At 36.3% G+C, this 72,089-nt stretch overlaps 1 non-coding gene across 1 annotated transcript; it reads right to left on the bottom strand.

The window, feature by feature from the left end:
* Window positions 1-45,271: 45,271 nt before the first annotated feature.
* Window positions 45,272-45,346, bottom strand: TRNAG-CCC (transfer RNA glycine (anticodon CCC)). The gene has a single exon. It is a non-coding gene; the product is annotated as a tRNA-Gly (tRNA).
* Window positions 45,347-72,089: the final 26,743 nt, after the last annotated feature.

Genomic DNA, 72,089 nt, shown 5'->3' with positions numbered 1-72,089 from the left:
ATGGAAATATGTAGAACAAAGCTTGAATGCATGTGGCAAGTTGTAAAAGGTATTGTGGTAACTTTAAGTAAGGGAATGTGTTCTGTAAAGGTGAAATTTGTGTTAAAATAATATAATTATAGTCTATGTGGTTATAAATAATTATAAGAAGTTTGTGGAAGCAGTTTGAATTGAGGTGTTTAAATGGCTAATTCCAGGAAGTCATTATTGAACAAAAACTGAATTGATAATAATAATGAAAGGTAATTTTAAAACAGAAAAGCTTGTTGGCAGACAACCTCCCCTGCCAACTTGTTTCTAAAAGATTGTTTCTAATATTGCATGCTACTAGGTATTTGAAATAAAGAAAAGTTATATTTGCATATAACCAAATGGAATTATTATTTTAACAAGTTTGTTTAGTGTTAATGATAATTGTATGTTGTAAGAGGTTTGATTGGATACAGTTTCCAAAACCATTTTGGTAACTTATGTATGTAGGATGTATAGAATGTATTTTATTATTGAAGTAACAGAAAATAATTTTGTCCTAAAATAGAATGATTGGGAAAGTGGACTTGGCCCAGTGCTTAGGGCATCCGTCTACCACATGGGAGGCCCATGGTCCAAACCCCAGGCCTCCTTGACCTGTGTGGAGCTGGCCCATGCACAGTACTGATGTGCGCAAGGAGTGCTGTGCCACACAAGGAGTGCTGTGCCACACATAGGGGAGCCCCACGTGCAAGGAGTGCACCCCGTAAGGAGAGCCGTCCAGTGCAAAAGAAAGTGCAGCCTGCCCAAGAATGGTGCCACACACACAGAGAGCTGATACAACAAGATGACACAACAAAAAGAAACACAGATTCCTGTGCTGCTGACAGCAACAGAAGTGGACAAAGAAGAAGATGCAACAAATAGACACAGAGAACAGACAACTGGGGTGGAGTGGGGGGAAGGAAAGAGAAATAAATAAATAAATAAATCTTTAAAAAATAAAATAGAATGATTGGTTAATAAGAAAGAGTAGGGTGTAGGACAAAATCTGAATGAATACAAAAAGTGCAGAAGGTTTGTGGAAAAGGAATTTCTGTGGTTAAAGTTGAATAAGATTTGATGGGTCTATCTATAAAGTTTTAAAAGCTTTAGTATCAAATAGTATGTATCACAGAAACGACCTCTTATCGTAAATTAAAGTAACACCATTGTAGTATGCAGCAGTCCCAAATATTGCTAGTTTGTTGCAAGAAATGAATACCCAACTGTGTCACTATCACTTTGTTTTAAAACTTGCTAAACCATTCTTTAGTATTTCCTTAGGCAAGTCAAGCCAGCCTGAATTCTCCTACCTATAGAAAAGTCAAAAATGGACTTTTGCAGTGCTTCCACAAGGCTGTGTGCATAGCCCAACCATCTGTCCTAGCCTGGTGGCAAAGAATCTGGTTGTATAGAAGAAACCTGGGGCAGTGGCTAAAAAACTAAAAAAACATCAGAGACAATGGTATTTTAGGGACCTGGAATAGGCAAACAATTGGGACAGGCTACAAGGTCCCTGCTGCTCTATCAAATCCTTAAATTTTATTTGATTGGGTAAGACAAAACTATACCCTCTGCTGTAATTGATAAAGTACAATGTTTTCTCATGTTAATAGAATTTGTAATATTATTGGAATACTAAAAATTTCTTATCTCTCACTTAGATGTGTTAATTAGGAAAGGTCCTTCATGGGAGTAGGAGGACCTCCAGCAGGCTGTGATTTCAAAATAAAAAATTAAAGAGGGAGAAAGTGGATATTGACTTAACTTGTGAATTGGATATGGCCAGCACAAATGTTGGCTTTAGGTGGGGTTTGTGGCAAAGGCAAGATTCTAATTGAATACCCCTCGGGCTTCAGTCACAACTGTGGGAAAAGACAATAAGTCCAATATAAAAAAGCAATTGTGTGTAGCATAGGAAGCCCTTCTGAAAGTGAAAGGCTTAACCCAATAGTGTCTGATTACTCTGAAGACTGCTATCTCTATCCAGGGGGTGGATTACAAATACTAAAAGCAAGACAATACAATGGACTGTTGTAAATTACCCTCTATGGGGGACAGATCTGTGGGAGAGCATTTGGGATACCTGCCAGCAGTACAGGTAACTGTCATGTCCCTGTCACTCATCTAACATCCTTCTCAGGACTGTTGAGGTAGATGCCTCATGACAATCCAGAGCCATACAATTGAGAACTGAGAAGAAGCAGAGTGGCTCCACTGGAAAGGCAAATATTGTGAGTCCTGGACCTTGTTGTGCCTAGCTCATCAGTTCCAGCTGCCTCTTGTTCACCAACAGTTTGTGGACAACACCCATGGGTGTCCTTCTTGCTCACTTCAATGACTTTAACATCAGTGCCCTCCTGCTCTTGGGAAGGGCAAGATATGCTTTCACTGCTATAGACACTTCAGTGGGACTCTTATAACAAGCCAGCTATTGTTTTCTGCCTGGAAAATGAGTCCTTGCCATGATGGACTAAGTTAATTCAACACTGAGTTGTGGCCCAGGTCCAGTGAAGATGCTAAGGGCAGGACCAATGAAGGCATTGAAATTATGTGATAAACTTCCAGCTGCCCCACAGCCCAAAATGGGGAAGTACCAAAAATTTGTCATTGCCTATGTCTCAAACTATACAAATTGGGGAAAATGAGGTCATTTTGATCAAATACTGGCCTATATAGCCTTGCTGGTAAGAAATCTTAAGTCCATAACTGATAAAACATCTGTTAGTTGGAAGTTTGTATAAATCTGCTGTAGTTATGGATTATGTATAAAGTGCTGTTCTATGATTTGACATTTTTACTTAAACGATAAGCATGCAATAAGTCCTTCAGGATATGAGGCAGTAAGTAACCACCTAATCTTCCTTCATCACTTTATAAAAACAAAAAGGGGGATATGTTGTGGGAAACTGGCTTTCCTATTTGTTGCTCCCTGTTATTGTAGAAAACGTTGCAATTACTTCCTGTTATTGTAAATGTTACCTTATTGTAGATGTTGCAGTTGCTTCCTGTTATTGTAAATGTTGCAGTTGCTTCCTGCTATTGTAAAAGATGTTGCAAGTTGTTTCCTGCTATTGTAGAAGATGTTACAAGTTGCTTCTTGCTATTGTAGAAGATATTACAAGTTGTTTCTTGCTATTGTAGAAGATGTTACAAGTTGCTTCCTGCTATTGTAGAAGATGTTGAAAGTTGCTTCCCATAGAAAACTACTGCTTGTTAGCTTTCAAATAAATACAATGTGGAAACTAGGGTTGAGGTTCTCAGTTTCAAAAGCTGTGAAGTCCCCTGGTTCCACGTTTGTTTCCTCTCTTGTGTCTTTCTTTCTGTCCTTTTATTTCTTCAGTTCTGCATTGCCTTCCCTTCATGCAGACCTATGGCTGAGCTGTTCTCAGCACTATGAGTCCTCCAATTTCAATTTCTTTTTCAGTTTGTCTTTGGCTATTTGGGACATCTTGCCCTTCCAGATAATTTCAGTAAAAAACGCTGAGGTGGTTTTTATTGGGATTGTGTTACATCTGTAGATCAGTTTGTGTAGGATAGACATCTGAATTATTTTTAGTCTTCCTATCCATGAGCAGGGAATATTCTTCCATGTGTTTAAATCTTTGATTCCCTTTAACAGTTTTTTTTTTTTTTTTTGTAGTTGTCTGGGTATGTCATTTACATATTTAGTAAAATTTATTCCTATGTATTTGATCCTTTTATTTGCTATTGTAAATGGGATTTTTTCTTGATATCCTCCTCAGATTGCTTATTATTGATGTATAGAAATGCTACTGATTTTTGCACATTGATCTTATAACCTGCAACTTTACTGAACTCATTTATAAGCTCTTGAAGTTTTGTTGTAGATTTATCAGGGCTTTTGAGGTATAGGATCATGCCATCTGCAAATAGTGAACTTTTGACTTCTTCCTTTCCAATTTGGATGCCTCTTATATCTTTTCCTTGCCTAAGTGCTCAAGCAAGTACTTCAAACACAATGTTAAATAGGAGTAGTGAAAGTGGGCATCCTTGTCGTCTTCCCTTAGAAGGAAAGCTTTTAGGAATTCTCTATTGGATATGATGTTAGCTGTGGGTTTTTCATATATATCCTTTATCATGTCGAGGAAGTTTCCTTCTATTCCTACCTTTTGTAATGCTTTTATCAGGAAATGGTGTTGTATGTCGTCAAATGCTTTTCCTGTATCTGTAGACATGATCGTTTGATTTTTTTCTTTTGATCTGTTTATGTAGTGTATTACATTGATTCATTTTCTTGTTTTGAACCATCCTTGCATAGCAGGTATGAAACAATTTGGTCATCATGTATAATTCACTTGATGTATTGTTAAATACTATTAGCAATTATTTTGTTAAGGATTTTAGCATCTATGTTCATTAGAAGGACTAGTCTATAGTTTTCCTTTCTTCCAGCATCTTTTTTTGGCTTTGGTATTAGGGTGATGTTGGCATCATAGAACGAGTTAGGTGATTTTCTCACCACTTCTATTTTTGGGAAGAGTTTAAGCAGGATTGGTGTTAGTTCTTTCTGGAATGTTTGGTTAAATTCACCTCTGAAACCCTCTGGTCTTTGGCTCTTCTTAGCTGGGAGGTTTTTCATGACTAATTCTATGTCGTTACTTGTGATTTTCCTGAGTTCATCAGTTTCTTCTTCTGTCAATGTAGGCTATTTGTGCATTTCTAGGAATTTGTCCTTTTCTTCTAAATTATCCATCTTGTTGGCATATAATTTTTCAAAGTATCCTCTATAATACCTTTTATTTCTGTGGGGTCAGTGGTAACATCTCCTTCCTCATATCTTATTTTATGTATTTGCATCTTCTCTCTTTTTTTCTTTGTTAGTCTAGGTAAAGTTTTGTCAATTTTATTGATCTTTTTGAAGAACAAGCTTTTGGTTTTATTTTTTTCTAGTGCTTTCTTATTTTTAATATCATTTAGTTCTACTCTAATCTTTGATATTTTCTTCTTTCTACTTCATTTGGCATTAGTTTGTTGTTTTTCTAATTCCTCTAGGTGTGCAATTAGGTCTTCAATTTTAGCCCTCTATTCTTTATTAGTATTGGCATTTATGGCCATGAGTTTTCCTCTCAGTATAATTTTTGTTGCATCCCATTGTGTTGTCATTTTCATTTTTTTCAAGGTAGTTCTGATTTCTTTTGAGATTTCCTGTTTGTCCCACTGTTTATCTAAGATTGTGTTGTTCAATATCCATGTCTTTGTGTCTTATCTGGTTTTCTGTCTCTTACTGACTGATTTCCAGCTTCATTCCATTGTGGTTGAAGAAATTACTTCGTATAATTTCAGTCTTTCTGAATTCGTTGAGTCTTCTTCTGTGGCCTAGCATGTGGTCTATCCTGGAGAATACTCCATGTGCACTTGAGAAGAATGTATATCACATTATATTTGGGTATAATGCTCTGTATAGGTCTATTAGGTCAAGATCCTCTAATCTATTATTCAAAGTATTTATTGATTCTCTGTTGAGATGTTCTGTCTAATGGTGATAATGGTGTATTAAAGTCCCCCAATATAATTGTGGGGGCATATATTTCTCCACTTAGTGTTTCCAGTGTTTGCCTCATGTATTTTGAGGTAGCCTTGTTAGGTGCATAAATGTTTATGATTGTTCTTTCTTCTTGATAGAGTACTCCTTTTATTAATATATAGTGCCCATCTTTGTCTCTTACAATAGTTTTACATTTAAAGTTTATTTTGTCTGATATTGGTATAGTTACTCCTGCCCATTTTTGGTTATTGTTTGTTTATAAAATTGTTTTACAACCATTCAATTTCAGTCTCCTCACATCCCTAGGTCTAAGGTGGGTTTCTTGTAAACAGCATCTAGATGGGTCATGTTTCCTTATCCATTCTGCTAATCTTTGTCTCTTGAATTGTGAGTTTAAGCTATTAACATTCAGTGTTATTACTGTCAAGGAGTTACTTACGTTAGCCATATTTTCTTGTGGTTTATGTATGCCCTCTGTTGTTTTTATTTCTCTTCTTATAATTTTAGTTATTCTTGCACTCTCCTCCATCTCTTTCTCTCTCCTGTTTTTTCCTTTTGACCTGCAGAACTCCCTTTATTATTTCTAGAAGTGCAGATTTCTTACTGACACACTCTATTAACTTCTGTTTATCTGTGAATATTTTGAACTCTCCATTTTTGAGTGCCAATTTTGATGTATAGAGATTTCTTTGCTAGACATTTTTTTCTTTTAGCATCTTAACTATGTCATACCACTGCCTTCTTGCTTTCCTAGTTTCAGATGAGAAATCAGCATTTAATCTTGTCAAATTTCCCTTTTATGTGATGATTCTCTTTTCTCTTGCTGCTTTCAATATTCTCTCTGTCTTGGGCAATTTGACAAGTATATGTCTTGGAGAATGCCTGTTGGGGTTTATACTTTTGGGGGTATGCTGCACTTCCTGGACATGTATGTCTATGTCCTTCAGTAAAGTTGGGAAGTTTTCAGCCATTATTTTTTCCAACATACCTTCTGTCCCATTTCCTTCCTCTTCTACCTCTGGGATGCATATAATATGTATGCATGTGCTTTTATTGTTGTCATTCAAATCCTTGAGTCCCTGATGGATTTTTTCTATCCTTTTATCTACATGTTCTACTATCTAATTCCAGCTGCAGTATCTTCCACATCACTGATTCTTTCCTCTACATGTTCAAATCTGCTGTTATGTGCTTCCATTGTATTTTTTTGTATTGTACCATTCATCACCATCATATCTGTTATCTTTGTATGTATGTTTACAATTTCTTCAGTGTGTTCTTCCAATGTCTTCCAAATATCCTTAATCTCTTCCTTCACTTCATGAAGTTAATTCATGATATTTATTTTGACATCCCTGATTAACTGTTCCATGTTTTGCTTTCCTTCTGTTTTTTAGTTGGTTCATTGAGCTGGGCTATGTCTCCCTGTTTCTTAGTATGGGTTGTAATTTTTTATTGTTTTCTCAGCATCAGTTTATCTTGATGGGTTTGTTCAGTTGATTAGCTTCTCTTTCTAATTTAGGGTTTTATTTTGTTGTGCTTTTTGTGGGTTTGGTCAGTTTTATTTTGATAGTTTTGGTCCTTTTATTCTATTTCCTTGCTGTTATCAATGTTCCTTTAGGAAAAAAATAGGGTCAGAGAAAAGAAAAGGAGTAAGAAATAAGAAAAGGGATAATAGTAGTAATAATAGTAAAAGTTAGAAGAGGAACCTTAGGAAACCTTGGAAAATGAATAATTAATTTGAGTAAGAAGTGTAGAGGAATAAGAATAAAAAAGAAGAGTACAAACAATGAAATATGAAACCAAATAGAGGAATTAATTAAACCAAATGAGAAACCAAATATAGAATGAATTAAAGGTCACAATGATGAAATGAGAGGGAACTAGAAAAGACAAAAGAAAAAAGGAAAAAGGAAAGAACACAGAGAAAAAAGGAGAGAGAAATAAGAAAAAGAAAATTTGAAGACCAAACAAAAAGTGGAATGAAAGAACAGAGAGCAGAAGACAGAAAGATGAAGGAAGGAAAAGCAATAGCATAGGTAGACAAATTGGCAAACAACAACAAAAAAAATAGGGACACAAAGGAAGGGGAAACAACAAAGAAGGAATAATACAGCAACAACTAATTAGCAAAAAAACTGAGGGGGGGGGAGAAAGAGGATAAAAAAGAACAAAAAACAAATAAACAAGCTAACAAACAAAACCATGGAAAAACAGCCTTCCCTCTTAGGCCTCTAAGGAGATTCTCAGGTTGCCAGTGTTCATTGATCAAGTAACCTGCAGCTGCCTTCTGCAGGTTTTGAACCAGGTTTTAGCAAGTAAACTAACTTAAATTTTAAAAAGGAAACTTTTTAAAGAAAAATAGAAGATCAAAGAAAAGCTAATACAAAAAATATGTCTATATGTTTCCTGTCCTAAGGTATCAGCTGGATGTCTGGTAATCTGGTAGATCACTTCTCCATGAAAAGTTTGGAATTGAACTAGGGACCTCATGTATTCAAGGCTGGAACTCCTCCTCTGAGCTCAACTTCTTCCTTGGGTCAGTTAGCCTTTAGGAAAGCTATCTGCCCACTTTCCCTCAAGTGAGCAGGTTAGGATCTTTGCAGTTGGCCAGAATCCTGCTGATTAGGTACCTGTCTGTCCCTAACCCCTTTCTATTCTAATTGCTTTCTCTCCCAGGGCAGCTGGGTATAACAGCCTGTGTGAGCAGATCCTCCCTCCCCTCTCCTGGTCAGGTCAAGGTCCCTTCCAAGATTCATAGGGGACTGTGGTGAGTGAAATCACCACAAATAAATCACTCTTAACCCTCTTCCAGACCCCTCCTCCCAGGAGACTCTAAATGCCCTCAAAAGCTTATTGAGGCTTCCTCCCACTAGCTTCCTTTAGAGGAGTTGGAATTTTGATAATTTTCAGCACCAACCTAGTCTGTTACCTGTCTCTGCCCTCTCCCCACCAAGTTAGTCTCTCCCAGAGTGGCTGGGTGTGTCAGGCTACCTGAGCAGACTCCCCTGTCCCCTCTTCCCAGGGCTGCCCACACGCAAATGATGTGCTTTCCAAAGTTCAAAGGGGGCTCAGGTAACCAAACCCACAGAAAGAAAACCCCTTCCACCCTTTATCAGAACCCTCTTCCTCCCAGAGAATGCTTTCTCCCACTCAGTGGCTGGTGGGAATTAGGGTTTGTGGATGCTTTTGCCTTGAAGGTGGGTCTTAGTTGCCCACTGTTTCCAGCCACAAGGGCAAGAAACTATGGTGTTCCCTTGGGTTCTTTATCTCTTTGTTCAATTCCCTCCAGATTGAGCCCTGAAGTCTCCTCCTCTGTGGGTTCCCAAAAAGGCTCACTCAGGCAGGATTTTGTCCCTTTTCAGCCATTTTTTTTTTTTTGCTAGAGAGCTGGGGAGTGAATGTTTAAGATGATGCCATCTTGCTGGAACACCTCCTGATATTTCATTTTTAGATTTGTTGAGTATTTTTGTATCTAAGTTTATTAGAGAGATTGGTCTGTAATTTTGTTTTCTTGTAATGTCTTCATGTGTCTGGTATTTGGGTGATGTTGGCATCACAGAATGACTTACATATTGTTTCCTCCTCTTCATTTATTGGAAGAGTTTGAACAGGATTAGTATTAGTTCTTTCTGTAATGATTGGTAGAATGCAGTTGTGAGGCCATCTGGTCCTGAGCTTTCCTTAGTTGGAAGATTTTCCCCCTCCCCCCTTGTGGCTTTTTGCTTGCGGTCTGTTCTCTATGTCCATTCACTGTGCATTCTTCTGTATGTCTGTATTTATTTTTCCCTCTCCCCCTTGCAGCTTGCTTGTTGTTTTGTTCTCTGTGTCTATTCACTGTGTGCTCTTCTGTGTTTTTACTTGTCTCCCTTTTTTGTTGCATCACCTTGCTAAGTCAGCTCTCCACTGTGCTTGTGGGCTGGGTGGCACTCAGTAGTGCTTGTGGGCCAGTGGCTCCCTGCGGCATGTGGGCAAGCCTGCCTTCACAAGGAGGCCCCAGGATATGAACCCAGGGCTTCCCATATTGTAGACAGGAGCCCAACTCATTGAGCCACAGCCACTTCCCAATTGGAAGATTTTTGATGCCTAATTCAATCTCATTAACTGTGATTGGTCTGTTGAATTTTCTATTTCTTTTTTCATCAATGTAGATTGCTCATGTGTTTGTAGAAGTTCATCCATTTCCCCTAATTGTCTGTCTTCTTGATGTCCAATTTTTCAAAATATCCTCTTATGATACTCCTAATTTCTGTGTGGTCAGTGGTGATATCCCTTCTCTTGTTTCTAATTTATTTATTGGCATTTTCTCTCTATTCTTCTTTATTAGACTAGCTAAGTATTTCTCAATTTTATTAATAATCTCAAAGAACAAGCTTTTGGTTTTGTTAATTCTTTCAAATGTTTTTTTCCCCTCAATTTCATTTAATTCTGCTCTAATCTTTATTATTTCTTTCCTTCCGCTTGCTTTAGGAATAATTTGTTGTTCTTTTTCTAATTCCTTTAGGTGTTAAATTAGGTCTTTGATTTTAGCTCTTTCCTCTCTTTTAATGTAGGCATTTAGGGCTATAAATTTCCCTCTCAGTATTTCCTTAGCTGCTTTCTATAAGTTTTAATCCATTGTGTTTTCATTTTCATTTGCTTCAAGGTAATTACTGATTTCACTTGGAATTTCTTCCTTGACACACTTATTGTTTAAGAGTGTGTTGTTTAACATCAATATATTTGTGCCTATTCTGGTTTTCTGTCCCTTATTAATTTCCCACTTTGTGGAAGTGTGAGATTATTTTAAGAATCTCTGAAAGAGAAAGATTATGTTTATAAATGAATGTATTCCTGTGGGTATGATGGCCTTTGGTTGCATTAAATCCAGTTGAGGGACCTTTGATCATTAAGATTGCTGTATGTTTTTTATTGGTATACATCAGTGAGGCATGACTCAGGTTGAGTCTCTGCCCCCTTGCTGTGTCTGATATATATGAACTTAAATAGAGAAAGAAAAGGGAGCCAGCATGTTTGATTATGCTATATGAGAAAGAGGATTCCTTAATTACAAAACCCCCAAGAGGCTTGGACCACAGAGCAGCTCAAGAGAAGACCAGCCCTGCTCTATACCTGATAACTTATAACTGAACTTGGGAAGAGCATAGAACAGCTGAGACTAATATAGTAAGCCCCAAGAGACTGGACCTGTTCCAGCTTGCAGCAGACATCAGGAAGAAAGTGGATAAACTGAATCTGAGAGAGGAAGCCTAGAGGGGGAAGAGAGCCCATCTTGTGTGAACATGGGGAGGCTGTCATTGGTAAGAAAGCACCTCTTACGTGGCCTTGAGCTGGACTTTTCATGGCCTTGGGACTGTAAAATTTTACCCCAAATAAATATCCTTTATTAAAGTCAATACATTTAATGTAATTTCTATAGGCACCCCTTTGGCAAACTAAAACAAGCTTCACTTCATTGTGGTTGGGGAAATTACTTTATATAATTTCAGTCTTTCTAAATTCATTGAGATTGTTTCTATGGCCTAGCCTGTGTTCTATCCTGAAGAATTGTCCATGAATACCTGAGAAGAATGTGTATCCTGCTGTTTTAGGGTTCAGTTTTCTCTATATATCCATTAGGTCTAGTTCTTCTAACATATTCAACATCTGTTTCTTTATTGACCCTCTGCTGAGATGTTCTGTCTAGTGATAATAATGGTATATTAAAGTTCCCCACTATTATTGCAGAGGCATCTATTTCTCCCCTTAGTTTGCCAGTATTTGCCTCATGGGCACAATGGTTAGGTGACTAAACATTTATGACTATTACTTCTAGGAAGATTGTCCCTTTTATGAATATGTAGTGTCCTTTTTTGTCTCTTACAACAGTTTTGCAATTAAATTCTATTTTGTCCAATATTAGTATAGCTATTCCTGCCCTTTTTTGTTTATTGTTTGCATGTAAAATTGTTTTCCAATCTTTCACTTTCAACTTCTTTTTATCCCTGGGTCTAAGGTGAGTTTCTTATCCACAGCATATGGATGGGTCATATTTCCTTACTCATTCTTCCAATTTTTGTCTTTTGATTGGAGAGTTTTATCCATTAGCATTTAATGTTGTTATTGTAAAAGGAGTAATTACTTTAATCTTCTTTTCTACACTCTCCTCTGTCTTTTCCCTGTTTTTTTTTTTTTTCCATTTCAACCTGCAGAACTCACTTTAATATTTCTTGAAGGGGTGAACTCTTGTTGAAAAATTCTCTGAATTTCTGTTTATCTGTGAAGATTTTGAACTCTTCCTCATTTTTGAATGACAATTTTGCTGGAAGCAGAATTCTTGGCTAGAAAATATTTTCCTTTGACACCTTAACTTTATCATACTACTGCCTACTTGCCTCCATGGTGTCATATGTGAAATCAGCATTTAATTGTACTGAGCTTGTCTTAAATGTGATGGTTCTCTTTTCCCTTGCTGCTTTCAGGATTTGCTCTTTATCTAGAGCATTTGACAATCTGATAAGTATGTGTCTCAGGGTAGGTATCATAGGACTTATTCTGTTTGGAGTATGCTGAGCTTCCAGGACATGTACATCCATGTCCCTCATAAGAATTGGTAAATTTCCACCCATTATTTCCTCTAACAATCCTTCAGCCCCTTTTCCCTTCTTTTCTCCCTCTGGGATACCCATATTGTGTACATTTGTGTATTTTCTGTTGTAATTCAATTCCTTTAGTCCTGATGAAAAAAAATTTCTTTCTATTTGTTCTACTATCTGTATTTTTTCAGATGTCCTATCTTAGAAGTCTCTAATTCTTTCCTCTGTTTTTACAAATATACTGTTATGTGCTTCAAGTAAATTTTTAATTTTTTCCATTGTGCCTTTTGTTGCCATAAGATCTGTTATCTTTTTATGTATGTTTACAATTTCTTCTGTATGTTCCACCAGTGTCTTCTTAATATCCTTTATCTCTTCCTTCATTTCATTGAGTTGATTAAGAATATTTATTTGGACATACTTGATTAGTTGTTCTACAGTCTGCATCTCCTCCTGCTTTTCAGCTTGTCCCATTAGACTGGGAAATGACTTCCTATTTCTTAGCATGGCTAGTCATTTCTTGCTAATGTCTAGGCATCTGTTTACTTTTATGAACTTATTCAGGTAGTAAGTTTCTCCTTTTATTCTAGGGTTTTATTTTTGTTTGGGTTATGTTAAGGGTCCTTTTTGACACTTGATTCTATTTATTCTGTATCTTTGTTTTTGCCCATGTTCAAATGAAAAATATTAGATGCACAAAAAAGGAAAAACAGAAAAGAAAAAAAGAAAAATTAAAAAATTAAAAAGGAAAGAAAAAAGAACAAAAATGAGAAAGAAAAAGTAATCATAGGGGACAATAATAAAAAGTAAAAGAGAATAAAAATAAAATAGGTGAAAAAAGAAATAGGAAAAAATAAAACAAAATAAAATAAAAAACTAGAAGGATGAGAAAAGAGAAATGAAAAAAACAGGAGAAGGTAGAAAGAAAGAAAAAAGGAAAAGAAAAGGAAGGGGAATAAAATGATAAAAAGGAAAGAAAGAGTGTAAGGAAAGAAAATAAAATATTCAGGTCTCCATCTCAGTGCATCTGGAACCATCTCAGGCTACCTGTGCCTGCCAATCAATTACTTACACTGTCAGCCTCTAGGAAGGCACCCAGATAGAGAGAGATCTTTTTAAAAAATACCTCTGTCTAGGTTCCTGCTCCTGACCCTGTCTTTCTTGCAGGTTCCCTCCCTCCCTCTGGGGCTGGCTGGGCATCTGTCAACCTGCCTGATCACTCCTTTGGCTCTCCTCTCCTTAGGCAGCTGGGCACCAGGAAGCCTGCCTGAGCCCTCCCCCTCCCCCCACTCCTCCAGTCCCTGGGCACTGGCCTGGCGCTCCTCTTCCCCTGAGTTGGTTCGGCATCTGCCCCTATGCATGACTGCCCGACAGCTCCCCATCCCCAGGAGTCAGTCACACATGAACCTGCACAACCTTTTGCACTGTGACTCCCTTCCTCCTGGGGTGCATCTGGGCACCAGTCCTCCTGCCCAATCAACCCCCTGAGCCAACTGGGTGCTGGCTGACATCCCTGATTGCCCAGCAACTCTCCTCATGCTCTAAGGCAGCTAGGCGCTGGTCCACCCGCTACATCACATTCCGGGCTTCTCTCTACCCCAGAGCCGACTGGGCTTCCTGTCTCCAGCTGCCCTCTCTGATTGCCCTGGGGATCCTACAGTTTCCCTTATGCCAGGCAAACCTACATACCTTTCTGCAGTTTCTGGAGAATTGCAGTCTTATGTTTCCTACTTGCCATCATGGGTCTCTGACTTACTTTATTAACATTATGATTTCCTTGGGTCTAGCTTCCATCCTAACCTTTCTACTTTTTAACTTTCTTTCCCTGTATTATTAATATTTCATCCTCTCCTACAATTGCAATTACTACTATTTTTCTGAGTCTGTGTTTGTCTTACTACCAAATTATTTTATTATCCCACTCTCATTTAAATAAGTCTCTACAGTTGCTTAAACACAAAGCATAAAGGCAAAAGAAATCCCTAGTTTATCTTATTCCTTATATTAGATTGGTTACCAAAATCTATAATTTCTACCTTTCAAAGAGCTCCATTCTTTATTGGACAATCTCAGGTTTCCAGTGCTGCTGTTAACAAAGTGCCGCAAACTAGATGGCTTAATACAAGAGAAATTTATTGTCTTATTGTTCTAGAGGTTAGACATTTGAAATCAAGGTGTTGGCAGGACCATGCTTCCTCTGAAGTCTCTAAAAGAATTTGTCCCTTATCTCACTACCAGCTCCTGGTGGCCCCAGGAGTCCCTTGGCTTATAGCAGCATAATTTCAGTCTTTGATATGGTCTTTGCATGGTCGCTTTTCTCTCTGCCTGTTGTTGCCCAAATTTCCTCTTCTTTTGAGGACATCAGTCATATTGGATTAGGGTTCACCTTTATCTAGTTTGGCCTTATCTTAACTAATCACATCTTCAAAGACAACATATTCAAATAGGGTCACATTCACAGGACTAGAGTTAGGACATGAACGTATCTTTTATGTGGGAGGCAAGTCAACCCAACATAGACATTTATAAGAGCCTTCAGTAAAATTTCTTCAGTAAAATTAACCCTCCCTGTTGTATTTAAAGCACAGATCTGATCATTCAGTTTGTTCCCACTGAAATCTGACCTTTGGCCAGGCTTATAAGATTTTTAATTATTTGATCTTCATCTGACATTCTAACTTAATTTGAATCACTTTTCCCTCAAACGACAGTCACTACCAAGTGTTAAGCTTAAACCAACTAAGCACTTTCATTCCCTCTTTATCATTTCCCTCATTTGAACTCTTCTGTCTTCACTTGGTACCTTGGAAAAGTCCTACTCATGTTAACGTAGGATTTACTGGATACTTCTATTTGCCTGAGATTCTGCTAAGCCCCTTACATGGATTGTCTCATTTATTCTTTATGGCAACACACTAGGGGAAGCACTTTTGCATTCCCATTTTATCAGAGGGAGAAACTAAGGCCTAGTAAGGATAAGTGCCTTGTCCGTGGACATACTGCTATCAGGTTACAAAGTCTGTATTTGAACCCAAGCAGTCTGACTCCAAGGTCTCGTGCTCTACCATAAGCAGCACTTCTCACTTTTCAAGTGCCAGCTTATGTAGCTTCTCTTCCATGAATCCCTTCCTATTTACCCATCTGTCATTGCAGCATTAATTACTATTTCCCTTTTCTACAGAAAATACATATACACGTCTGTAGGATTTGAACACTTGGTTTGTGGTCAATACTTTTGTATTTTTCTGTATATTGTAATTAAGTTTGAGTCTCTTCATGGCAGCCATTGAATCTTAATCATATTCAAATCTAGCATTAACACATGGCAAATAGTAAGGTTGGTTGAGTGAATACTAAATACTAAATAAAGATATGGTCCAAAGAGAAAATATATTATTTTTCTTGCTAACATAAAGCAGTATTTTTTCTTTTAGCTTGAAAACAATGGTGAAGTAAGAAAGGAAAAAATATTATTTTTTTCCTGTAAGAGTTCCTGTATAAATAGTAGAAATCCTCTGATTTCTTTCCTCCAGCATTTCCTACCCTACCCCAGAACCTGCCTAAAAATAATATTCATGTAAAATGCAAAAGAGGAAATAGTGCCTTAAATATGTTTACAGTCTGTTGACATTACTCTTTTCCATTACTTTTAAAATGTTCAATAACTCCACTCTTTGGAAATTTTCTTAGCATAAGAATTTTCATGACATAAAATTGTGAAACTAAATTTGTAAACAAATTATAAGAAATCTAGATTTGCAGTATCAAAAATTGTTTTAAAATAAACCAGTGAGTAGATAGACAACCAATTACATTATTCTAGTTGCCATCTACTGACCAGTGTCCACTATTACATGGAGAGACTATTATCCATGACATAGAAATAGCACTCTTTCCAGTAACTCTTCTCAGAGCCTTAGATACTTTCAGGACCCTAATCAACTAGACTGTGAAAAACTCATTTTTCTCTAAGTTGACAGTAAAGTCACTTCTATAACAGGTTCAGGGATCAACACACAAGTTATATAATATTCAAAAGTTTATCTTTTTCACCTCAAAAACTTCATCTTTGCTTCTTTGATATTGGTTAATATGGAAAAGAAAAACTCATGGTACCAGGACTTCCATAAAACCATCTTACAAGATGATTTTATACTGTAAAAATTCTATAACAGAGATTCTAAAAATTTGACTTCCACCCAAATCTTCTGGAAAGATATAAAAGTATATATTCTGAGGACTCTTTCATGACCTAGGTAATTAGACTCAGGAAAGGGAGCACCTAGGAATTACAGGTAATTTTTCCTCCTTAGTATTTCCAGCTCTTATGCATAAATGTCCTTTGAGGACTCCTGCCATAGTCCAACTCATATAGGACAGAAAACATATGAGAAATAAAAGAACTGTTACACTAATAATTAACTACAAACTACTCCCTAGTACAGAGAATATTTTGAATTATTGAAAGAAAAAAGTATTAAGCCTACTTAATATTTTAAAATTCATAGCTGCAAAGAAGACATATTTGTCCTTATTCCATGTCTACAACTGGAACTGTCCGTATTTGTTCTAAACCTGTTCATCATCTCCCACATGAAGTAGTTTAAGGACTGAACTAACTGGACATTTGTCTAGAGTAGTCCAATATCACTCAAATTATAAAGATAAGGAGGAAATTTATCAAAAATCTCCTCAGAACAGTTCTAAACATGTTTAGAAGAGATATTTTGAAAAACATTCTGCTGGATACAGGGGTGGGGAAGGGTGGAATGATAGCACAGAATATTTTAAAAGTAAAGAACTGATTTTCTTACAATTGCTTAATAACCATCCTGCTGACAAAACAGGTATTAGCACTCACTCTTGCTTCTGGTTGATAGTTTGATAGTCAATAATGTTATTAATGAAAATTCCTCTAAATTGGAATTCTGGATTCTGGATAATTAAAATGGAATTTATGGAAAATTACTTTGGACTATACAGAATATAAATACTTCAAATATCTAAATATTTTATTTATCTGCAGTTATTCAGAAACACGTGTGCTTGTTTTATATAATGAAATTTATAGGGTGTCTATAAAATAATGATGCTGATTTTATTGAAACTATAAGTGGTCAGGAATTAATTTTTTTTAAGAATTTATAAGCATGAAGAATTATCCTTAAAATTACTAACATAAACTACTTGTAAATAATTCCTTTCCATTCCTTTCCATTTACAAGGACATGTTCCTTAAAAATATATTCTGGGAATTAATTTTTCAGCCCATAATTTAGTTAATCTTCATATTTGGAAGTTTAAAATATGAAGTAAAATTTGTAGATTCCCCAAATTATTCATTGATCAGTTAGCTATAACTTAAGTTTAGAAAAATCAAGATTTTTAAAAACTTCATATTTCCTAATATTAAGAAATATTTGCTTTCTTCTTAAAATAAATATTTATCAAATTTGTTGAGGTTATATTCTGAGATTTATTCAATTAAAAAAAAATCTTCACTGGTTTGTTGGAGTTGAGTGGACTCATGGTACCAAGATAGGAAACACACCCAGCTCAATCTAGGTATCTGGGTGGTTTTCCAGAATCTATGTGATGGTTTGTGTTTGCTTACTCCTTTGCTCTGGCCTTGAGATGTCTCATTGCCCGTTCATGTGGTACAGGAAGACATCATCTTGATGTCAATAAACTTTCTTATGATTCTGCAAGCCACACTAGTCCTCTGTTATGCTAGGGCTTCAGGGATCCCCTAGGTAATAAGCAGAGTTTTAAAAAATCTGTATTAAACGTGAGTTGTTCAAAATGTTGTTGATTATTCTACCTCTTTGTGATTGCTTGGGTAAAATAATAAAATTAACAGAGAGAAATATTGAACAGAATAACATTTTTGCCAAATATTTTTAAGCATTATTTCATTCATATCTAAATTTTCTATATTAGGGAGGAATAAAGACAATTAATACTTTTTATCCTTAAATAACTCTTTTTAATATTAATAATTAGTATAAGAAATATTGCTTTGGGAATAGAATCCTGAAGTCTGTATATTTATGGAGTTTTCAGGATAATTGAAAACAATAATACTAACTTTACGCTAATTTGTACTAGTGGCTGTCTTATAAGACAAAGCAAATGACACAGTATTTCCTTACAAACACTTATTTTTTGTTTGCTTCTTTCACTGTTAATCTATTTGAACAGCAAATCAAGTATGTGATCTTTCCTGATATTACCTTTTAAAGTCATGGAAAGACCTCTTTCCAGTATTATCTCTGAAATTTTCAAAATGGGATTTAGAGTTTGTTCTATGTTTTGGAAGATGAAAATGATATTGTTTCTGTGGGAACTCTGTATATTTTACTATTTAACCTTTAATGAGATTTTATCTACTTTTTCTTTAACTTCAGTTCTATCAGTTTCAAATGCTTGCTAAGACAATGAAAGTTATTTTAAATAATATGGAACCCTGTGTACTCTAAAACAACTCTGTGGTACATAACATATTTTTACTAAAGATTTTGAAACAGCAGAGAGTAATTGGAGAAATATGAGAGTGAAAGAATGGGTGTTAATATCAAGATTTCATAAAGGCAGTACTTCTGAGAGATAATTCAATGGGAGTGGACGTTCAAAGTATAATAGATGTTATTGGTGTTGCAATAGTCAATGAAATTAAGTGACCGACAATTTGGGTAGGTTTCCCACATTATCAGTGGCCACTAGAATGATGGGAAGATTTAAATTAGAAAAGAAATATTTCTAGAATGAAAAACAGGATAATGACAGTTTAAAATGAAAATGCGAGAGAGAGTCTCATTTCTTAGGTTGACTTGAATTTCAAAGGTGAATAGCTTATGGAGAAGCATTACTTGAGGAATCAGGGACACATAAAGCCTATCTTAAAACTAATTTCCTGGGATATAGGAAAATTCATTGGGTTCAATTTATAGGTACATAGAAAAACAATCCCTCTGAGAAGAGTTAGGAATTACTTATGGCAAAAAGTAGAGCAGCAGTTAACAGAATGTGTTTTGCAAGTGAGTGGTTTCAGAGGGCACAGGAGAAAGGTTGGGGAGGAGACAGGCAGTGGAATATTGGGTTAGAAGCAAGAAATCACAGGCAGTATTCGGGATGATTACATGGGGAAATCGACATATAGGGGACTTACTTTTTCCCAGTGCACAGAACGGTGGCCATGTCTGGTTTATTGCCATGATACGGTCTTACTGTGAGTATTTATTTTTCATCCTCCAAAATGGATGGGAGAACCTCAGCTCTTGTCGACAAAATGAACCTCTCCTTAGTATAGGAAGGTAAAAAGGCTGATATTTTACAGAATTGTCACAATAATTTGAGTATAGTACCTATAAATTAAATTAATTCAGTGATTCGTGAAATAGTTCCTCTAGGGTTACAAGAGTGAATGAGGCAAACAAGGGCCTTGAGCTCATAGAACTCTAAATTTTAATGTGAAAATAAGTTTAGCCATTTGGCCCTCTGTTCACATGGAGTTGGTAATGGTCCATTGACATAAATCCCTGAGTCATGAGAGATCAAGGAATTATTAGGCCTACTATGGAAAAATAATTAGCTAAACACTTCCTCACGTTAAAATGAAATTAAACAGTTTCAAGTAATTGCTAGCCTTTTATTGACCTATGTTTCTTATTTCTGAAAAGTATATGCAATGAAGTTATCCCATAGATTTAAAGTTAATTATGTATGGTCCTCTATAGAAGTATGACTTTTGATTAAAGGATGAAAAAAGGAGTATTTTATTTTTCTTTATTTTGGAGGGTACTAAAACTGGACTTGAAATTTTAGAAAGATTCTTAGTAATAGATGGTGGGAAAATGAAAGATCTACATTTCTTGATACTGTTATTGGCCAAGTACACCAATTCATGTGCTACATCCTGCAGTGAATCTTAAATATAAAATAGAATATATGCTAATTCCTTATTCTGTAGTTGTTCAGGCACTTGTTGGACTCAGTACAAAATTTTTTCTGCACATTTATTTTCTTACATGTTTCCTCAAGAATTTTTAAATGAATAACAAGAAATGTTTTTTCCCTATATCATTTCCATACCTTTACATTTTACTTGATTTGGAGTAGCTGATTTATTCTATTGGAGGATTTTTTCAGAGGAAAATCTTGATTCATTTAATAAGGAACAAAGGACTGAATTAAATGGTTACTAGTTATTTAATATTTCATTTCAGAGATAACCAAGTCTGCTTAATCCTTCCATTTTACCTCTACTGTCCCTCACACTCCCTTCTCTCTTCTTATTTTCAGTCAGTAACCAGTGGATATCTCACCAGACTTTTTGAGAAATTGCAGCATTGAACTGTATTAAATCTCCACTTGAAAATTGAAGTACAATATGAGACAAAGTCATAATGTGAATATCAACTGTGAATAATGCACAGATTATTCACTTTCTAAAGCTGGAAATCTCCAGTCCTGTCTTTTGATGTAGATGACACTTTTCAAAGATTAGAAGAATTTCGGAAGGAAAGAAGAATTTTAATCTAAGAGGCCCAGAGCCTAATTTATTTAGTTATAGATTATCTGTGGGGAGCCGCCCGGAGCTAGTGCATTTGCGGTCTCCAGCAACAGGGCGGTTTTCATAAGTACGCCTACTCCACCCCTGTGCTTCCGCCTTCTTCTTCCCCTTTCCCCAGTTTTCCGGGCAAAAAGTGTCACGCCTGCGCAACAAGATGTTGAAGCCATGACCAGCATTGAAGACTCACAACCTATACCAAGTGGTGTAACAGCATTTTATTGCCCTATATGGAAGAGCCGCTTCATCAGCCTATCACCCCCTGCTAACACCCTCCCCTTAGTATATATTCTGATGCTCTACCCTCAATAAACAGAGACTTGATCAGAATCCTGTCTTGTCTCTGTTTCTCTCGCCTCTTGTCCCCCAATTCCCACTCCCTCTTTCAGGTGCCGGTTCGTTTGACCTGCGGGCCGGGTCAATTGGCGCCATTACCTATTTTTTTTTTCTTTCACTTCTCTACTATATGAAGAGGAACTTTTCTTGAAAAAATAACTCTGGTTTCTTTTCATTTTTAAAACAATTTATTGAAGTATATTATTCAATCATACATGGACATACATAAACAGTAAGTGTATAGTAAAGGTGTGAACTTACAAAATAAACATGTACAACATCATATAGCACTCCCATACACCACCCCAACACAAATACCCTGCATTGTTGTGAAACATTTGTAACATATTGTGAAAGAGCATTCTCAAAGTACTACTACTATAGTCCATATTTTACATTTGGTTTATTTTCCCCCCAACCCACCCTATTACCATTTTGTTGTTGTTGTTCATAAACCATACAATTTATCTAAAGTGTACAATCAATGGCATTTGGCATAATCACCAAATTGTGCACTCATCACCTCAAGTGATACTAGAGTATTTTCATTACTCTAAAAAACAAAAATGAAAAATACTAAACCACTATCGTACCCATGTTAGTGCTACTAATTACAAATCCTATGATGTACTTTCACCATTCCTATTCATTTCCAAACATTTACAAAGAAGTTTTTACCAATTCTGCACAGATTAAACCTCAGCTTTCCATTCTCTAACCACATTCTATTCTCTCTTGACTATTTACTCCATGAGTTTGTTCATTATATTTAGTTCATAATCATGAAATCATCCGATATTTGTCCTTTTTCCATGTTTAAATCACTTTAATTCCTTGCTTTCTTACCTTGCTTTTGTGACTTCAATTACTGATGGTAAAGAAATTATAAGGGATGAGTAAGGAACAAAAATAAAAGAGCAAGGGAGGAAATTGATTGAAATATAACAGTATCCAAAAATTGTAGGTTGGAAACTCTTTAAAAAACAGTGCCTCTGACACATCCTTATCTGGCATCAGCAAAACAGGAACTGCCTATAAGTCTGGACCTACTTGATATCACAGCATCATCTGATAGGTGCTCAGAAGAGAGGACTAGATCTGGGACTGGTCAGTAGGTGAAGTCATGTAAAAAACAGGCAGAATCCCCTTCATTTTTGCTTTTTAATAAAAGGTTTAGTTTCACCAATCTGAGTACCTGAGTGCAATATATTTCTTCTAAAAATATAATTTTTTTTAAGGAGGTACCGGGGACTGAACTAAAGACCTCATGTATGTGAAGCAGACACTCAAGCACTGAGCTACACCCACCCTTCTGATACTTGTCCTTTTGTGCCTGCCTTGCTTTACTCAACTTAACTCCGGGTTCATTCAGGTTGTCATATGCTTCGCAACTTTATTTCTTCTGACAGCTGAATAATGTTCCATTGTGGGTATAAACAACAGTTTATTTATAATTCATCAGCAAGTAGACACCTAGGTTGTTTCCATCTTTTGGCAATTGTGAATAATGTCACTGTAAACTTCTTTCAGAAGTACTGGGTATGTACCTAGTAGCAGTATTGCCAGGTCCCATGTAGATCTATACCTAACTTCTTCGGGACTGTCAAACAGACTTCGACAGTGGCTGTACCATTCTATGCTCCCACCAACGGTGAATAAAAAGCATTCCTATCTCTCCACATCCTCTCAAACACCTGTAGTTTTCTGTTTTGTTAATAGTGGCCATTATAGTAGACGTGAAATAATATCTCATTGTAGCTTTGATTTGCATGTCTCTAATAGTCAGTGATGTTGAACATTTTTTCATGTTTTTTTTTTTGCCATTTGCATTTCTTCTTTAGAAAAATATCTATTCAGGTTTTTGTCCATTTTTTAAATCCAGTCATTAGTCTTTTTGTTGTTGAGTTCTAAGATCTTTTTCTATATCTTGCATATTAGATCTTCATTGGATGTGTGATTTCCAAATATTTTCTCCCATTAGGTAGGCTGCCTTTTTACCCTCCTTACAAAGACCTTTGAAAGTACAGAAGTGTACCTTAAGGAGGTTCCATTTATCTAATTTTTCTTTTGTTGCTCACACTTAGGATGTAAGATTTAAGAGACCACCGCCTACTACAAGATCTTGTAGATGTTTCCCTACATTATCTTCTAGGAGTTGTATGGTCCTTGCTTTTATGTTTAGGTCTTTGATCCATTTTGAGTTGATTCTTGCATAGGGAGTGATGTAGGGATCCTCTTTCATTATTTTGGTATGGATATCCAGTTCTCCCAGCACTTTTGTTGAAAAGACTGTTCTTTCCCAGAAAAGAAGACATGGTAGGCTTATAGAAAATCAGTTGATCATAGAGGTTCAGGTCTATTTCTGAACTCTCAATTCTATTAAATTGATCAATGTGCTATTTTTATGACAGTACTATGCTGTTCTGACCACTGTAGCTTTATAATATACTTCAAGGTCAGAAAGCATGATCCTTCTATTATGCTCCTCATTTTCAAGATGTTTTTGGTTAATCGGATGCACTTTTTCTTCCAAATAAATTTAGTAATTCATAATTCACTTTTCTATTTCTATAAATTTGGCTGTTGGAATTTTGATTGTTATTGCATTGAATCTTTAAATGAATTTGGGTAGAATTGACAACTCATGATATTTAATCTTCCAATCCATGAATATGGAATGTCCTTTCATTCGTTTAGGCCTTCTTTGATTTCTTTTAGCAGTGTTTTATAGCTTTCAGGATACATTCCTGGTTAAATTAATTCCTAGATATTTGAGTCTTTCTGTTGATATTGTAAATGGAATTTTTTTTCTTGATTTCCTTCTCAGCTTTCTCATCAGTAGTATAATGAAATGCTACTGATTTTTGAGTGTTGATCTTGTATCTTGCCACTTTCCTGAACTCATTTATCAGTTCTAAAATCTTTGGTGTAGATATTTTGGGATTTTCTAACTATGGAATCATTTCTTCTGTGAATAGTGAGTTTTACTTCCTCTTTTCCAATTTGGATGCATTTTGTCACTTTTTTCTTGACTAATTGCTCTAGCTGGAACTTCCACACAATGTCGAATAACAGAGGTGACAGTAGGCATCCTTGTCTTGTTCCTGATCTTAGAGGGAAAGCTTTCAACCTCTCCCCATTGAGTACAATGTTGGCTTTGAAGTTTTCATATATGCCTTTAATTAATTTGAGGAACTTTGCTTCCATACCTATCTTTTGAAGTGTTTTTATCAAGAAAGGATGCTGCAATTTGTCAAATGTCTTTTTTGCATCAATCAAAAGGATCATGTGACTTTTTCCCATTGATTTGTTACTGTGTATATTATGTTGGTTGATTTTCTTATGCAGAACTACACTTGCATACCAGGAATAAAGGCCATTTTGAAATAGTCTTTTTGAAATGATGCACAATTCAGAATTAAACATTTATATTTGAATTAAAATATTTCTTTTTTGGGGGCCCCAAATGCAAAGGAAAACATGCTATGTGATTCTTGTGGACATAAATTCTTCTCTCTAAACTCTAAGTTCTTTTACCAATAGAAGGGCTTTGCAACGTGAATATGAATCAGACCAACTTTACTTTCTAGTGTCCTTACGCCTTAATCAGAATAAATCACTATCACTGTGTCATAACCTTCTTTCTAGGTTGAAGATATCTTCATGGCTAATGTTCTTAGTAATAATGTGAAAAAATCACAATTACCTAATTCTTGACTCATAGTTGAGTTGCCCTGTTAAGTAGGAATTTGGTTCATAATACATGATATGAGTCTTTGCTTTTTAGGTGTCCATCTTTATAACTTGATTGTGAAGCATTGCAACATCAAGGATATTATATATCACATCCTTGCTTTTAGCACTTACTACAAATCACAGCACAGAATAATTCTGCCTACAATTTATTGAGCCTTCTGTGTGCTAGATGCTGATATTCATTATATGTAATGTTAAATAATGACTGAGTTAATGAATGAAACATGAGATAATATGTAGTGTTTGATGACTAGAAGATAAAGGAAAAGAGAGCTTTTTGTTCCAGCCTGAGTATGAAAGGATTGATGTAATTGGGAATGAGTGCATACAGTAGCAGAATCATCATAACTGGCATGGTATATTATCACTAGTATTCTGCTGTGGATGAAGGAGGAAAGAAGCTGTAGGAGAGGTAACTATTGAAAAAAGTTCAATTGATGATGAAATAAACAATAGAGTATTGAAATAACTTTAATTCAATCAATAATATAAATATTAGTGTGGAGCAACATATTTTAAAATTGAAAGAAAATATAATTGCATTAGACTGTTGGGAGACAATTCTTCATGAATCACTCTTATTTCCCCATCTTGGAGTGAGGCTCTGATTGATTGCCCTTTTTTTATGGACAGTCCTTTCGAGGGTATCTCTATAGTTAACAACCTTGGGAGATAGAGACAGTGTCTATCAGAGAAAAATGAGGGTTTGCTTAGGCCTTAGAAGATAGAAATGATATTTACTTCTGGAGCAAGGGAAAGCATGCTTACAATTCAATATAATAATGTCTCCATCTAGAGTAAAGTGCAGGACATTTTATTCCATTAGAAAACTTTTGTGTTTCCTAAGCTCAGGATTCCTAGGATCTTCTCATTTAATGCAACGCACTGCATGTGTCTGTTGATCCTCTTCATTTTGCCCTGTTTGAATTGGGGCCAAGAAAATAGTGCAAAAAAATTAATGATACTCTGGCTATTGTTTTTGCTCCAAGTGATAAACTGTTCTTTACCTCTAACCCAGTATTTGTGTCTCTACCAGATTTGTGAAACTGTGGCAGGCTAACATGATAACTCACATGTAGAGTAATATTTCAGCCTCTGTATGAAATGAATGGAGTTGCATGCTTATTAACATTGGCAATTTGACAATAAGAAAGCACCCCTCATTACCTTTTCCCCGTTTTACAATTTTTCAAAAAATGGGTAAATGTAACAATTCCTCAAGTACATCTCCTAATGAAGACATAATTTCCCATAGAATTATTCACTTTGTCATTCCAAGGTATAATTTTTATAAACAAAAATGAAAATAGAGTAGTGTAGAAAATTTACCAGGGACTTAAATATTGAGCAGGTATTTTTGTTCACTAAAAGCTGCTGGAAGCAAAGTACCAGAAATGGATTGGGTTTCACAATGGGTGTTCATTGGCTTGCAAGCTTACAGGTTTGAGGCTGTGAAAATGTCCAAATCAATGTTCATCTCCCTGAAGACTGGTTGCTAGAAACTCCTTTCTCACACGTCAGCATCTGCTGGGGCTCTCCCTCCTCCTCCAGGCTTCCTTGCTTCACCTTCCTGCTTTGTGGGTTTTTCTCTGCTTCTGTGTTCCATTGATTTAAGCTTCTGGCTTCTGGGGCTTTCTTTCTCAGGTTCTGGGGGGTTCTCTCTGTCTCTCTCTCCATATTCATTCCTTTTATAAAGGACTCCTGTAAGAGGATTAGGACCCATCCTGGGTCACACCCCACTTACGTAACCTAATCAAAAGTTCCCACCTATGATAGGTTCACAGCTACAGGAATAGGTTAGTTCAAAGGACATGATTTTCTGGGATCCATCCAGCATCAAACCATCACAGCAGGATTTGTATTTCCAGAGTCATAAGTAAGACAAGCTGTAACGACAATAATCTATTTTAAGTAAGTAATTGAAAGATTACGTTTTGATATTTAGGTGCATGGAGAGATGTTTGTAATATATTTGTTAAAATAAAAAAGATATTTGTTTAAAATTATATGGAGAACCACTACCTTTAAAAAGAATAATCTATATAGGGTGGTGGGTTTAATGATGATTTTATTTTTTTACTGAATTAAAAAAAAATCTCTGAAGGATCAAAAAGTATCTATGCTGAACATGTTGAATTTCTGCTTATTAACTACTGCCGTCTGGAGACCAAAGAACTTGGCAAATTCTCACATCTGTATTGTGAAGCTAAACATTATTGTGAATTACTGCAACCTAGCATATTTTTGTGACCTAGTCTCCCACCTCTAATAATAGTCTTGTTTTAATTGCACTACAAAAAAGTGTTACTTTTAAAACATAAGATTATTTAGAAAAAATACAATGTGGTATTCTAAAGTTTTTTAATGTTCTTAAACATTTGAAAACCATAAAGTAGGCCTTAATACAATTTAACTTTCCTTTAAGCTCTTTTTAAGTATCCCTTTAAAAACTTTTCTCTACCTTTTTAAGGTATCTTTAAGGAAGTTCTTCTGAATTCACTGTTTAAAACTCAATAATATTACTTTATTTTTTATATACTATATTTTTTCCAAAGAGCTCAGAATATATAACTTTTACATAGTTAACACATAATCTACATGAGATCAATCATATAATAAGGAATAAAACTAGCTTTGGGGTTTCCTCCCTTGCATACAATTACCATTTTGATTAAATATAGAAACATGATGGCACTTTATGGAAAACTGATTTCCTTACATTGTAGCAATAGTTTTCCTCCATTATCTTCCAGTATGATGTGTTGACAGTACCCAAGACCACCCTTAGGCTTGCTGATTCCCTAGGGGGGCTGAGAAGCTGTAATAATTGTGGTTATGTTTTATTACAGTAGAAGGGTACAGAATGAAATTAGGAAGGAAAAAGCCTCATGGAGTGAAATCCAGGAGAAACCAAGCAAAGCTTCTGGGTGGAGTCACACGGGGATATGCTTAATTCTACCAGCAATAATATGTGGCAACACATGCGTGTTGACAACCAGGGAGCCTTGGGGTCCAGGGATTTTATTAGGGCTGGTCACAGCACCTGCATAACTGACCTGGCTCCTCAAACTCCATTCCTACTCTGATCCTCAAGTAAACACAGGTGCTCACCAAAAATCCTATTGTTAGGATTAACTTCATCTGACCAAACCAGTATAGCATGGCTCAAGGCCTTAAGCATACAAATACAGGCATTACCACATAAAATTATGACTCAAGGCCTAGGCATTCAAAAACACTCTTATCAGGCAGAATTTTCCAGTAGCCCAAAGGTTATATCCAAGGAACCAGGCAAAGGCCAGTCCTGAAGAACTTTCTGTGGAATGTTAAGGGGCTGGATCTCCAAGCTTTCACCTGGAAGATTTTTCATTAGTTAAAAAAAACAAAAACAAACAGTCATCTATCAGAGTTATTTTGTGTGGATCTTTTTTTCCTCAGATCTTTTTTTTTGTCTGAAAATGACCTATTTTAGCTTTATTCTTGAATGATATTTACATTGATAATCACATTTTCAGTTAGCAGGTATATTCTTTCAGCATGTTGGATATAATCATTCCATTCTATTTTGGCTCCCATTGTCAATAGAATTTTAGCTTCTTTGGCCATAATTTCCACACCTATCACCACCTTCTCAAGCTCCTTTTAAAGTTTTCTCTCTACCTTTGGTATACTAAAGTTTACTCTACTGTGTTAATATGGTTTGAATCATGTCTCCTACCAAGACATGGTCAAGTTCTAATCACAGATCCTATGGATGTGAATGCATTTGTAAATGGGAACACTGAAGATTCTATTAAGGTAAGACAAACAGTCAGGGTGGACTTAAATCTAATATGACTGAAGTCCTCATCAGAAAATAAAATTTGGACACAAGAATAGAAGTGTATAGAAGACAGAAGGAAACAGCCGTGTGACAGAGATAGAGATTGAGTTATGAATTACCAGCAAGCCACCATCAGAATACTACATAGTTCATGGAAAGCATCATCCTGCTGACACATTGATTTTGGAGTTCTAGCCTCCAAAATCTGGGGCTTTCTTTCTCAGCTTCTGGGGGATTCTCTCTGTCTCTCGCCCATATTCATTCCTTTTATAAAGGACTCCTGTAAAAGGATTAGGATAATCCTTTGGAGGCTGGAACTCCAAAATCGTGATATAATAAATATCTGTTGTGTAAGCCAGCTAATTTATAAAATTTGCTATAGAAGCCCTGGGAAACAAAGACATATATCTATGTACAGATTTCTTTTTGTTTGTCCTTTGTGAGGCTTGAAGGGATTTTTCAATTTGTTGATTATTGTCCTTCATCAAATTATAAAACCATTTGTTAGAATTCACCTGTGAAGCTCTCTGGTCATAAAATTTTAAACCTCATGGAAAGTTTTATGACTGCTAATGTGGAAGCAGAGAGATTCAATGATCACATATGGAAGGCCAGGACTCTGGAATATTTTTGAGAAGGAAAATTTATTAATGACCAGACAGGCACAGCAAACTCTTGTCCAAAAAGCTGAGCCCTGAATAGGATTTTTGGGTCCCTTTTATACAGAGGATTTAGGAGTAGGGAGTCAAATGGTGCTTTGTTTGAGTACCAGAGAAGCTTGAATTAACACATATCACCCACATTCCAGGTAAGCTTGAAAATAACATATTTAGTTTGCATCCACCCTGAATATCCAAAGTCTATAGAGCCTATAGCACTTAATTGGCTTTCCAGGAACTAGGCAGACTGGAGTAGTCGGCATGGTTATGAAAGGTAGGGCTGCAGTTTTTGTTCCCATGCACACATGGCTTATGCTGGAATTTTAAGTTTTAGCAAGTTTATACACACAGCCCAGGTTATTCATGAAGAAACACACAGCCCCCACACATAGCCCATATCACTAATTCAATCTCTTTAGTTGTAACAGTTCTATTCAGATTTTCTAGTTCTCCTTGTGGCAGGTTTGTTAATATGTACCTTTCTAGGATTTTGCCCACTTAATTTGTTATGTAATGTGTTGGCATAGAATTGTTCTATGAAGTGATCCTTTTTCTTTCTGTGAGGTCTGTAGTAATGACCCTTCTTTCATTCCTGATTTTAGTAATTTGAATCTCTTATTTCCTTGGCTAATATAGCTAAGTTTGTCCTTGTATTGTTTTTCAAATATCCAACTTTTGGTTTCATTATTTTTCCCTATTGTTTTTCCATCCTCTATTTCATTAAATTCTGCACTTATCTTTAGTATCTACTGCCTTCTCCTTGCTTTAGGTTTAGTTTGCTCTTAATTTTCTAATTTCTTAAAATGGGAACATTAGGTTATTGACTTAAGATCTTTCTTTTTACATAGATTTTACAGCTATAAATTTCTTTCTAAGCACTGCTTTTGCTATATCCTGTAAGTTTTGTATGTTTTGTCTTCTTTTACAATCCTCTTACTGATTTTCTAATTTGCCTTGTGAGTTCTTCTTTGACCTATTTGAGTATGCTCTTTAATTTCTATCTATTCATGTAGTTCCCAAATTTCATTCTATTATTGATTCTTTATTTCATTCCATGTAGGTAAGAGAACACAGTTTGTAGGATTTCAGTCTTCTTAAATATATTTAGACTTGTTTGGTGTCTCAGGTCTGTCCTGGAGAATGTCCCATGCAAATTGAAATGATTGTGTATTCTGCTATTGTTTGGTGAAATGTGTTATAGATTTCTGTTAGACCTAGTTGGTTTACAGTCTTCTTTAAGTCCTTTATTTCTTTATTCATCTTTTGTTTAGTTCTATCCATTATCAAAAAGGAGATATTTAAGTCTCTGTTATTTTTGAATCATCTATTCATTGATTCATTTCTGTCAGTTTTTCCACCCTGTATTTTTTGCTCTGTTATTAGGTACATATATCTTTTTGATATATTGACCCATAAGTAATTAGTCAGTGTCCTTTTATGTTTCTAGAAACATTTTTCTGTCTTAAAGTCTATTTTTTCTGTTATTAGGATAGCCACTTCAGTTCTCTTTTGCTATTGTTTGCACGACATCTTTTTCCATCCTTTTATCTTCAACCTAATATTGTCTTTGATATAAAGTTTATCTTATAGGTAGTATAAAGTTAATCAAGGTTTTTCATCTATTCTACCAATCTCTAACTTTTGATTGGAGTATTTAATCTATTTACATTTAATGTAACTAATCAGAAGATTAGAATTACACCTGGCATTTTGCTGTTTCTTTTCTGTATGCTTTGTCTCTTTTTTATTTCTTATACTCCTCTATTACTACCTTCTTTTTTGTTAAGTAGATATTTTCAATTGTGTCACTGATTTCCTTGTTATTTCTTTCATATTTTTAAAAGTTATTTTCTTAATGATTGTCATGAGAGTACATTAACAACTTATTAAGAACTTGACTTATTACAATTTAGTCCAAATTAATACTAACTTAATTTCAGTAGTATACAAAACTTTCCTGCTTTTATTTTCATTTCCTTCCCTGTCTTTTGTTATTATTGTCATAAAAATTATACTTTATACCTTGTATAATGGTCATAGAAGTATATAAAATGCTTTACGCAGTATTTTAAATAAAATAGGGAATGTTATAATAAAAATACATTTATATTCACTTTTATATTAACTATGTTCGTAAGTTTACTGGTATTTATTTCTTTATGTGTATTTGAGTTACTGACAAATTTCTTTTTATTTAATCCCAAAGGGCTATTTTAGTATTTTTTTAATAAGGCAGTTTTCCTAACAACACATTCTTTCAGTTGTGTTTATTCAGGAATGTCTCAATTTTCTTCATTTTGTAAGGATAACTTTGCTGATTTTAGAATTCTTTGTTGACAGTCTTTGTCTTTCAGTGCTTTGAATATGTCATCATTCTTCCTTCTGGCCTCCTTGATTTTTGATGGGAAATTATCAGTTACTCTTATTGAGGATCGTTTTTATAGGAGTTGCCTCTCCCTTGCTTGTTTCCGTTTTCTCTCTTTGTCATTGACTTTTGAAAGCTTGATTGTGATATGCTTACTTGTGGATTACTTTGTGTTTATTCTACCCAGAATTTATCCTATTTGTATAACTCTGTTCATTGTACTTCTGGAATGTGTAGATTAATGCTTTTCATCAAATTTGGGAAAACATGGAACATTTTTTCTTCAAAGAATCTTTCTGCCCTTTTGCTTTCTCCTCTCCTTTTGGGAGTTCCATTATGAAAAAGTTTAATGTTGAATTTTTTCTTTCTATTCTTCCTTCTGGAAAATCTCCATTTTTCTAGCTTCAAGTTCACTGATTGCTTCAAGTTCACTGATTGCTCAAATCTGTTGTTTAGTCATTCTACTGAATTTTACCTCTGAGTTATTATACTTTAAAACTTCAGTCTCTCTTTATTAATATTATCTATTTAGTGAGATATTATTGTATTTTATTTTGGTTCTTTAGACATCATTTACTTTAGTTCCTTAAGTTATTTATATGGCTGATTTAAAATATTTGTTCAGTAATTATAATGTCTGGGCTTCCCCAAATATAGTTCCATTGACTACTTTTTTATCCTGTGTGTAGGCCATGCTTTTTTGTTTCCTTGTATATTTCATAATTCATGTTGAAATATGAACATTTTAAATACACACATATACACAAACACAAACATAATGTGATAACTCTGGAAATCAGACACATTGCCTGCACTAGGATTTAGTGTTTTAGCTTTTGTTGTTGTTCCTGTTTGTTGCTTACAACCTTTCTGAGCTAATTATGTATAGTCTGTATTATTTGTTATTGATGTGTGGTCACTGAAGGACAGAGAAGTCTTTAACTGCCTTGAAGCAATATGTCTTCTAGTCTTTGCTGAGGTGACCTGTGTGTGTGTGTGTGCATTGGGACATACCTTCAGTACTCAAGTGGACAGTTTACAACTCTGCCATAGGCTACATTTCCTCTTTCTACAGAGCCTCAAGCTCATCCAGAAGTAAGAGCTTAGGACCATTTCATGTCTTTCTTGAGCATGCACATAACATTTCATATGTGTACAGTCTTGCACATCTTGCTTCCTTATAGATTTCTCAGAATATGTTAGAATTTTTCAAAGCCCTCTATGAATATCTCATGTCCCAGCTTTTCCTCTTAAGCTTTTCTTTTAGCCTATTATTTGTCACAATTTCTATTCACTTCCTTAGCCACCTGCAATATTACACAGTTGCCATTGATTTTCTTTTAAAAGCAAATATCCCAGGGTGAAAAGACTTTTGCACTGGTTAAACTCTGAGCCAGGTCAAATAGAGACAAGTCTTATATGTGCGGTCTATCAGGGAACAAGAAGACAGGTCAAATAATGTAATTCTCAGGGAATGAGGCTTTGAAGAAGATTCATCTCTTCTCTGCTCCCTCCAGGGCTTCCAGTCTGCTCTTTTTTCCTGAGATTGTGGGTTGTTGGTTTTGAAGGCTATTATAGAGACCATTTTTGCCAGTGCTACAGCTGATTTTATAAAGGAGAGGATTTTGGAGGTTTTTACTTCATCAATTCCAATAATATTGCTCCGTAAATCATCTTTGATGCAAAACTCAGTTCTGCTTTCCCTAAAAGGTTTTTACTCTCACTAGGATTATTAATAATCAATGTAGACTAACTAAAGTTTCTTTTTCTAGCAGAGATATTGAAATTTTGCAGACTTAGAAATTGAAAGATATAATTGACCCACAAAGATGATGAAAGTGTAGCAAATGAATCAAAAGTGATTTTTCTGGAAATGAAACTGAAATTGAATGTAAATGGAATTATAGAGGAATGGTTGACTGTGGGAATATCAACACTAGACACTGTTTGAGAGACTCTGGATATACAGCCAGAGAAACTTACTGAAGATGAACTTATCAACATAAATGAGGAAAGGTTTTGAAGAAATGGTTGAAGTTATCTTAGTGGAAATGATGCTAGCCAAAAATCTTTGCAGTAAAGGAACTCTTGGAATTATTTTTTGACATTGAAAATGCAAAGGATAAAATGTTGGAAGATTATTCATACTTAAAAAGGAGTATGACAATTTGCTAAGGCATAGAAAAGATATTTAACTGTATTATAAATTATAGGATGAGTTGAAAGTAAGAAACATAATATATCAGTTCTCAATGTTTCTTATGTTTTAAATTATGGTGTACTAAATAAATATTAGTTTTATCAGTATATTCATTCCTTGTACATTTAACTTAGAGAATTTTTAATGTTTTAACAAAATCTATTATAGGTCATGAGGCAATGATGATTTTTCCCATTAATTTTTTATTATTATATTTTTCTATTTTGCAATTTTATTGGTTCATCTTGAAACAAAATCATTATGGCAGTATGATATGTTTCTCTCTCCTTTATATGGGAATGTCAATAGCAAAGAAATTCTTATAGAATGCATCATAAAATTTCAAAATTCTAGTATCATTACATGGGATTCTGCAATATATTACATGCTAAAGTGACAGTTTTCCTCAAAAAGAAGAGTCAAATGCCACCAAGGACCATCATCTGAGGAAAGTCTCACACGCAGCTGGTCAGCATGGAGTGGGGGCAGGCAGAGAGTCCCCTTGCCCTGACAAAGCCATCCCGGCCGAGCAGCTTCCCTGTTTGGGGGCATCCAGGGGATCTGGCCAGAGGGAGAGGGAGCCAGTCCTTCCTGGTGACTTCACCCCAGGACCCCCAACAGCTAATAGGGACAATATAAAGACAAACCTTGTGGTGTGTACAGGCAGAGGGGACATGGATGGTAGAACACCACCCCCACCCCCCACCCCCCAAAAAGCTGAAGAGACTAACTTGTACTTATAAGGAAACAAGTAAAGTTCTGATTCTTGTTCTGTCGGTGATTCTGACTGGAATTTCCCAATATGGCAGAGCTCACTCCTGCTCAAGTTGCAACCCCATTTCCACATCCCAGTGCCTTTAGCTCCTGCAACTTAGACCTCAGCCCAGGCAGGACAGATGCCAAGGACACCCTCAGTGGACAGTGACCTGAGCTAACCATTCTCCCAGCCTTAGGAGCAAGTAATTTTTGAAATCATTTTGTCTGGCTTCAACTTGAACGGTCATTTTCATAAATGGTCCAGACTTCCATATGTGTTTTGTGTGTATACACATGCACATACATATTAACATAAATGCACATACAACACAAATGTGTATAGACATACATGCATAACATATGTGTATATAATATGTATTATAATATGCATGTCTACATATGTAGAGACACAATATATATGCATACACTCAAATGTATACTGAAGGTAACTCTTCTTGCTTGCAGGAGTTGATTATGCAAATCTCTTCCCCACTCCAAGTACAGTGACATAACATTTGTAGATCCAAACTGGCTATTATGAGAATATTTTCATCATGGAAATCAGCAAATGATTGCTATAAATATCCCTTTTTTGTTGTTACCAGCCAACTAATGCCTCCTGAGGAATATACTAGGAAAATAAGCACTACTCTATATTCACTGGGCCTTATGGGGGAATTTTTCATATTCAGACAGTTTCAAGATAATCATACATTCATATATATCTTATAGATGGTCCCTTTATTGATTTATCGATATTTTAGTTTAATCAAAATTAATCTTGAAATCATTATTACAATATGGATTAATTCATAGTCCTTCATGTATTTAGGATTGATGTTCTAATCCACGATTTTGAATATTCATTCATCAGATGTTTACTCAACTTCTACTGTGTGCCAGGCACTGTGTCCAGTGCTTGGGATACATGTGTGAACAAAAGAAATAAAGGTCTCTCTCCAACTCAAGCTTTTTACCATGGGGAGCCAATAAACAAATAAACATAATAAATAAGGAAATTAGTTACTCTGTTAAAGGACAGATACTCTGGAAAAAATGGAAATACAGAGCAACATTAGACAGTTTGGAAAAATGTGGGTATATTTCAGTGTTTAATAGGATGGTCAGGGAAGGCTTCATTGAGCTAACTTTGAAGGTTGTGAAGATTTTGTTCTTGAGGATGTAGGAGTACCATCCACAGAGAAGGATCAGTCAGTACAAAGTCCCTAAAGCAAGAACAAACCTCACACATTCAATGACACTAAAGAGTCCGGTGTGGTTAGTGCAGAGGGAAGAAAGGTGAGGATTTTAGGAGATGAGGCCAGGGAAGGGGCCAGAACATTGAGATGTCTCTGGGAAAAGATGAATTAAATTTTGACTATTTGATTGTGAGAATTTTTTATTTTATAATTAATGGACATGTTAACAAGTCTTTTGGAGAAAAAAGTCTTGAATTTTCAAGATAGATCTGAACTGGAGATTTATGTTTAGGAGTTGGTGGAATGAAGATAGTTACATAATTTGTGGGACCCAAGGCAAAATAAAAATGTGGGGGCCCTTATTCAAAAAACAGGTAAATATTGCTTCCTTTCTTTGGCAGTCTCTCTTTCAACCTAGCATGGTGGGTTTTTCATTTGCTGTTTTATATCATGTGCTGGGATACTCATGGGGTGAGTGCAGACACTCAGAGACACCCAAGATCCCACATCATGACTTGGCATGCAGAGTAGGTGCACTCAGCTTCAGCACTCAGGATCTTCACAGGGGCAGAGGGTGGCAGTGATTGCCAGGTGAGGGTAGTAAAGCAGGAAGCAGAGAACCTATGTTATAGAAATAGAGTGGTGGTGGGAAGAGGCCTCACGTGTTAGCCAAGGCTCCAAGTCCTTGGTGCATGGGTCATTGTCACTTCTCTTACAAATCACAAATTCAAAGATGAAATTATTAGGAATTTTAATATGGTCACAATGGAGCATTAAACCCCAACCACAGCCCTAAGTATCTGCAGTGGCTGAATGTCCATGAAGATAGGCTGCTTGAAAGCCAACAGACAGAATATGATCACTAGTATGGAGAGGGAACTAAAGAGTTAGCTCTGGAGCATTCCAACATTAAGAAATAGAAAACAGAAGGAACCAGTAGAGGAGACTGAAAAGGAAGTGATAGGGAAGTAGGAGGTAAACTAAGAAAGTATGCTATCATGGAAGCCAAGATAGAAAGCCATCAAGGAAGAGGAGGGTGAACTGTATGATGTACTGATAAAATGACAATGAGAATGGACGAATTGATTTAGCAACCCACATGTCATTGATGCCTTTATATGAGTAGTTTTAGAGGCTGGTGAGGGTTGAAATCTTAAGTGGTGAGGATTTGAGAGGAAATGGGAGGAGATGAGTTGGAAACGGTGAGCATGGACCACTTGTTTCAAAAGGTTTTCTTAAACAAAAGAGCAAAGTGATGGGATTTATGTAGCTAGCTGGGGAAGACAGGTCAAGAAAAGATTTTTTAAGGATATGAGAAATGTCATTAATAAACCAGTGCTTATTATAATTATCATTAATTTTTGGCAAACTTGTACCATGTCATTCATCTGCAGCTAGAAACTGATTAAGTCACCAATTTACAAGTCAAGGTAATTGATACTCTTTGCTTAATTTAGAATGAGTTATGCAGTCAAGTTAACTAACTTGAGTATTCAGATTTAAGCTCTTAGCCCCTACCTTGAAATATAAACATGCTACTTTAAATGACCTTTAATTCCTTTGCGAAATTTTACATAACAGATTATGATATTATACAATGATGCAAATGTATGGATGGGTTTTCTTAATATTTGGGCAGCCTTGCTTTTTAAGCACTCCTTCAGAAATACTAAAGGTGGGCAAATGATCAATCTACTAATTATTCTTTTCCAAATGCTCTGTCTTTATCATCATTTAATATAGTCTATATATCTTTATGGTAATAAAAGATAGAGTAAAATTATGTCATTGATGTTTCCCAAAAATTTGTTTCTCCTTTTAACACTGTTAACATACATATGCAAAAATTAGCCCTTTTTACAGATAAATTAAATACACATTATAACATGTCTGTCCACTATTTCAAAGTAAATAACTCTTTGGCATTTCTCTTAAAATCAACTTATTACAATATTAGCAGCCTTTCTAACTTTTGCTTTACCACCCACATAACAGTTTATTAATGTGTAAAGTCTGGGTTAAAATAAACCTAACACATAGCTCACTAATGCAATGATAATTATAAGAAGAATATAGTGAAAGGTCTCATTTCTAACCTTGCTTCATCACTATAGTCTTTAAAATGGAAGACACACTTTCTAAAAATTATGTGTGGAGATGCTAGATTAAAGACACAAAGTGGAAAAAGTGATTTAGAATAAATTAAGTATAAAATGAAGAGAAATAGTGGTATTGTGGAAAGAACCACAGTTATAAACACTTTATAAGGAAGTAGAATATTTACCAAATCAATTCCAAAATTGAGAACTAATTAATGTAATTATTTTAATCTGTATTACTGGTAATTCTTCAGAGGTATAACATATCTCCGTATTTTAAATACTTGTAATAATCTTAAGGTAGACGTGACTTAAATGGACATAAAATTTATGTGAAATCAATTACACTATGCATTCATTAAGTTATATGAAATTAGTGACTCATATTTTAAAGATAAGTTTGTTCATATGCAAAGAAATAAGTGCTTCGACAGAAATAGTATGTATCAACAATATTCCTGTTTAATATTCTAGTGTCAAATTAATATATGGCAATACCTAGCTCTGATTTAAAGAAACTAGCTGATTAAATGTACTTAAGCCATTTTAAAACTTGATTATATTTTGGAGTTTGATTTAAATAGTAATTTTAATTAAATGGCAATGGAGATAGATATTGCTTATTGGTATAGAATTTCTGCTTTAGCAGATGAAAAAGTTGGGGTAATGGATATTGGTGATGGTAGTGCAATATTGTCACTGTAATTAATACTACTGAATTGTATAGTTAAAAGTGGTTAAAGTGGGAAATTTTGAGTGTATAAGTTACTACAATAAAAAGAAAACAACAAGAAAATAACCAAGGTCATTTGCCATTTTCTTTTTTCCTTCCTCCTTCCCTCCTTCTCTGTCCCTCTATCTCTTTGTTTTGTTCTTTCTTTTCATCCTTTGTTCCCTTGTCACATTTTTTGCAATATCAAATTCATTTGGGAGATACTTTCTCTGAATGGGCAGTTACATATTTGCATTTCTTTTTGTGGCATATACAATGTAGTATAAAGTATTCATTTTTTATTTTTTTCAAATATTAAGTGTTTTCCTTTCCTCAATTATAATTTAAGGTTGTCCAAAATAGGCAAAACTATTATTATTAGTTTGTCTTAACCTCCCCAAATTATTGAATAAGTAATCTGTTTTTACATAGATTACTTTTGTGAAATGGAGAGAAGATAACAATTAGAGAGGCTATGATTTGACTATACTTATTAAATACTCACTTTCAGAGTGATGATATTCTATATAATAGAAACTATTATCCAGGGAATCGAAATTATTCATTTTAAAAAGCCTGATTGAAATTTGAAAGATAATATATACAGTACTGGTAAATTGTCTGGTGAGTTTTTGTAGTTCCACAATTGCATTCTGAATGCCCCTCTCATTTTCATCAGCACTCATAGCAATCTCAAGATGTGTGCTACTTGTTCCCATGAAGAGAGGTAATCAAAAATTCTATTTTGAATGAAAGCTCACATTGACGTACATAGAACTATGACATGTGTCCTCATAAATGTTTTACATCCTTTTAACTCTATGAAAAAAGCAGAGAATATATATAATCAATCAGTGAATATGTTACTTCTCTTTTACTTTTCCATGCTAATATTTCTCCTTACCATAGCAAGCTAGAGACTACTGTATGTAAGTAAAATATCTCAGATTTTTAAGACTTAAAATTAAGGTTCATTTGCCTTGTTGTGTTTTTTAATTGAAGGGTTCAACCCTATATATAAAACTCCCTTCCTTTATAAGGAATAAAGTAAATATCATGTCTGTCTAAAAGAAAAAAAAAAGGTTGTATTGTGACTGACCCATTTAAGGCAGCTCTATCTTATTCATTACAGTTTTAAATGGAACAACTTATTTAAGAAACTGAAGATAGAGAGGCTTAGAAAGAAAATCTAACAACTTGAACAATGTGATAATGATATCTTGCAAATCTTCTTTATCTATGATCCACTGACTTGTCTTTTACATTTATTTTTAAATTTTTTCTCCTCTCTAGTAGTTATTTCCTATGAGACAATAGGGAAAAATGAGGGTTGTTTTTATGTTCTTGCTATTAAAAGTTTTTAAAAAAATCATTTAGATTCAGTGGTTTTTCTGCTCTAAGTGTCTTAGGTAACACACATAACTGCTTTAAAGGTATTGCCTAAATTATAAAATGACATAAAGTGAAATTAATGGGAAGGTAAAAAATACCTTTCTCTTATTTTCTTGAAGCAAGTGCCAATGTTTATGAGGATAACAGATAGACTGCAGTAGCTAGACTATTTCAAGTAGTTTTTTCTCTCACAGAATTGCTGCTGAACTAAAATTCTGATCAGAAGCATCCTCACTAGAGGTCTTTCTAAGGACACCTGCTAGTGATGCCAAAAGGAGAGGTACAGATTAATGTTCTGGGAACCTTCTGTATACTAAGTAACAAAACAGGCCTCAGTAAAATGCCCTGTTCTTGTCAATGTCAGATAGTCAAAAAAGCTTCGCCTGGCCAGCTTTTGGGGATTATCTTTCCAAAAGAGACAAGAAGGGTGGAGATGTAATTTAAATAACCATCAAAATACCCTCTGCTTAGTTATTCAGAGCCAAAAAATTAGCATGGAAATCCTAATTCTGTAAAAATGTATGTTTTCTCAAACAGCATTAGGCAACCCAGAAGCTTTAGACACACAACTGGCACATTTCTCTGACATGAAAAATGAACCCAACCAGAATAATGGCAATCACATACCAGCTTTAATACTTGTCTTCTCACCATGGAGCACAGCCCTTGGCCTGGCATTTCCCATTTCTCTTTGCTCAAGCATCAGCTGTGAGGGAAGCCACTATCTTTTTGGGTCTTTCAGTTGTGCTCAGGTCTTAGTCATGGCCCTGTGTAAGCAAGAATATGTCAAAGTCATTGGCAATATACTGACTCAGAACTGTTTTGCCTGTTGGCAAAATGCAAGCCGACATAAGGTTGCTCCATATGTGCTTCCAATTAAATGCTGATCTGCCAGATCCCTCAAGCAGCCATGCACAGAGTTGAGGGCTTATCCATGAGACTTTCTGGCATTGGAAATTTATAATGATGGTAAACGAAATGGTAAAAAAAATTTTTTTCTCCACATTTGAACTTAGGACAAAGTTTTAGGTCACTCCAATGCCTTATTTTGAAATACAGTCAAAATCATTTATGATTTACAGTTATTGGCTTTTATGTCAGGAGGAAGCATTTCAGTTCTTCATTTTTGGGTGGGAAAACTGAAAGCCTGAAAATCAAAACATAATACCCATAAAACAAAACTCAAAATCCAAGATCCCCAAAGCTTAGGTTAGGTTGTCTCCTTACTGCCCTAAATTGACTTTCATACTGTTGGGAGTTGAACTGGTAGTTCATCATATCTTTAATAAATATTTAGTGAGACTAACAATATGTAGGATACTGAACAAAGAATTGAAGATACTGAGGTAAATAGGGCAGGGTTTTCATAGAGTTTATATTCTAGAGTGGGAGACAGACAATAATAAAAATATTTCAGATGATGAAATTAATCATCTGAAATTATTTTCAGATCATCGATCAACCAACCAACTAACCAACCAACCAACCAACCAACCAACCAATTGAATGATCAATCAAATAGCCAGTATGAAAAGAAAATGAAAAATGGATCCTTTAGTTGAGTGGTTAGAGAAAGTGCTTATGAGAAGATGACATTTGAGCTGATACCTGAGTAATAAAAGTAAATCAGTCTATAAGCTGTCTTGGGGAAAGCCTTCCAGGCAGAAGGAATACAAAGGGCTAAAATGAAAATAATCCTCTTGTGTAGAGAAACAGAAAGAAAGAAAACCAGGAGAGCAAGAGTAGAGTTGTTAAGGAGGAGTGTCGTATGGAATGAGGTAAAAGAGGCAACCAGTGTCCAGATTACAAAGAGTTTAATAAACCAGGGTATGACATTTATAATTTTATTGCAAGTATAATGTAATCCCTTTGTAGAGGGTTAAAAAAACAGGGGAGGAAGATGATCGATTTGCATTTTGAAAAGATTTTTCTGGCTGTGAAATTAGGGAGAGGTAAGAATGTATACACAGCAACCATTTAGAAAGGCTAAAAAGTAGCCTAGGCAGGAAAGATGGTGACTTGGGCTAGAATTTTAATAAGAGAATAGAAAAGCAAAATTAATGGAGGATAGATATTTTGGAGACAAAGTTGAAGTACTTTTTGATGGATAAGCTTTAAAGGACTAGAGAAAGGTATAAGGAATAAGTTCTGGGATTTTTTTTTTTTTGGCTTGGCTAAGTAAGTAGATAATAATAACATTTGTTGAAATAAAGAAGATATAGAAAGAAGCAAGAGGCAAGCCTTTTTATGTGGGAGGAGAGAGAGATGATCCAGAGTTCTATTTTGGCCACAAAGTAATTTAGACAGCCATTCAAAACCTAAGGGAAAATGTCAAGGCAGCAATTGGATATAAGACTGTGCAAATTAGCAAAGCAAGCAGTGCTATATAGGCAACTTTGTGAGTTGTCAGCATTTGATTGTCATAAATCTTGAAGATTAATTCTAAGCAAGAAGTTCTCTAGTTGGGGGAGTTATCCGCTTTCACTGCTACTCCCAGAGTTCTCTCTCTCTCATCCTTAAAATATCCCCAACTTTGAAGCAAATGCTATTAGACTATACTATTGCTACCACTCCTTTTGTAATCCTGTAAAAATTCTAAGATTATTCCACCTCACTCTCTGAAAACTTCAGGACACAAAATATCTTCTCTCTCTTTAATACGACTTTGGTCATAATTATTGTAATTTTAATTATCCACATCTACAATCCTTCAAAGTCATACTCAGGCTTCTTTTCCCTTTTCTTCATCATATCATATCTTCAATTCCCTAGTTACTTAGATTATATTTCATGGGACATCATTAGGATCATTTTCTTGCATGTACCCTTTACTCACTTGCCCTCTATCTCCAATTTTCTTGCCTAGAAAGCTCTAAACTCATGGTAAATACTACCTTTTGCCTAGTCCATACCTGATTCTAGTCAACTGAATGTGACTGGAAAAAAATCAACTGTAGTTTAATATCTCACTTTAAATTCATAACCACTAAATTCTGGTGTCCCTTAGGAAGCCTGATGAATTTCAACTTTTATTCACTCTTTCACAATTCCAGCCATTTATTTAATACCTTCTGTATCCTCCTAATTTAAACATCTCTGCTCTTTTTTCAGTTTTAGTTCCTGGCACTGCTTTCTGTTACACTGAAGAAGAAAATGTCAGCAGAAAAGAATTCGATGCTGCCACTATCAAATCTACCTATCTCCTGAATGAAGCACCTATATTTCCCATCATCACTCATGTTACGATGAAAATCTTTCCAAGCATATAGGAAAGGTCATTCATCCATTGTGCACTGAATCCCATCTTCTCTTGCCTCAGGAATTGTTCACTTTCTCTTCTGCCCATTAATTTTCCTCTCATACTGAATAATCTTCATCAGCATATTAACCTGTTATATCTGTTATCTTAACAAAATTTATCTTTGAGCCCATATCCTCCTCCAAGTATTCCCCCATATTTCTGATGACTTTGAGCAAAATTGCTTAAAAGACATCTGTACTCCTTGACTTCACTTTTACTCTCCCATTCTCTCTTGGACCAACTCCAATTAGGATTCTTCTCCTACCCCTCTATAGAAACTCTTACCAGTTACCCCCCAGTTATTAAAACCAACCAGTATTTGATCATTTTCTTTTAATTGAAACTTTTGGCTTTTTGGACATAATTTTCTCTCTCTCAAGTTTTCTAAATCATCAGTGCTACTTCTGTTTCCTCTCCTGGCTCCTCATTTCCACTTTTAAATTTGGAGTGCAACTGGTTCCAGTTTTTATCTTAGGCATCCTTTCTTGTTGTGACAAATATTTTGACTTTAAATACAGGTCTGTACACAGCAAACCCTCGTTTACATCTCAGAGTTTCCAGAACTCTGGATTTGTACATGTTCAACATGCTTATTTTGATCACTAATAAGCATGTTAAATTCAATATGTTGAAAGGTAAACCTCTGATTTTCTTGCAAACCTGCTCCAACTACTCTGTTCTCTACCTCAGAAAGTAGCAATGCTTTTCTTTCAATAGCTCTGGTCAAGGACTTTGGAGTCCCTCCAACACCACTCTTTTTCTCACATGTGGAATCCAAGTAATCTGCAAATATAGGCATAATTTCAGATTATACCCAGTATTTTACCAATTCTCACTCTTTCTACACTACTATCTCTGTCCAAACTATTTTATATTTTGCTGTGGGAATTTTCATTCGTATCCAAAATAGTCTCCAAAATAGTCTTTCTCTTCTAATGTCTGTTCTTAAAGTAGTAACTAGACCATGCCTCTTTAAAAACTTAACTTGGGTCATTTTACTTCACTTCACATACACACAAATTAAAGTCAAAGTCCCAAATGATCTATGCTCCCTCTCTGAGGTCATTTCTTTCCATGGTGCCACTAGCTCGCTCTGCTCCAGACACATGGGCCTCCTTGCTATTCTTTGGAGCAGCAAAGAGTATTCCTATCACAGAGCATTTGCACTTTCTCTGATTCATCTTCCTAAATTCACACATGGCTCACTTTTTTCACTTCTTTATTGTCTTCTTATAAGAAATTTCTTCCTTTAACACCCTATAGAAAATAATCAGTCCTATCAACCCCTGCCCCAGAATGCTCTATTCTTCTTAATACATTTTATTCTTACTCATTGCTCTTATTTCCATCCAGCAATTCGTGTGTGTGTGTGTGTGTGTGTGTGTGTTTACTCTATCTCCAAAGTGGAATATCAGTTCCAGGAGGACAGGAATTTCATCTGTTTTGTTCACTCCCACATTCCCATGCCTGGCACTCATGGGGCATTCCATAAACATCCATTGCAAGAATGAATATAGGTGGTTTTTAAAGCCACAGGATTGTTAAGTCAGAGTTTCCCAACCTTGCTGGGAAAAAATCATGTGGGGCTACTTCTTAGAAATTCTGATTAAGTAATTCTCTAATGCAGCCAGAATTCTATATTTATAATGAATACCTCAAGTGATTATAGGCTCTGCTGATATGAAAAATTGGGCAGAGAAGGGAGATCTAGTCATAGAGATTGTAATCAGTTCAATTTTGTGACATAATCCAATAACTAATAATATTTTTTGTATTCCTTGTCACCTTGAAACTTCACAACATGACAACAAATTGGATTCACAAACCTGAGTAGTTTCAAATATTATGGATGTAGCATATGTTTATTATATTTAACATGATTGTGATTTTACTTTTGTCATTGAAATAAAAGTAAAGACTAGAGGATAATACTTAAGCATTCTTAAAAATTAATATCTTACAATATACTTAATATATTACATTTTTTAGAGATTTATTTATTTATTTATGGAGGTACCAGGGATTGAACCTGGGACCTCATACATGGGAAGCAGGTGCTCAACCACTGAGCTACATCCACTCCCAAATATATTACATTTCTATTTAAAATTAATGACAATTCAAATGAAGATTAAATGTCATATATTTTATGAATCAAATTCTATATCAGATATTTTACTTTCATATTTTTCAATGCCTCTAGCATATTTTGATGGTTTTATTTTGAGTGTTGTATGTACATATAAGAAATATCCAATACTACAAATGATCATGTAGTTCAATGCAGTTTTTGCCCTCATAGAAAATGAGATACATACTTAGGGTAGGGAAGAAGAGTAACTTACTTAAAGTCACAAAGCAGTACTGTAGGTAGACATGGAATAAAAACCTCTGTTCCCTGAATTATTCTTCGATTGATCAGCCATGTGAGACTCATTACATGGATTTCTTGGTTATGCACTTTCTTTTTTTATACTTGTGACAATTTTTCCATTTTTATAGGCTATGAGAAAGTGGTTATAATATCTGAGAGCTGAATTTCCATTGCCAAAGATGGTGATCACCAGAGCAAAGGAGTGGCGGGAGCAAGGATTATTGCAATTCTGTATATTCTATAATGCTTCCCCTTTCCTATGAATTACTTTTAACCAGTTCTTTCTTTGTTACCACTGCCCAACTGCTGATTACATGATAGTAATCATATATATTATTATTATATATTATATATTATTATAATTATATTTATTTATATATTATAATATATTTAATCAGAAAATATAGGCCATTTGTAAGTAGTTCACGCATAGCTGCTAATCTTTTGTGATATGCAGGTGATTAAAAAATCTGTGTTTTACATAGGACTTGTAAACATCTTCCAAAGGAATGATGATAAATGCATTTTCTCCAAGCCTTTTTGGTTTTTATTATTCTTAAGAAATATTATAGTCTTGTCAGCCTCTTTGTGTAAATTTATATTTCTTTAAATTTATTTTAAGATACTTAGCTTTATCACCTGGATCTCCCCACAAGAAAGTTTGTGGCAGGTCTATTTGGTTAAATATTCCTTGCATAGAATGTGACTGCATTTTCATCTGGCCCAATTTAATCTAGGAGGTCTATGAAATCATACCTACTTATAAGCTTGCTATACTTATCACTAATGATAATCCATTTGGGATGGTCTTAAATGCAATTAATTTTAAAAGCATTTGTTGAATTTTTTATTTCAATTTAATATTTATGGATTATAAACTTCATATAACTTCATATAATGCATTAATATTGATTAAGTTGTTGAATGACATTATGAAAAATAGATTTGCATTTTGTCATATTCACTATATAAAATTATTCCCATCAGTATTACATATTAATTTTGGGTACTCCAGAGTATACTTAAAGTTCACTTCTATTCATTTAATTTATATTAATGCAATATTTTTCTTCAATTTGGTTCATTGTAAGCTACATCTTTTTTTTTTTGGTAATTCATACTTTTATTCAGTCATATTGAACTACCCATAGATACGGATAGAGCAATTCATACTTAAAGCACATCACTCCACAAATATTTCAGAGCCTTAGAAAGTGGTCTAAATGAATGGTCTCAATTCATGAAATAGTTCTTTGCACAAAAATATTCATCCCTCAAAAAACTCTTGCTATAGACATGAGGGCTAAAATATTTGAGTCAGTGGTACCATGAAGCCCCTGGATATTTACAACTGTAAATATCCAGAAATGGTTGATAGTTTCTTTTGCCTGTGGTTTGTGAGATACAACTAACCAGACCATCATTTTTCATATACACTTACTACAAAGAAGGGGGAAAAAATCTGTTTGGGGCTACCTCATATAGATAAGAACTTATTTGCAAGTTGAAGTCATGGAAATGAATAACCTCAGAATATGGTCAGTTTATTTAGATGGGCAAAATAGAATTTCAAAATTCAATACAGAAAAAAATATAACATTTATAAGGATATATGATTATTAAAGAGATAACTAAAATATACTCATACTTAGAGATATATATTAAAACTGTGACATAGGTAGATAGTAAACTCTATCATAGCTTCACCCACATCACCTCAGATCCAATTACTATTTTCACACTCCTGCTGTGATATTGCTTTCCCAACAGCCAGCACCTGCTTCTCTTTGTCAGAGTGATACCTGAGACAGCCAAAACCTGTTTACCTACATGCACAAGAGGGCTGTACTTCCATGACAGTTGGAAGTATCTTGGAATTTACAGCCCCCCATGGTCATTGCTAACCAATGGCTGACTGGTGCAATGGTACAAAATAGTGCACCCCAGCCCCCTATGTTGTGACCTATACTGTCTTAAGAGTTGCTGTGCAAAGTTGAAGGAAAGTTACCTACCCTTCAGAGGATTTCATTTGATATTGCACTTAGTCTTAATATGCTGCTAATTTGGCTTTGGGCAGATTGGGGTAAAAAAATGCCTGAGTTTTAAATGATGTGTGTAGCCAAAATTGCCTTGAAAGAGTGTTGAGGAAGAAATAACCTAAGAGCAGTGGGCATATGAGAAGACAACTATCATATAAAATCTGTGAATGTACCAGACTATGTTCCCCAGAAGGGCCCAGAGGCAATTTCCTTCCCTGAGGAGATAAGGAATGTGCCCTCATGGGAGCACAGCAGCATGACTGAAGAGGTCAGTAGTTACTGCCCTCTCAAGCCTGGATTGACAGTTGGAGATTACTTGGAATCCGTCCACTTATTCTCAATGAGGATGATGGGATTCCAGAATAAAAGAAGACAGGAGGCCAAAACTTAACAGGACCAGGTGGACAGAATTACCATAAAAGGCAGTAAGATTGGAGCAGTGAAAACCCTCCTGACATGTAGGGATTTATGATGATGTCTAATATATATAAAAGATCAATAGTAAATGAGCAGAAGGCTTATGTTAGTCTTCTCAAAGGGTATTCCCTCACTAGTTTCTGGACTGGAGCTGTTCTCTGACCTAGAGCCACTTATTGTAGGGGTGGAAGTTGGATCCGCTTTGACACAGCAATGTCACAGCAAATCCATACAGCATAGATCCCTCCAATCCTTTCCCATACTGACTCTATGATCATTTATTTTCCTAAGCAATTTTGCACCAGGGTAAGAGGGATACCTGGTATTTCAAGCCCTAGAAGATATAATGTATCAGCAGATGCTGATATCAGGGGACTCAAAGATATATCTGGTTGGGTGAGCAGACAAATAAAAGCCAAAGGATCACAGACCTATGTACTGCTCATTTCTCCATCTGAGCATATAATTAATTTGGATGTACTTGCAGTGGGCAGAAATTTTATGTTGAGTCCTTGATCTGGAAGAACCATCCTAAGTGCCATCATAATAGTGAAAACTAATTATAAGACCCTGGAACTACATGCATACTAACTCAGTGGTATTCTCAAAGACTTAAGTGATGTAGGATTGGTAGTTGCCATCACATCCCTACTAATTCACCAGTTTGGCACCTGATAAAACCAGATCAATTATTTAAACGGCAGTGATAATAAGATAACAGTGGCAGTAAAATGTAACAATTTCTTGCAAAGTTTCTCTGTGAGTTTTAGGCCTGAATATGTTGCCTAAAGGAGAGGCTGATCCCGAAAAAGAAACTTGGAACACCATGGTAAATGACCATGGTATAGATTCTATATGTCCTTTCTCAAGAAGAGCTGCTCATTTACTGAGGTAACTGGATACAGTGATACCTAGGTGCTCCTCGCTATCTGGTTCCAGGAGGCATGACAAGTACCAAAAAAGATGAGTGCCAAATAAATTTTTCCCATAAAGAATAATGTAAGTAAATTTCATGCATTCCCAAACCAAACGACAATATACATTTTTAAGGCAATATGTATATCATTACTTTACATGAAAAATAAACCTAAAAATTAATAAATACTTAGATTAAATTAAGCAAAAACTTCACTTTACCTGTACTGAGAAGAGTCCGTGGCCTAATTGGATGGTGGGAGGAGTGTGGTGAGGAGGAGAGGTTACATGTAGATTGCTTGGAAGGAGAGTCTCCCTCCAGTAGAATTTCGGGCACCAGCAATTCAGGTCTTCTTTCTCTTTTCTGCCTTTTTTCAACTTGCACCACAAACTCTGGCACTCTCTGTCACCTTCACTAAAACCTTATCCAATGAGGACTCTTTTCTGTCTTCTTTTTGAATTCCTCAAAAGTGTGAAATTGTTTGGTTATTCATTGTGTTCCGAGCTTCTTTTTGGAAATTGTTTGGTTATTCACATTTCTGCTTGTTAGAGCTTTGTCCAGATGTTACTTCTCCACAAAGTTTTGAACTTCTGCCCATTTTGCACACATTTCTTTTATAAAGGAACTGGGGATATCCTCCCTTATCTCCTCACCTGAAAAAATCTTTTCAGCCACCTCTTGTTGCTGCTCCTTCTGTAGTTCCTGCAGTTCCTCAGAGATGTTCTCTTCACGATGTTCCTTCTACTAACCCCTCAACATCAGCAGCATCGACCTCAGACCCATGGATTGGCCCCAAGATACAATATCCTGCACAACTGTACCCTCTGCACCTGCAGGCTTGGATCAGCCTGAAACCCTTCCAAGTCTTTCTGAATTAAAGGTTCTGGAATTCTTCCATGCCGAATTCAGGCCCGTCCTCTTTTTAAAAATTATCAAACCAGCTGTGGCTGGCCTTAAAAAGATCAACACTCTCATCACTTGCTTCTGGAAAGAGTGGCATGCAACACTTTCACTTTTTCACATATCATGGCTTCCAAACACTGTTGCCTGCTAATTGCTTCTCGTTTACCCACATTAATAACAGCTTTTCAACTTCATCGAGTATTTGGGAATGCTGCTTTGTTACTGCTTTAATTCCTTTCACAACATCAACTTTTTTTTAATCACTTCTTTATTCTTTTAAAAAGATTTATTTATTCTCTCCCCTCCCCCGCCCCATTGTCTGCTCTCTGTGTCCATTTGCTGTGCATTTTTTTGTGTCTGCTCATCTTCTCTTTAGGTGGCACCCGGAACCAATCCTGGGAACTTCCAGAGTAGGAGAGAGGTGCTCAATCTCTTGCTCCCTGGTCTGCTGTGTCTCTTATTGTCTCTCCTTTGTGAATCTTTTTGTTAATAGTGACAGAGACCATTGTTCTAGGCATACCATATTCCCTAGCAATATCAGCAATGTGAATACTACTCTCATATTTAACTATTATTTCTCTTTTTTGCTCAATGGTGGTGCAAAGTAATTTTCTTTTCTGCTCTGCACTATCATTATTCATTTTCTTAGGACCATAATGAGAAAACACACACACAAAAATACACAAAATGACCACAGAAGATAAATTAAAACTGCAATGGTATGTGCACAGGGCAAGAGCTACTGTGTGACTAATATGTGACCCTTTGTTTCAGCTGAAAAGGGTAGTCATGAGGCAAACAACACCAATGAGTTCTAACTTGTGTATCCAGTACCAAACAAACCATGAGTTCTGGGACAAAAGTTTCATGTCAAATGCATCAAGCACCAAATTTGATGAGTTTCAAAGCAGTCAAGTACCAAGATATGATTCTACAGCAAAAAAGGGAAATAGCCAAACATTTCAAGGACCGTTGGACACAGAATCTAAATTGACACTGATTTCATACAACTGAGTCATCTTCTGCTCACAGAGGCCTATTGGGTCCATGAACTCACCTTGGTCATTTTACCAGGGCCAATGGCATATTATTGGCATCTATGAGCTTAAGGGTTGGCACAAGCCCTATGAAGGGCTACTACAGTCTCCCAAACCCAGCCAAGATAAATTATATAAATAGTTTTCTGTTATTGCATAAAAAATCACCACAAACTTAGTAGCTTAAGACAGCACATTATCCTGCAATAGCCATGGGTCAGGAGTCGAGGCACAGATTAGCTGGGTCTGTTGCTTATGATCACACAAGGATATTACCAAGGTATCAACTGAGTCCTATCTGAAGCTTGGAGTCTTCTTCAAAGTTCATGTGGCAAAATTCATTTCTTTGCAGCTGTAGAACTCAGTATGTCTTGTTTTTCTTTGAAGTAGCTGAGAATCTTTCTTATTTGGAGTCTCTGTGCTCAGCAAGGTGTACCACCTTTTTTAAAGGATTTACCTGATTAGGTCAGGCCCACCCAGGATAATCTCTCCTTTGATTAACTCAATATCAACTTAGGTTTTGAAATCATTTGAAAATACCCTTCACCTTTCCATGTAAATATCCTAATCATGGGAGTGGCATCTATCATATTTTCAGATCCTACCAACACTCAAGGGGAGGGGAAAACATATACCCCAGGTTATTGGGTGTGTGTGGACTCATCTTTGAATTATGAGCCTACCAGATAAATCAAAAACAATATCAAATGTTGGGGATGAAGGTGTGTGGCAGAAATTAATATCACCCTTAAAGATCTAAAGGCTGCAGGAATGGTGTACATCATCATATTTCCATCTGATTCACCTGATAGATCTTGGAGGAAGCAGGTGACTACTTTGCAATGTACATGGAGAGGTGGAAGTTCCTTCAGGGTCAGCCCTTAGTAAATGACGAGTGGCTTCAGGTCTCACTTGTACCTTGACAAGACAATGCTACAGAGCAGTCCAGACTTTCTTCCAAATTGCTTTGAAGGATTGAGGCAAAGTTTTCCACAGGATTTTGTTTATTTTGCACCTGTATTTAGTTTTCTCTACTCTTTTATAGGGTATCCTGGGAATATTGCCTAATAAAATACATTCAAGATCTGCTTCTAGCCATTACAATCTTGGAGACATATAGAGTGGTTGACAGTTTTGAAGAAGAATTAGGTTTTATTACTGCTTCACAGAAATTGCATTACCTCTCTATAGTCAATTTTAGTAGACTTATTTTCTAAAATTTCATTAATTTTTTTAGCCAATACCATCTTATAATATAGGAATATAAATTCTCTTAAAGCACAGAATTAGCAACTTCCCCCAAGTTTCACATGGAATATTTTTGTTCTCACTCAATTTAAAATATTTTCTAATTTCCAATGTTTTCTTCTTTAAATATGGTTTATTTATAAGTGCATTATTTTAAACACATTTTAGTTATCTTTCTGTTATTAATTTAAAGTTTAATTGAATACTATTCAGAGAAAACACTTGGAATGATTTTAAACTTTTGGCATTTTTAAGGTTTACACAGTATTGAGTAAGTTTTGTTAAATGTTAATGTGAACTTGAAAATAGTTTAAATTTTGTAGATATTTGAAGAGTTATTTACAGGTTGGTTAGGTTGTTTTGTTAATTATGTTCTTAAAATATTCTCTTTCTTTACTGGTACTTTGTCTGATTTTCCTGGTAGTTATTGAGAGCGATGTATTAAATTTTCTAACTGTGATTGTGTATTTGCCTAATTCTTTTTTTTGTACTGTTAATTTTTGCTATATGCATTTGAATGGCAGACTATTAAGTGAATATAAATTTATAATTGTTATATAGTCCTTGTGGGTTGAATCTTTTATCATTAGTAAAATCACTCTTTATATCTAATAATAATTCTTGATGTAAAATCTACTTTGTCAGTTATTTTTATTCATACTCAGCATTTTTATTAGTGTTTTCATGGCACATATTTTTCTATCCTTGTGTCTTTAAATTTATTCTGTGCTTTAAGGTATGACTTTTGAAAGCAGCATATAGTTGTTTTATTTATTTTTTAAATGAAGTCTTCCAATATCTTTCTGTAGGTCTTTCAATTTTCAGTGTAATTACTGATGTATTGGGATATGGAAATAACCAACTTATATATAATTTTCTACTTGTCTCATCTGGTCTGTTGTTGTTTTTTAATTCCTTTATCCTTTTATTTAGGATTAATCAAATATTTATTTCACTTCTCTATTTTCTAGGTCATTATTTATTATTTTATTATTCTTTTAGAATTAACAATAGAGATTATAAAATGCATTGTTGACTTATTAGGTTCTATTATATTTTAGTACTTTTACTACTTTCCTGACAATTCAAGAATATTCAATATCATTAAATCCATTTATTTATGTGCTATGATTTGTACTATTATTGTCATGTATTTGAATCCTACATATATCTTAAATTATTCAAGACATTAACTTATTATTTTATATAGTAAATAATCATTTAGATCTAATGACATATCTACCCTTCTGTTGCTGTTCATTCCTTAATTCATTTCTAGTGTTTCTAGTAGTGGAATCTTTTTTCCCATCTGTCTTAATGTAGGTTATGGTGATTAATTTTCTCAGTTTTTGCTTATTGTACCTGTCTTTATTTCACATTCATTCCTAAAGAATACTTTTGCTGATTAAAAAAGATTACACTTTGGTTATATATGGGTGCCTTTATGTTATTCATTCTATTCTGGTTTCTTCCTTTCTGTTTATAGGTCAGCCATCAAGTCTTACTTACTTTAAGGTAAAGTGTCTTTTATCTCAAAGACTGGGTTATTTATTCATTCATTCATCATTCATGTATTTAGGTCTTCACAGTTTTTCTATGGCAAACCTAGAGTTTCTTTATAATTTTTATGATTATGTTTCATAAAGCTTCTTAAATCTGTAACATTGATTTTATCAGTTTTGTGATATCTTTTTTTTTCATTATTTCAAGTTTCTTCTGCCCAATTTCTTTCTTTTCCTATTAGGACTCACATTATGATATATTATGTATATGGTATGTTATCATGCTGCATATTGTTTTCATATTCTTTTCTTCATTTTCCTTTGGTACTTCATTTCTTATCTGTATACATTTTACTACTGGTCATCATCAAGTTCATAAAGTACATCTTTTCCTGAGCTTAATTTGTTATTAATCTTGTCTATTGAGGACTTAACTTTAATTATATTTTTTAGTTCTGAATGTGTACCACTTTATTTTATTTATCCCATTTATATCCAAACTTATTGTGATCATTTTTAGTGAATGTATTAATCATATTTTATATTCAATATCTCAATGATTTTGCTTCCCACTTATTGTCTTTGTTTTTATACTTTTTCTCCTCTTGGTTTTGGTGTATTTGTCCCTGTATCTAGGAATGTCTATCAATTTTGATTGAATTACAGACATTGTACCTGAGAATTATGAAAGATATCAATGGTGATATCTTCCTCTAGGAAGGATTTACCTTTTTATCATTCTTCAGGTGGGCAGTTTAATTAAGGAAAGGATGGAGATAATTAAAGACAGCAGGAGGGTGATGCTGATGCAAGCTAGGCCTTTTAACTAGAAAAGTTCAATTTAAGATCTACATTCCATTTATTAAAATGAGCATTTAGAAAAGATTATTTTGTTTTAACCCAAATGGTATTAAGGGAAAAAGAATAGTTTCTCCATTAAATTTTCAAATCCAAGGATAATTTAAATACAAAATAAAGTGTATTGGATTAAGATGACTGGTCCTTTTACATGAAAGCTTCTTAAGAAAGGAAGGTTATTTACTCATCATTAATTGCCAGTCCCTGGCAGAGTCCTGGAAGTTTTACTCACTCCTAAGAAAAGGTGTTATTTAGATGGGTGGAAGGATGGATGCCTTTGAATGTTCATAATCTGGTTTGATTTGCCTCTCTAGACTTACCTTCCAGTATTCTACCAATGTATCCTTTAAATACCCAGATTCTTTTCCATACCTGAACATTCCCTTTACCGAGGTCATCCAACTCTTGCCCACAGGTCAAATCAGACCTGCCAATTGTTTTTCTAAATAAAGTTTTACTGGAACACAGTCATGCTTATTCATATATGAATTGTCTAAGTTTGCATTGTTAAAAAATTGCAAAAGAGACTGTACGCTCTACAAAGCCTAAAATATAAATTATCAGCCCTTTAGAGAAATGTTTGCTAACCCTTGCCCTACTCTACCCTCTTCATGTTGTCTTTCCTCAATAAATTCACCCACTATGATTTTGTTATCAGGTTCATTTCTATCTTTAAAAAGTCTATATCCATTCCTCAAGTCATATTTGAATTAGTTCCAAATTTTCCTAATTATAATTAACTTTTCCCTTCTTCACTGTTTGCTTCTCATCACACTTTACTGTTTATTTAATCTTATTTAAGTCCCTCACTGCTCATGTCTTTCTTCCCTGTGCAAGCTACTTAATGACAGCATCAAGTTCTATTTATCTGGGAGAGTCTAACAAACTTAGTTAAGTACTTTTCCTATAGTAGATACTCAATTAAGATACTAGAACAAATGAATGTGTTACACTAAATATAGTTTGAGCTTTTGGTATTTTTTAAGCCTTTGGTAATATAGGGATTTTGCTAAATTTATATTTACCATAATACAATATTATATGTGTTTTAGTCAGCCGAAGGGGTGCTGATATAAAATACCAGAAATTGGTTGGTTTTCATAAAGGGTATTTATTTGGGGTAGAAGTTTACAGATACCAGGCCATAAAGCATAAGTTACTTCCCTCACCAAAGTCTATTTTCACGTGTTGGAGCAAGATGGCTGCCGACGTCTGTGAGGTTTCAGGCTTCCTGGGTTGCTCCCTTCCTGGGACTTGCTTCTCTTTCCTCTGTGTGCTTACTTCCTGGGGCTCCTGCTTAAGGCTTCAGCATCAAACTCCAACATCAAAACTCCAACATCAAAAACCCTCAACTCTATCTTCTACCATGTCTTTTATCTGTCACCACTCACCAAAGGGTGGGGACTCAATGCCCTACTGGGACAAGAGGTTTACATAATTACTTAATCAAGTAAATTTAGGAATCCAGTATAATCTAATATGCCCAGAGGAAAAGATCAATTTACAAACATAATCCAATATTTCTTTTTGGAGTTCATCAATAATATCAAACTGCTACCATATGTAATAGAGATTTGAATTAATAAATTTATTTATATATAGAAATTCAATATTACTAAAGATTTGGGTTGAAATAGCATATGTATCTTTGATCTTCATACATCTTTCTAATTTACTTTTTTTATTAACATTTTTTTTTAAGGAGGTACTGGAGATTGAACCCAGGACCTAGAAAATGGGAAGTAGGCACTCAAACATTGAGCTACACCTGTTCCCCCCTAATTTACTTTACAGAAGTTGTGGACTTATAAAACAATCATGCTCATGTATAGAATTCCCATTCAACAACCCTTTACCATCACACTATACCATTGTGGAGCATTTCTTACAGATAAGATAAATCATTAGACTATTACTACAAACTATGGCCTAGAACATGCTTTAGCATATATTTTCCATACCCCTATTATCAACAGCTGGTTATAAATGGGATTGTACCTGAAAAGTGTAGTCTAGGGATGTAAATGTCAACTGAAAGAAAGCTAGAGAATAATCTAGTGACTGAATAACACAGTGAATCCAGAGGTGGATGACAATTGTGGTTAATAGTGCAAATGCAAGAATGTCTTTTTAGAACTAGAACAAATGTAAGTCACTATTGCAAGGTGGTGGAAATGTGGAGAAACACAGGAAAAATACAATTAATGTAACCTTCTAAAATACTTTTTATAGGCAACACCTACATTTCTCAAAACCCATTTCTCTACAGAAGTTGTAATTTTCCCCCTCAAAATAAAATGGATGTCTTAAAAGACTATCTAAATATTGTACACTGAAAATTATATTTTATCTATTTTAGTTTGTGGTTTTGAGAACTGTTTCCTTATTAGGTGTGTTCCTTTAGATACTAATACTGTTTTTGCCTCACTAAAGGTGGGTACTCACAGGGATTTCAGGGTTGCAATTTTTCTCTCAGCCAGATGTTCTTTCTAAAATCATCCACTTAACACTGAATAAACTTAATTGCCTTTCCTTTCTGTGTTCATATAAAACAATAAGGGGGAGATTTTGAATTGGTTACCCAAACCATTAAATAAACTATGCATATAGAACTGAAGTAATGAGATTTTTGTTTTTTTTTTTAAATGAAATTCTCTGGGCTACTATTTAAAAGATTTACTTATTTTCATGTGAAAAATCTTATTTAAAATCTCAAAATATGAAATTTTATGCACACACATGAACAGGAATTATTTCTCCAAATATGTACCCCATTTGTAGACTTTACTCTGCTTTCCTCTCAATTCATTTTGTCCTTACATTCCTTGCTATGATTATTAAGAGAGAGTAACACATTCTGCATTGACAGAATATCTTAATTTATCCCTTCCACTTGCATTTGCTGATTTTTTTTCATCTAAAATCTAAGTCAAATTTTAGGTTGCCTAAAAATATCTTCCATATGCTGTTTCAGCTTAGAAAATCATGTATTTGAAGTGGCTGAAATTATGTGACTAAAATTAGGATTAGATATTCACTGAATCTTTGGTAAGACATATATAAATACAGTATTCCTTTTTATTTCCATATGAAATGCCAGATATGTTTTTAAGGTACATACATTATTTGGGGCTGAGGGAATACTCTTTTGGAACTCATATCTATCATTTAGATAAATAAAGATCCCTGTGCTTTTAGTATCAAAATTGATGTTCTTAAATGTTGAACCCAAATGGCACATCTTTCAAAGACTGTGAATAATGGAATCTCTTAAAATTATATATGTCTTTAAAGCTCCATAGATCATTCTTTTTTAAATATATAATTCAGTTCCAATTTTATTCACTTACAAGAGAATAACCCCAAAGCATTAATAGGGTAATTAATTTTTTTAGTGGCCTGGAAACAGAATATCTATAAAGCAATCATTTCCCTAGTGAAATTTCAAGATATGCTTACTTAATATTAACTGAATTGATACTTTAGGTTTCATGTGCTACTGCAGTAGTGGAATTTTACTCTTAGGAGGGCAAATCTCTGTGGCCAATGTAGTAGGTAGCAGAGTATTAAGTAGAAATGACTACTTCAAACTTAATCTTAGTGATTTCTTGATTAAAAAACAAATAAAATACATTAAATAGTCAAACCAGAAATGAGAACATTGAAACAAAATTATAAGTACAATAAATGTATTTCTTTTTCTCAGGTCAGTATTAGCATTTCAGGAACCTCTTCCTCTTCCCATTAAAAGTAACCAATTTGTTCATCAAATTTCTTTAGTACTTGATTGTTTACCTCTGTCCTTATTCTCTCCAAGTTCACATTAATCTATCAAAACTACTATATTGAGTTCTAGGCAAGCATCCAGTTTCATTACTTAGGAGGTACTCACTGTGAATCATGATGATACTTCAGTTTAATAGGGGTAGTTGGAATGAAAAAAAATGTATTAGGATTGCAGAAGAATTGTAAGTCATCTCTAAAATGTCACAATCCATATACTATCTAAAATAGTGTGGTTAGCAAAGCAGTATAGGAGGAGTTTCTTCAGTGGGAGGGACAGGAAGGACCAGGGTTTTGTGACAGGTTGGGTAATGACACCATAGAAGTGAATACCCAGTATTTCTTTAGCAAGAGGCTAGCAATCTATAGAGTGGAATCAAGCTCCCTGTGAAGAGGTCTGAAAGGGAAAGTGAAACAGTTGTACATCAATGGATTGTAGTTCAATGTAGTGTTAAAGCTCCAAAGAAATTAACCTTGTAGGAATGGGAAAATTAGGCCAACTGACAGTTAAAATGGACAAACTCAACTTGCAAGATATAGGCAGGCTGGTTAGAACACAGGTGGGAAGTGCTTGCCTCTGGAAAACAGTATAATAGGTTTACAATGGCAATAAATTGCAAATCTTAATAAACTTTCTGGGAAGGACTATGTGTTTGGATCGCTTCTGTCCTGTATGATAGCCATTAGTCACATGCGCTATTTATAATAATTTAAAATTAAGTAATTATAATCCATTAACTCAGTTGCACTCAGCATATTTCAAGTTCCTACTAGTCACTTGTGGTTATTGGCTACTATATTGTTTAGCATGAATATAGTCATTTCCATCACTGAAGAAAGTTTATTGGGCAGTAATGTTTAGGTGAACCATATTAGTGATTCAATTTTGAATAGTCTGGGGATGCCAGAGGCAATTTTGAAGATTAAAAAGTAATTTATGCTGATGGAATTTGAAACCTATTAAGGGCCATAAAACAAATACAAATGAAACAAAAAAAAAAGTTATGAGAAACTACAAATATTGTTATCTAGATTTTCAGGAAAAGCTGTCAGAGTATAAGCAATTTTTCTCCTCAATACCCACAAAACAAAATACACAATAAAACAACTCAAGAACTTCTATCTATAGTGACATTGCATCCTTTCAGAAATGTTTTAGAAGTGGAATCAAATGAGAGAATGGTGATATTTGACATATCCAAAACAGACTTAAAGTAGGTTGCAATGTGGTTTAGAACTTCATAACTTAGATTCTCACTTTCATTTAGGATTCAGAAGTTCAGAGCAGACCTCTGATCCTTTAGTAATAACTTGAAAACAACCAAGACACTAAAAATCTTCCATACATATTTTAAACAGAAAATCTGTAGATTAAAAGAAATTGGAAATAATTAAATTCTACTTAAGAGTGACTCTTCAAGCCTGGCCACATTTGAGCAACAGGGAGGCTCTCAGGAGGTCACTCTTAGGCACCTTGCAGCCCTAGGCCTAGTTCTTATTTCAGGTGCACAGGCTTACAAGCATAGTCATTAGTATCAAGGGCTTATTGTTGGACCATCACTCTTTATTGGTCTTAGCCATTGCACTTGGGGGATTGTTGCTGTTCCATTGGGGAATGTGATAGACCTCCCCTGGCTAGGAACTCAGGACTCCCTAAGTTGTCCTTTTCAACTCTAACCACTATTAAAATATCCTGTGGGGAGCCGCCCAGAGCTACGTGCATTTGCGGTCTCCAGCAACATGGCAGTTTTCATAAGTACGCCTACTCCACCCCTGTGCTTCCGCCTTCTTCTTCCCCTTTCCCCAGTTTCCCGGGCAAAAAGCGTCACGCCTGCGCAACAAGATGTTGACGCCATGACCAGCATTGAAGACTCGCAACCTATAGCAAGTGGTGTAACAGCATTTTATTGCCTTATATGGAAGAGCCGCTTCATCAGCCTATCACCCCCTGCTAATACCCTCCCCTTAGTATATATTCTGATGCTCTACCCTCAATAAACGGAGACTTGATCAGAATCCTGTCTTGTCTCCATTTCTCTCGCCTCTTGTCCCCCAATTCCCACTCCCTCTTTCAGGTGCCGGTTCGTTTGACCTGCAGGCTGGGTCAATTGGTGCCCAAACACAGGGACCTGAAAACGAGGGATCCAGTGAGGAACGCCGACAGACAGTCCGGCCAGACCAAGTGTAACGTCCAGAAATCAAAAAGGAGAATCAGAGAGTAATAAGAGGACGCCACGAGGGAACCTGCCTCCCGGTTGCGAAGCCTCGGTAAGTGATCGGCGAATATGGGACAAGCAATGAGTGAGCACGAACTTTTTAATTCTTTAGATTTTTGAGAGAAGTCTGTCCGTGGCTTCCTCAGGAAGGGACCATAAATGAAAGGTGGTGGAGTAGAGTTGGGGACGCTCTACAAGACTTTTATAAAGCCTTTGGCCCTGAGGGAGTTCCTGTAACTGCTTTCTTCTCCTGGAATGTTATCAATGATCCGCCACACCAATGTATTGGCTGCACAAGTAGTTGCTAAGGTGAGGAACTCCTAGCACAGGACAGGTCTAAATCCCCCCTGGCAAAAAGTCCTGCTAAGTACCACCCCCCCCCCATTCAGACTTGGTGTCTATTAAAATAGATAGCGATGATGAGAGTGCCCCTTCCCCTTGCTCTAAGGGAAGAGCTGGCTCTAATCAGAGGAGGAGAGTTATTAGTAATCCAAACCCTAACGCCCCCTGTACCGGATTCCAATAACTCCAACCCTGAGGGTGAAGAATGATCTGTTGGTTTCTGCCCACCCCCATATGCACCCCCCGCTTCCACCCCCACTAGCCTAGACCCCAATGATGGCTCTCTCTTTTAAAAGAGAGAAAGGATCTACAATTTCAATGCGCAACTCTGCAGCAGCAGCTCAACTTAACCCCTCCTCTAAAAAATCCCCTAACTGCCAACTTCCACAAACCACCCCTTTTTTCATTCCCTGTTATCGAGAGGCCTGGGAGCTCTAATGAGGCTGGTGAGGGGAGTGAGGTTGCTGTTGAACTTGAGCCTGAGCGCATCTATAACCCTTTCCCTTTCAAAACCTTGAAGGAGCTTAAGTCGGAGGTCACCACCTATGGCCCTACTGCTCCATACACCCTCTCTCTGTTAGAATACGTTGCTGATGGGTGGCTCACCCCCCATGACTGGCACACCCTTGCCTGCTCCACTCTCAGTGCAGGAGATTTTCTCCTCTGGAAGTCAGAATATTGTGAGTTTTGCAAGGAAACCACACAGCGGAATCTCAGAACTGAGAATGGGTGGACTGAGGACATGCTTCTCGGTGCAGATTTTAAGCAGAACTTAAATCAGTTGCATTATGATGCCGGACTTTTTGAACAAGTCCATGCCGCAGTCCTTAAGGCCTGGAAAAGACTGCCTACCAAGGGACAATCCCTTACCTCCTTAACTTCTATCCTTCAGGGCCCGGAGGAACTATTCTCTGACTTTGTAGGTAGACTTTGCACCTCCACTGAGAGAATGTTTGGTGATGCAAATACTGATGCTGACTATGTAAAACAACTTGCCTTTGAAAATGCTAATGCAGCCTGCCAAGCAGCTATCTGGCCCTATAGAAAAAGGGAAAATCTCTCTGGCTACATTAAGCTTTGCTCAGACATAGGCTTGCAAAGCAGCAGGACCTGGGTATAGCTGCCGCCATAAGGGAGGCCACCTCTGAACAGGCCCAAGCCTTCACCGTGGCCTTGAGAGAAGTGCTTCCATCCTCGGTGTCCCGTGCACCTAGGGCCTGTTTCTCTTGCGGCAACCCTGGCCATCTAGCCAGAGATTGTCATCCCCGCCCCCCTGCTAGCCAAAAGCCACCCCCCCTTCCCAACTCCTGCCCCCGTTGCCACAGGGGCAGACACTGGGCTAATGAATGCAAATCAAGAACCGATTCTTCAGGTCGTCCACTCCCTCCTTATCAGGGAAACTGGAGGAGGGGCCAGCCCCAGGCTCCAACAAACAATCAGACTTATGGGGCAATCAGCTTTGTTCCTCCCAGCGGCAATCTATTTCCAACCTCTGTAGAGCCACCTCAGGGAGCGCAGGATTGGACCTCTGTACCTCCTCCCACACAGTACTAACACTGCCTATGGGAGTTCAAGCCCTGCCTACAGGCATGTTTGGCCCACTACCAAAAGGCACTTTTGGCCTCATCATTGGGCGAGGCAGCTCCCTTATCAGTGGCCTCCACATTTCCGCTGGAGTTGTGGATAGTGATTTCACAAGAGAAATAAAAATTATGGCTTCTGCTCCAAAAAGCATTATTTCCTTCCCTGCCAGACAGTGGGTCGCTCAACTACTAATACTCCCCCTAATACCCACCAACAACACTGCCATTGATAGTGACCACAGGGATAGAGCATTCGGCTCCTCTGATGCATACTGGGTACACCCCATCACCACCCACAAACCTACTATGTCTCTTTGGCTTGACGGTAAACAATTTGAAGTCCTAATAATTACAGGGGCAGATGTTACCATCTTAAAAAAGGCTGATTGGCCATCTACCTGGCCCCTTTCTCCCCCCTTAACCAACTTACAGGGCATTGGGCAAACCTGAAGCCCTGAAAGAAGTTCCAAGCTCTTGACTTGGAAAGATAGGGAGGGAAATCAAGGAACTATACAGCCCTATGTCCTCCGAGGGCTCCCTGTCAATCTGTGGGGATGAGACTTACTTGCCCAAATGGGACTCTGTATGGGTAGCCCCAATGATATAGTCACAGCTCAAATGCTTTCCCAGGGATTTAAGCCAGGAGAAGGCTTAGGAAAGCTTGAGACAGGCATTACTCAACCCATACCAGCCACAGGACACACCCACAAAAAAGGTCTGGGAAATTTAGCCTAGGGGTCGTTGATCTTCCTGTACCCCATGCAGACCAAATCACCTGGCTTTCAGATGAACCTGTATGGGTCGATCAATGGCCTTTATCCTCAGGCAAGCTACAGGCCACCCAGCGGTTAGTGCAGGAACAGCTAGCGGCAGGACATATTACAGAAAGTGACTCTCCCTGGAATACTCCTATTTTTGTCATTAAAAAGAAATCTGGAAAATGGTGATTATTGCAAGACTTAAGAGCAGTAAACAAAACAATGATATGTATGGGAGCCTTGCAGCCTGGTCTTCCAACCCCTGTAGCCATCCCCTTTGGATATTATAAAATTATCATAGATCTAAAAGATTGTTTCTTTACTATCCTATTACACAGGCTGATCAAAAATGCTTTGCATTTAGCCTCCCCTCTGTGAATTTCAAAGAACCTATGAGGAGATATCACTGGAAGGTTTTACCCCAAGGCATGACAAACAGCCCTACCTTATGTCACAAATTTGTGGCTGCCACCATAAGAGAAGTAAGGGCAATGTGGAAAGACCTTTATGTTATTCACTACATGGATGACATTTTAATGGCTGGTAAAAAGGAACAAGATGTCCTAACATGTTACCATGATATGAAAACAGCCTTAAAGGCACACGGGCTTCAAATTGCCCCTGATAAAGTACAATTACAAGACTCTTATACCTATCTGGGGTTTCATATGGCAGGAAATAAAATAACCACACAGAAGACCAATCTCAGACTAGATAGACTAAAAACCCTAAACGACTTCCAAAAGCTCTTAGGCAACATGAATTGGCTCTGTCCCTACTTAAAATTAACCACAGGAGACTTAAAACCCCTATTTAACATATTACAAGGAGACTCTAACCCCAACTCCCCTAGAAGTCTTACTCCAGAAGGATGCCAAGCCCTTAAAATAGTTGAGCAAGCTATACAATCACAATTTGTCACTACCATGGACTATAACCAACCCTTGTTTTTCGTCATATGTAAAACTTCTCTCACTGCCATGGCAGTATTCTGGCAAACAGCCCCCATAATGTGGGTGCACTTACCCACGTCACCCGCTAAAGTAATTTATCCTTATTACCAAGCTGTTGCAGATATTGTCTGCCTAGGGAGAGAACAAGGCAAACGTTATTTTGGCAAGGAACCTGATACCATTATTCAGCCCTATACTAAGGAACAAATCAGCTGCCTGTTGCAGACAACTGACAGCTGGCCTATTGCTTGTGCATCTTATGCCGGACAAATAGATAACCATCACCCCAATGATAAGCTACTACAATTTTTAAGTACGCATGACTTCATTTTCCCCTTTACCACTTCTCTCCAACCCATCACTGGAGCCCTATCAGTATTCACCGACGGGTCCTCCTCGGGAATGGCTGCTTATGTCTTTGATAACAAAACTGTCTGGTTTCAAACCCACTCCAAATCTGCGCAGCTTACAGAGCTACAAGCTGTCATAGCTGTATTCTCTGCATTCTGAGATGCCTCTTTCAATCTCTTCACAGATAGCGCTTATATAGCTCAGTCAGTCCCTTTGCTTGAAACTGCCGCTCAAATAAAGAATGTCTCGGAAGCGACAACCTTATTTACTCAACTACAATCCCTTATTCAAAAAAGAAATCACCCCTTTTTTATTGGTCACCTTAGAGCTCATTCCTATCTTCACGGTCCCCTTACCCTAGGAAACCATTTAGCTGATCAAGCCACTCGGCTACTGTGCTATGTTAACCAGGGCATGCATAACAACTCGGATAACCTTAACAAGGCTGTTAAAGCTCACCAATTACATCATATTAATGCACATACTTTAAGGTTTATGTTCCAAATTACCAGAGAACAGGCTCGTCAGACTGTTAAAGGATGCCCTTCCTGTGTAACCCTTTTACCTACACCTCATTTAGGAGTGAATCCTTGAGGTCTCATACCCAATGCCCTCTGGCAAATGGATGTAACTCATATTCCTGAATTTGGTAATCTAAAATATGTGCATGTTACTGTTGATACCTTTAGTGGCTTTATTTTTGCCACCCCACAAACAGGGGAAGCAGGAAAAAAACGTTATTGCACATGTGTTAACTGCCATGTCAGTATTAGGAATCCCACAACAAATAAAAACAGATAATGGCCCTGGTTATACCAGTCACATGTTTGCCACCTTCTGCCAACATCTGGGCATAAAACACATCACAGGCATGCCATATAACCCCCAAGGCCAAGGTATAGTTGAAAGAGTGCATCTGTCTCTAAAAAACATCACAGAAAAAATTAAAAAGGGGGAATGGTACCCCGTCAAAGGATCCCCCAAAAATCTATTATCCCACTCTCTCTTTATTCTAAATTTTTAAAGCTTAGATCTAAAAGGACATCCTGCGGCTGACCACTTCTGGCACCCTAATACCAGCACAAAACATGCCACAGTCCTATGGAAAGACCCAATGGATAATACCTGGCATGGACCCAATCCCATCCTAATATGGGGCAGAGGATCAGTTTGCGTCTATTCCAAAGAACTAGATGCAGCCAGGTGGCTGCCGGAACAATTGGTAAAACAAATAGATAAAAACAACCTATCCAGGGTAGAGAACTCTCCCTGAGATGAACTCTGCTTTCTTGCAGGAGAGCAACCAACGCTAAAACCCATGTGGCTGTACAGCTGTACAGCTCCCCTGGAATCCTTCTGTGATGCCGGCACTCCGAGACTTTAGTACAACCTAAGAGTGTATCAGCCAACGCCACACATCACATCCGCCAGCGCCAGCTGCTTGTGACTGAAGAGCCCATCCTTGCTACAGCCCCCTCATGTTTCTCTCTCCCCTTCTTGCTTTCACCTCCCTAAACCTCCATTATGAAACCGCAGTAAGAGAACTCGGTGCGTACCGCACCTCCCTCTGGCCTCCACACATTATAACCAAAATGGGAGCACCCTGACTGCTGGCAGCAGTTCTCAAATACATATGAACCCTGTCAGGTTCTGAGGTGATGAACTGGATAGCCAATGACGGGCAACTGGGTGTGATCAGTTCCATGGCAGAGCCACCTAAGACAGAGACACAGCCTTTAGCCGCTGTTGCATTCTCCATGATGGGTAAGGCAATCTGCCTAACCGTTTGCATGCCCCAACCTAAGACAGGCACAGTTCCCCCTGAACTCAGGGTGCTTCATAAAATATAATAAAGAAGGGGGACCTGTGGGGAGCCGCCCGGAGCTACGTACATTTGTGGTCTCCAGCAACATGGCAGTTTTCATAAGTACACCTACTCCACCCCTGTGCTTCCGCCTTCTTCTTCCCCTTTCCCCAGTTTCCCGGGCAAAAAGTGTCACGCCTGCGCAACAAGATGTTGAAGCCATGACCGGCATTGAAGACTCGCAACCTATAGCAAGTGGTGTAACAGCATTTTATTGCCTTATATGGAAGAGCCGCTTCATCAGCCTATCACCCCCTGCTAATACCCTCCCCTTAGTATATATTCTGATGCTCTACCCCAAGGAGACTTGATCAGAATCCTGTCTTGTCTCCATTTCTCTCGCCTCTTGTCCCCCAATTCCCACTCCCTCTTTCAGGTGCCGGTTCGTTTGACCTGTGGGCCGGGTCACTATCCAATCATTTTTATGTACCCTGTATACATACCCTGGAGAAGTCCCTCCCAATTACATGCTCCCTATCAATAACACTCCACACCAGTGTTCCTCCCCTGCCATAGTTGGACCTCTCTGTAGTCTAAAATTTCTTTAAAAAGGAAGCCTAATATATTGCCAGGTTCCATTCATAGTAAAATGGAATATACTGATGGGTTAAAAGGTTAGATAGAGAATACATACTAATTTAGAAAAATTAAAGTAAAAATAAATTGGGGTATCAAAAATTTTTAAAATTAAAAAACCTTGTGTTTGATATTTTGCATTTTATCACTGCTATTAAGTGTTGCCTTATATGTACAGTGGCAAGACAATTTCTTCCATTTCTTCCTCATTTCTACATCCTTTCTTTTTCTTTTTTTCCTAATTATTAAGTTTGTCTTCACAGAAGTTTTAGATCACAGTAATTCATATATACAATATACGGTACTCCCACATATACTCCCAGGGATGAGTCTCTCTGGCACTGAGGGATTACTACCAAGCACAAGCACCAGCTGATGTAACTAGAAAATGGCCTTGAATAAAAGGGTCAACTCAGACCAGCAGAATATCTCAGCCTACATGTAATATCAGGTGTTAAAATGCTTTTTGACCTTGAATAAAAGGGGGAAATGGAAGGGACAAATGAGTTTATATGGCAATTAGTCTCCAAAAAAGAGTCAGGAATTCACCAGAGGGGTTGCTCTTATGCTCAGCAGGGTCCCAGAGACAGCCAAAGTAGATACAAGCATAGGTATTGGTTCTTCTGAGGGCTACAGAGACCCACGGGTTCTATGGTCTTGGCAGATGGAGTTCAGTGCCGTGCCAGTTGGCCCTACTTTGGAGTTTGTGTTCCTGAGTGTGATGAAGTTGAACTCAGATGTGATCTTTGTTCACAGGCCTCTCCTGTTACTTTTACCAGACCTGTAGTTGATGTGGCATTTGGTGTATGCTCAGGAGACCTGAATCTCTGGACCGTCCATGTGATAGACAGGCCTTGAGCCTCAACAGACCTGCAACTCCTACCCTCTGGTTTATTGAACTTACTCCAGACAGCTAATAGGGAGGTGAAGAAGGTCAACCACCACACCAGGGAGCCAAGAGTGCCTACAACTGCAAGGAGGAGAATTGCAGCCATCATCCATGTGGAATCTAAGCCCCCTCTTAATATAGATTTGGAGTGGACATAGCCATCAGGGTCCACCGGATGGAGGAATAGGGTATGGATTAGAGTGGACTTACTGATATTCTGTTCTGGAACTATCATGATTAGTAATGGAAGAAAATGTTGCACTGATGTGGAGAAAGTGGCCATGGTAGCTGCCAAGGGTAGGGAGAGGAAAGAAGAGATATGATGTGGGGGATTTCAGGACTTGGAGTTATCCTGGGTGGTACTGCAGGGACAGTTGCTGGACATTGTATGTCCTGCCATGGCCCACTGGGTGGACTGGGGGAGAGTGTAAACTACAGTGTAAGCCATTATCCATGTGGTGCAGTGGTGCTCCAAAATGTATTCACCAAATGCAATGAATGTGCCACAACGATGAAAGAGGTTGTTGATGTGGGAAGAGTGGGGTGAGGGGTTGGAGGTTATATGGGGACCTCATATTTTTTTTATGTAACATTAAAAATAATAAAGACAAATAAAGTGAGTCTTAACTAGCCTAACTAATTAATATTCCTAGGTGAGTGCTGATTGATGGTTACTGGAACCATTTGCTGGATTATGGGATAGGTGACTGGAGATTTGTACCTGCCATGGAAAAGAATACTTTGCTGGAGTAAAGAGAAAGTAGTGGATGTTTTAAAATCACATGGCTGGTATGATGGACTGGACTTCCATATGCCTTAAAAGTGAGCCATTTTACCTTCCTATGAAGACCACCCATATGACTTTTGTTGAATATAGTGGTGGCAATGTGGGAGACTGGGACTTGTTCTGAAAAGCAGAGAGAGAGAGAGACAGAAAGAGACAGAAAGAGAGAGAGAGAGAGAAAGAGAGACAGACGGACGGACAACCATCATATTAAAATTCTTGGATACAGATATTCTGCTAGAGGGAGGTTTCTTTAGTACAAAGGGTATAGAATTTGCCACCAAGATACTTTAAAGTAGAGGTAAATTTAAACTAATTAAATTGCAACCCAGCCCTAATTCAGCAGATCTCCCAAATAAGTGGAAATGATTGGAAGTCTTACTATCTGATGGACAAAAGATAGGGATTTTTACCCTCTAGGGAAAATAATATTTACTTAAATAGTGTTGGTTTTTTTAAACAAAAATATTCATCATAAAAAGTTATTAGGTATGTGATGAATAATTAAAATTAGACTCATAATCAAGAGAAAAAAAGTCAATGAATTAGACCAATTGATGACCTAGATCTTAGAGTTAGCTATAAGGACTTATAAACTATTATGAATATGTTATAGAAACTATAAGGAATAGTGGAAAAAATAGATTAAAAGCAGAAGGATTTTAATAGAGAAGTAAAATTTCTAATAAAGAAGCAAAATGATATTCTAAAACTAGAACTTTATAGTATCTGAAATTAGGATTTATGGTTTAGCAACAGGCTGCACAGAGCAGAAGAAATGAACAGTTAACATAAAAACAGGTCAATAGAAATTACCAAAGTAAAAACCACAAAACTTGTTCACAGCCAATGCATTGTAGCTTTTTAAAGGTTGCTGCAATCAAGGACTCCACTCACCCCATGTAAGCCATGCTGATATATATATATATATAGGCATTCCTTACTCAAGTACCTACACTCAAAAACCTCCTTACCTGGGTCCTTGGTTGAAACAGTTTTCTGGTACCTTCTCTCCTTTTTTCCTTTCTAAATTATTATTTTGAAATAATTTCAACCTTATAGGACAGTTCCAAAAATAATACCACACCCATACAGTAAACAACAACATACCACCCTCTCCAGATACCCAAATCCATCAATTTTAACATTTTAGCACATTTGCAGTACCATTCTATTGATCTATTCTAGCTATCCTTTATCTATGATCTATCCTTTCTCTGAACATTTGAAAGTAGGTTGTATACATCATGTTCCTTGAACATTTAATACTTCCATGTGCATTTAATAAAAAGGATATTCATTTATGTAACTACCTTAAGTACAGTTATAAAGTTCAAGAAATTTAACATTGATGTAAGGCTTGTACTCTATATTTCATTTTTTTCATGTCCTAATAAAGTTCTTATGAGCCTTTTTTTCTCGCCATTATTATATCCTGTCCAGGATCATGTAATGCATTTAGTTGTCATTGTTTCTTTAGTGGACTTTTAAAATAAATTATGAAACATATACAATATAAACTTTCCCATCTCAACCACATGAAGCATACTATTCAGAGAAATTAATCACATTCACCAATGTTGTGTTATCCTCACCAAGATGCATTACTAGAATTTTTACATCACCCCGAAGAGAAACGCTACGTGCACTATGCGTCAATTCCCCATTCCGCCCTCCTTCCCCTACCGTGTCCTTGATAACCTGTACTCTACTTTCTGTCTGTATATGTTTGCATATTTCAGCTATTTCACATAAGGGAATCATAATATCTGTCCTTTTGTGTTTCACTTATTTCAGTCAACATGATATCTTGACGTTTCATCCATGTACTGGCATGTATCAGAATTCGATTACTTTCAAAGGCTAAGTAATACTCCATTGTATGTATATACTACATTTTGTTTATCCATTCATCTACCCATGACATTTGGGCTGCTTCACCTTTTAGCTATTGTGAATGATGTTGGAATGAACATTGGTATACAAATATCTGTCCAAATCCCTGCTTTCAGTTCTTTGGGGGTATATACCTAGAAGCTGAATTTCTGGGTCAAATGATATTTCTGTTTAACTTTTTGAGGAACCTCTAAACTGTTTGCCACAACATCTATACCACTTTACATTTCCATCAACAATGTACAAGACTTTCCATTTCTCCACATCCTCTCCAACACTTGTTTTCCTTTTTAAAAAAAATTATCATTCCATTTTTCTAATAGTAGTCATTCTAGTGTGTATGAAATGTTATCTCATTGTGGTTGTGATTTGCATTTCCCTAAAGGCTAATGCAGTTGAGCTTATTTTAGGTGGTTATTGGCTATTTGTGTAACTTCTTTGAAGAAATGGCTATTCAAGTCTTTTGCCCATTTTATATTTGTGCAGTTTATTCTTTTGTTGTTTAGTTGCAAGAGTTCTTTATATATTCTGAATATTAAACACTTAATAGATTTATGTTTCCCAAATATTTTCCCCCATTCTATGAGTTGTCTTTAACCATTTTTTTGTGTAATGTCCTTAGGTGCATAAAAGATTTTAATTTTTATAAAGTCCAATTTACCTATATTTTCATTAGTTGCTTGTGCTTTCAGTGTGAAGTCTAAGAATCTATTGCCTAACACAAGATCCTGAAAGATATTTCCCATGTTTTCTTCCAAGAGTTTTATAGTTTTAGTTTGTTGATCTATTTTGAGTTAGTTTTTGTATGTTGTTTGATGTATGCCTCTTTCATTGTTTTGCATATGGATATTCAGTTTTTCCAGCATAGCACCATTGGTTAAAGAGTCAGTTCTTTCCCCTCTGAGTTTGACTTGGCTCCAATGTCAAAAATCAATTAATAGATACATTTCTGTACTCTCAACTATTGCTCTTTGACTGTTTCCCTCCTTTCTTGAATCTCCCTTTTTCTTATTGTTTATTTTTATTGTTATTGTTTTTTAAACATGGCTGGTGATGTATTTTTATTTGTAAGTATAGCTTGTATTTGCATTTCCTTGATTGACTCGTGGTAATGAGCACATTTACATGTGTTTATGGGCATTTGCATATTCTCTTGTCAAATTTTTTAAAACTCTTTTCCAATTTTTTTACTGTCTGGTATATATCCTGGATACAAAAGTCATACTGGGCATTTGAATTACCAATAGCTTCACCTAGCCTGTTGATTATATTTTACATTTTTATTAGTGTTTTTTTTTAAAGATTTATTTATTTATTTCTCTCCCCTCCCCCCCACCCTGGTTGTCTGTTCTCTATTTGCTGCATCTTCTTTTTTGTCTGCTTCTGTTGTTGTCAGCAGCACAGGAATCTGTGTTTCTTTTTGTTGCGTCATCTTGTTGTATCAGCTCTCCATGTGTGCGGTGCCATTCCTGGGCAGGCTGCACTTTCTTTCATGCTGGAAGGCTCTCCTTACGGGGCACACTCCCTGCACATGGGG

Source organism: Dasypus novemcinctus, chromosome 7 (genome assembly GCF_030445035.2).
Source record: "Dasypus novemcinctus isolate mDasNov1 chromosome 7, mDasNov1.1.hap2, whole genome shotgun sequence".
In the NCBI taxonomy this organism is placed as follows: domain Eukaryota; kingdom Metazoa; phylum Chordata; class Mammalia; order Cingulata; family Dasypodidae; genus Dasypus; species Dasypus novemcinctus.
The sequence above is the reverse complement of the archived record's forward strand: the minus strand, read 5'-3'. Positions and strand labels throughout refer to the sequence as shown.